General features: G+C 42.1%; 1 protein-coding gene across 10 annotated transcripts; it reads right to left on the bottom strand.

Annotated features, from left to right (window-relative positions):
* Positions 1 to 17,154: 17,154 nt before the first annotated feature.
* msl3 (MSL complex subunit 3) lies at positions 17,155 to 64,121 on the bottom strand. 10 transcript variants are annotated; one of them, XR_004414056.1, is made up of 13 exons: positions 63,682 to 63,997; positions 60,595 to 60,677; positions 47,680 to 47,775; positions 46,564 to 46,664; positions 36,542 to 36,669; positions 35,854 to 35,976; positions 33,343 to 33,503; positions 32,352 to 32,507; positions 24,654 to 24,923; positions 23,940 to 24,040; positions 19,973 to 20,072; positions 18,427 to 18,511; positions 17,155 to 18,108 (listed from the first exon to the last, which is right to left on the bottom strand). XR_004414056.1 is itself a non-coding variant. In XM_033033325.1 (13 exons), coding segments are annotated over exons 3-13 (1,323 nt in total). In that variant the 5' UTR covers positions 47,682 to 47,775; positions 60,595 to 60,677; positions 64,016 to 64,121; the 3' UTR covers positions 17,155 to 18,008. The 10 variants fall into 10 exon arrangements, 9 of the variants coding, with proteins under 9 accessions (XP_032889216.1, XP_032889209.1, XP_032889217.1 ...); XM_033033325.1 differs by lacking the exon at positions 63,682 to 63,997 and adding an exon at positions 64,016 to 64,121 and having other exon boundaries at positions 24,658 to 24,923; XM_033033318.1 differs by having other exon boundaries at positions 24,658 to 24,923; positions 63,682 to 64,005.
* Positions 64,122 to 72,089: the final 7,968 nt, after the last annotated feature.

Raw genomic sequence — 72,089 nt, 5'->3', positions numbered from 1 at the left:
GACCATAAACTAAACAGAACTGATCAGATCAACTATTAACTTAACTCAAGACCAGATTCAAAATGATGCCTTTTAAAGCTCAATTATGACAACTTTAATAATTATTCAGAAAGATAAAGCACTAGCTCCCTCTAAAGGAAGGACTGGGATGGCTCAGGGCTCCACACTCAGTTCACCCCCAATCACTGCATATTTTCACATGCTTTGCTTCGCAAACAACCTACAATTTTCTTCATTAAGTTATGCAATTAAGATCATGAAGATATTTATTCCCTGGAGTCCAAGTTAACAGTCTTTACTGAGCATGTTTGTACTCAAATTAGGATCAAACCTGAATGAAATGTTACAATCTTACTTGCATCCGACTCTATTAATCATCAGACTATAATTTAACTCCATCATTCAAACTATGTATGAGAAATCATGTGGTTAGTTCTGCTGTTCCGCCATTCAAGCTGAAATACTGTACTTGCATCCACGTGTCAAGTCCAGGACTTAATGCAGGTAGGTTTGGAAGACTCAATCCCTCAATGTGGATTCCTGAAACTTCTGGACAGCTTCGTGGATCCAAGATGGGTCAGAACTGGTGGAGGATTTACAGCAGTGACAAAATATTCCAAATATATTTGTCCTGCTCCCACCTCTCTTTTCCAACTTTCTAGCACTAACATCAGCTTGATGAAGGGTACCAACTCGAAACTTGGCCTTTCCATATCCTCCAGAGATGTTGCTTGACCAGCTGAGTTACTCCAGCACTTTGCGTTTTGCTCAAACTTCCTTGTCATCATCACTCGGGTACTCTGTGCCATCCTCAGGGTACTCCAGTTTCTACCATCATCCCAAAGTCTGGGTAGTGAGAAATTAATTGTCCCCAGTGCATAGGCGAGTATTAGAATCAAGAGTGCCAAAGGCAAGGAAAAATAGTAAATGGGATGAAAAAAGGATTAGTGTAAAATAGGTGATTTATAGTCATAGTGGTCTTGATGCACCAGAACACACATATCATTACTGTCCCTCTCAATATTACATTTAATAATTATTTTTTGATGTTTATGCATGTTTTAATACTTTTTAATCATCTGTTCAAGATGCTGAAGTCAAGACGACTTCCATCCACAGATTTACCTTCTGTCAGAAGGTGCTGAAGTTTTCCAGGGGCAGGATCTGCACCTCCAACCCAATCTAGTTGTTGGTCAGACTTAGCTGGAGTAAACTCTCCAGAGAAGGAGCACTCTGCATTCAACTCAGTTCAGTGCAGGTGCGATTCTTGACATAGGCAATAAGGAATGAAATAAAGACACAGGAGAGAACAAAGCCGACGCAAATTTAGAAATTGTAATTAGCTCATAAGGGTAATAGGGTGAAATAACTCTGGTGCAATTAGCTTGCCAGAGATCAGGTTTGATGTTCATGGTTTGAAGCAGTAGTTTGGAAGATAGATACCATCAATCCCACATTTCCGAAAACCTTCACTCTGAAGAACTAAAATTTTCAAAACATAAAAATGCAACACTCCAATAGGGATGAGAGATAACAATAGGTGCAGGAGTAGGCCAGTCGGCCCTTCAAGCTAGCACCGCATTCAGTGTGATCATGGCTGATCATCCACAATCCGTACCCCGTTCCTGCCTTCTCCCCATATCCCTTGACTCCGTTATCTGCAAGAGCTCTATCTAATTCTCTCTTGAAAGCATCCAGGTAATTGGCCTCCACTGCCTTCTGAGGTAGAGAATTCCACAGATGCACAACTCTCTGGGTGAAAAAGTTTTTCCTCATCTCTGTTCTAAATGGCCTACCCCTTAATTCTTAAAACTGTGACCCCTGGTTCTGGACTCACCCAACAGTGGGAACATTTTTCCTGCCTCTAGCGTGTCCAATCCCTTAATAATCTTGTATGTTTAAATAAGATCCCTTCTCATCCTTCTAAATTTAAGTGTATACAACCTCAGTCACTCCAATCTTTCAACATATGACAGTTCCGCCATTCCGGGAATTAACCTTGTTAACCTACGCTGCACTCCCTCAATAGCAATAATGTCCTTCCTCAAATTTGGAGACCAAAACTGCACACAATACTCCAGGTGTGGTCTCACTGGGGCCCTGTACAATTGCAGAAGGACCTATTTGCTCCTACAATCAACTCCTCTTGTTATGAAGGCCAACATGCTATTAGCTTTCTTCACTGCCTGCAATATGCCATTAGCTTTCTTCACTGCCTGCACTGGTTGCATCGTAGTCTGGTTCGGTAACTTGGACGTCCAAGCGCAGAAAAGACATCGGGAAGAAGGTATAGGAGCCTGAAAACTGTAACGGTTCAGGAACAGCTTCTTCCCTACAGCCATCAGATTATTAAACACGACAACAAATAAGCTCTGAACTGCAACAGACTATCATTATTATTGCACTATATGTGTTATTTATTGAGTATGTGTGCATGTGTATTCCCACACTGAACTTTTTTTCTTCTCCTGTTTTGTACTATGTTTACATATTCTGTTTTACTGCAGCAAGCAAGAATTTCATTGTCCTATCTGGGGCATATGACAATAAAACACTCTTGACTCTTACCTGCATGCTTACCTTCAGTGACTGATGAACATGGACATCCAGATCCCGTTGTACTTGACACCATTCAGATAATAATCTGCCTTCCTGTTCTTGCCACCAAAATGGATAACCTCACATTTATTCACATTAAACTGCATCTGCCCACTCACCCAACCTGTCCAAGTCACCCTGCATCCTCATAACATCCTCCTCACAGTTCACACTGCCACCCAGCTTTGTGTCATCAGCAAATTTGCTGATGTTACTTTTAATCCCTTCATTTAAATCATTAATGTATATTGTAAATAGCTGTGGTCCCAGCACCGAACCTTGCGGTACCCCACTAATCACTACCTGCCATTCTGAAAGGGACCTGTTAATCCCTACTCTTTGTTTCCTGTCTGCCAACCAATTTTCTATTCTTGTCAGTACCCTACCCCCAATACCATGTGTTCTAATTTTGCCCACTAATCTCCTGTGTGGGACCTTAACAATCCAAATAGAACCAGCAGCATTATCATACACCATTATATCCTGATTACCTTATCTGGGAATTCACCTGCCCGCAAGTTCACAGCACACATACACATTGCAATGTACCTTTTGCTGACATCCCAACTCTTTTCACTTATTAGTGAATATTCGTGAAATAAAGCAAATAAGCAAGTTTTGTTTAAATGATCACCCACAGTAATGTGCTCCACTTTCACATTTGGCTTTAGAGAAACAAACGTCACAGGGCATTATTTTAGGAAAATTAGGAAAGAGTTTGACTGATGGATATTTATAAACTAGAGCAAAAATTATTTAGCATAGGACTTCCAGTCTAAATGTTCATTACTAATATGTAGTCATTGTATCTGCAATAATATCTTTTTATATCTAACTTTGCTCATTTTGAAAGGAGTTCTGAAGCATTCCCGAGAACTCTCCATTGAAATCATCTAGTTTTACATTACATCAGAACAAGTTTAATTTCAAATTTGAAAGTTACGTTTTTAACCATTAAAAAATTTCATTTTTGAAAAAAAAATCAGCTTCTTTAAAAAAAAAAACGTAAAGGGGGAATTATGATCAGAAATAAAACACTTAGGCAATAATAATTGTGTACCAAACATTATTTGGTAGCAAATTTTGTTACAGCAACTTTAATCCTCTCACCTTTCCCATTTTTAAAATGACGGCCATTGAATCTACAGAGCTGAGTTCAACCCTAGCGGCCTCAAACTGAGTTGTCAACTGGGTCTTCTATAACTGTGATAGTGACCTCTCCCTTGGATGTCACTATCACTGGCTGAAAGGCCAGGAAAGGCTGATCCTCAGCATCATTGGTAACTGTTCAGACCAATTAGCTAATATTGGTTGACCACTTGAAACATGTCAGCCTACTCCAGGCATTCTAGCTGGAGAGGACAGGAGAAGAAGTGTGTGGCTATTATTTCACAAACCAGTGAAAACCACACTAAGTGTTGACAAGCAGTATCTGATGTCAAGCTGTTGAAGTAATAAATATGCCTTAAGCTCAAAGAAACAATCAAGCTTGAAATATTGTGTGAAAAGAACAGGTTTTAAATGCAGCATGATTTGCAGTTTTCCAGAATTCAGTTTCATACACTAACTTAAAACATCTGAGATACTTGTAGAATTCTTATCTCAATTTCAGAATAAAAAAGCTGCGAGAACAAATTAATTTAGCCCAGTTTGAAGTCGAGAGATCGTGACCAGCAATTTTAAAGCGAGAGATGAGAAAGTCATGAGATTAAAGATACGAGAGAACAGAGATTGTTAATGCAATACAAGATCAAGTCAGCACAAGTGAATGAAAGAAATAAAAGTGACAGATGGGAAGAGTTTCATTTGCTGGCTCTTACAAATGCCTAGTATAAGGCAATCACAAAGCTGGTCTCTGCATTTGTTACATGCTCTGCTTATCTTTACCATTAGATGGAGGAAGCTAAAAAGCATTAAATAGACTTGCTGAACATGTTTTATTTATTTACTCACATTTGTGCACACTTCTCCCATTATTCCACCCCCCTTCCACCTATATACCAGCCCATGGTACCTTGTCTAAAATCACATGAAAATCCTAATTCTTACAGAAAGCTGCTGGAGTCCATGTCCAGGATAGCTTTTCACCTGGTGCGTGGCCGTCTTGTCGCACATCTGAGGCCGTAGTTCCGTGGACGCTTCTGCCGGACCAATTTGCTGCTGTATCTTGGGTTCCAGCACGCATCGAGCCATTCCTCCTCGCAAGGTCCCCACTGGAAACGTCTCGGCTGGCAAATGAGACGGCTAAATCAGCTGGCAGAGAGCCCAATCCTGGGCACAGAGGCCAATGCTGCCGTTTTAGGCCGAATGTTTAAAATTCATTATGGCCTGGACAGCTAATACCATTTAATCCATGCATCATTCTGGTAAACCTACTCTATATCCTTTCCAAAGCCTCAACATCTTTCCAGTAATGGGGTGGCCAGAACAGCACGCAACACTCCGAACCAAAGTCCTATAAAGCTGCATCATGACTTCCTGACTCATATACTCAATGCCCCGAACTGTGATAGATGGCATACCTTCTCTATGCCTTCTTCACCACTTCATTTACTTCTGCTGTCACTTTCAGGAAGTTATGGACTTGTACCCCAAGATCCTTCTGCACATCAATGCTGTTAAGGGCAAGCCATTCATTGTATATTTCCCCTTACATTTGGCCTCCCAAAGTGCAACACCATACACTTGCTGGAATTAAATTACATCTGCCATTTCTCTGCCTATTTCTGTAGCTGATTTATATCCTGCTGTTTACCCTGACAGCCGTCCTCACAGTCTGCAGCCTGAAACTTATCCATCCACCACATCCCCCGTTTCTACCAGTAAGCCTGCTCCAAATCCATACAACAAAGTCACTATTAATTCTGTGCATCCTAATCTTCTTGATCAGTTTACCATGGGGGACTTCATCAAATGCCTTAAAATCCATGTAAACATCATCCAACACCCGACCCTCATCGATCATCTTCATCACCTCCTCAAATAACGTAATCGTTAGTAAGACACAACCTGCCATGTACAGACATGCTGACTGCCCCTAATTAACCCATTCTCTTTCAAATGGAAATAAATTCCATCGTTAAGAATCCTCTCCAATAGTTTTCCAACCAGTGACGTGAGGCTCAACGATGTAGAATTCCCTGGATTCTCTCCACTTCCCTTCTTAAATCAAGGAACAACATTGGCTGCACTCGAATCCTCTGGGACATTGGCTGTGACAACATAAACATTTTCATTAAGATTCCTGTAATCTCCTCTCTTGGTTCTCTCAATAACCTGGGATAAATCCCATCAAGTCCAGGGTATATATTCACCTTACGGTCTTCAAGAGCCCCTTACAGCTTCTCCTTCTTAATCTCAAACTACCCTTGCATAATAGCATTCTCCACACTAATCTCAAGTAAATATCAAATTGCAACGTCAATATACACAAGAGGATGCACGACCTTAAAACCGTGAATTAATCGCCGCTCCGAAGCACAAGTATGAAAGTTTTGTTTCCTGGTCTCACTTCCTGGATGTTTCTGATTTACCACTTCAATAATAGCCATCCCTATAGCAATCACCTGTTCCTTTGCAAAGAACTATGAGCTAAATTATCGAATTTAGAAGATCCAGAAATAGTATTTTAAATACTGCATGCAAAACGATAACAAATGAATGTGCATTTGGAGCAGGAGAAAGGTTTGAAGTAAAATGTTAAAGCAGACAAGCCATGTAGAAACTATTGCCAAGAAAGCACACCAACGCCGCTACTTCCTTCATCTGCAGCTTGGTCAAAATCACAATCTACGCCCATCCTCAAAATTTCCATCACTGGTCTCTGGGGATACAAATTATCTCTCAAAGAACTTCATTTCCTTTAAGGGTGCACTGTTACAGGACACGAAGCAATGCAGACGCTCCCACATTTACATCGATCCACTCAAGACAATCAATTGATTTAAATTTGATGATATACATTCGACAAATAGACAGAAGGCAGTGTAGAAGGGATGGAGTGAAGCGTTCATTTGAAGAGGCAATGTCTGCTCAACAACATGCTGACCATTTGGGACAATAATCAAGAATGAGAAGCTGTAGCTGTACCTTTCTGCCTTTACCCCATTCACAACCTTTTTCGTTTCACTTTAAAATTGTATATTTTTCCCCTTTCTGTACCCCAAACATGATTTATAAAAAAAACAGTAAAACAGAAAAGTGCAAATAGGTCTTGTGCCGGGTCGATGTGCGACGTGACCATCTGAGGGAGACAGTTCATGGGGATGGGGGGCACTCAGCAGGACCGGGTCAGAGCAGCTATAGCTCTGGGGATGAAGCTGTTCCTGAGTCTGGAGGTGCGGGCGTAGAAGGCTTTGTAACGTCTGTCGGAAGGTAGAATTTGGAACAGACTCTTACAAGGGTGTGAGGAGTCTTTGTGAATGCTGACAGCCTTCCTGCGGCACCGTGTGGAGTAGATGCCCTCCAAGGCTGGTAGCTGTGTCCCAATTATCTTCTACGCTCTGTGGACGACGCGCTGAAGAGCTCTCCTCTCCGCCTCCGTGCAGCTGAGATACCACACAGAGATGCCATATGTTAGGATGCTCTCTGTGGTGCAGCGGTAGAAGGTTGTCAGCAGCTGTTGGGGCAAACCAGTCTTTTTCAGTGTTCTCAGGAAGAACAGTCATTGCTGTGCCTTCTTGACCAGCGCAGCGGGGTTGGTGGACCATGTGAGGCCCTCTCAAATGTGTGTGCCCAGAAACCTAAAGCTGGACACTCTCTCCACACTGTCCCCGTTGATAGAGATTGGGGCGTGTTCCCCATTTTGTATCCTTTTGAAGTCGGTAATCAGCTCCTTGGTCTTAGAGGTGTTTAGGGACAGGTTATTACCTGAGCACCAGTCCGCCAGGATCTGCACCTCCGCTCTGTAGTTTGTTTCATCACCGTTGTGTCGTCTGCAAACTTGACGATGGTGTTGATGTCGAATGCAGGAACACAGTCATGTGTGAAGAGGGAGTAGAGCATGGAGCTCAGTACACAGCCCTGTGGTGTGCCGGTGCTCAGGGTGATAGTGGAGGACAGGTGCGGGCCCAGTCTCACTGCCTGCGGTCGCTCTGTCAGGAAAGTCAGGATCCAGTCGCATATCGATGAGCTGAGGCCGAGCTGGTGGAGTTTGGTGGTGAGCTTGGTGGGGATGACCGTGTTGAAGGCAGAGCTATAGTCTATGAAGAGCATCCTCATGTAAGTGCCCTGTCTTTCCAGATGAGTCAGGACAGTGTGAAGAGCCAGAGAGATGGCATCCTCTGTGGATCTATTTGCCCTGTATGCAAATTGATGCGAGTCCAGTCAAGTCAAACAACAAAACCGCTAGAGGAACTCCGCAAGTCAGGCACCAGAGAGCTCTCTTTTCAAGCTTTCTCCCCCATACTCCATCAGCCTGAATAAGGGTCCCGAGTCAAAACGTCATCGATCCATTGCCCTCCACAGTTGCTGCCTGACCTGAATTACTCCAGCAGTTTACTTTTTGCTAAAGATTCAGCATCGGATGTCTCTTGTGTCACTCAAGTCAGGTCAAGTTTATTGTCATATATACAAATATAGTGAGGCAGATACAAAAAAATCTTGCTTGCAGCAGCAATGGACGCTGACACACACCAACAAATTATAGATAATTTCTAAAAGAATGTGCAAAAACATAATAAGAAAGGGTTCACCATCCAACCTCAAGCCTTAATATTTTTTTCAAAATTAAATGTTTATTTTACCATTATTGCCACAATATTTTCTGTTGGCTAGTTAGTCACAAGGGGTAAGCAACCACTGTACACATAGGTAGCAAAAAAATGAAAGCACGTTACAACTCCCATGTTCCATTTTACAGCGCAAAATTTAACATTGCATTCTCCCAATGCAAACTGGGATTCTACACTCTCATTGAAACAACACTTCATTGCTTCATGACAACGGTTTTTGTATTGTCATGGTACACTAAATACTATAGCTTCTCAGAAGATTGAAAGCTGCAGCAGGATAAACAATAAACTTAATCAAATCAGTCGGCTTGGGCAAAATGGCTGCCCAATACTCCCACTTGAATTCCTTATTGTATTTGCCAGTCACATATTTTTCAGTCGCCATTGTTTACCGAGTCACAGCCTTTCCCATATGGCCTATTTAACCCACCACGTTACTGGTAGTCATTATCTTTAGCTCACAAACAAGGCCAAAATTATCTTGCGATGATTTCTTTGTCAGGGATTTTCATAAGTAGATTTCTAGGGTAGCTATTTCGCCAGAATCACTTCACAGTCTCACCGCAACTTCAACGCTAATTTCAACATTCCCTTGGAAGGCAGGAAAACAACAAACACAGGAAATTCTGCACAAGGGTGCCATTCATTCAACATATTATAGGCAGAATCCTGATCAGCAAGATAATTAAAGTTTTTAAACTACCTCTTGAAGTTAAATTGAAGGATGACTGAGCTTTTCCAAAATCCTGGTTGGTATTCTTTCCTCAAATATTTAACAACACTGGTGTGTCAGAAAATGTCTGCAGGATTTGCCAATCTAAGTTACCAGCAGTTTGAAAATAATGCTGTATTTTCAAAACCAAATGGAACTTACCAGGACACCTTTCAGTTAAATTCAAGTCAAGTTGATTTGTCACATACACATGCGAGATGTGCAGTGAAATGAAAGTGGCAATGCCTGCGGATTGTGCAAAAACTGCTGAACTGAATAGAACAGAATCAGAATTTACATGTTAGAAAATATTTTTTTTACAAAAGACACAACACAACAGTAAATTAGTACAGTAAATTAGTCGCTGGAGAGACAAGAGTTTACAGTCCTGATGGCGTGTGGGAAGAAACTCCGTCTCATCCTCTCTGTTTCAACAGCGTGACAGCGGAGGCGTTTGCCTGACCGTAGCAGCTGGAACAGTCCGTTGCTGGGGTGGTAGAGGTCCCTCATAATGTTGCTGGCTCTGGATCTGCACATCCTGGTGTATAGGTCCTGCAGGGGGGTGAGTGTAGTTCCCATAGTGCGTTCGGCCAAACCAACTACTCTCTGCAGAGCCTTCCTGTCCTGGGCAGAGCTGTTCCCAAACCAGTTTGTGATGTTGCCGGACAAGATGCTTTCTACAGCCCCAGAGTAGAAGCATTGAAGGATCCTCAGAGAGACTCTGAATTTCCTCAACTGCCTGAGGTGGAAAAGACGCTGCCTTGCATTACTCACCAGTGCGGTAGTGTGTGTTGTCCATGTCAGATCCTCTGTGATGTGGATTCCCAGGTATTTAAAGCAGCTCACCCTGTCCACAGTAGTCCCATTATCTCCAATGGCGTATACATCCTCGGATGTTGTGCCCTTCTAAAGTCCACAATCAGCTTCGTTTTTGTGACATTTTGTTGTCCTGACATGAGAGTGCCAGATCAGCCACCTCCTCTCAGTAGGCCTTCTCATCGTTATCAGAGATCAGGCCCACCACCAGTGTCATCAGCAAACTTGATGATGGAGTTGGAACTGAACCTGGCCACAGTCATGTGTGTACAGGGAGTACAGTAGGGGGCTAATGACACAACCCTGGGGGGGGGAACCCTGTGTTCAGGGTGAGGGGGTTGGATGTATGTCTCCCCATCTTGACTACCTGGGGCCTGGCGTTGAGAAAGTCCAGAACCCAGGCACACAGGGGAGTGTTAAGCCCCAGTTTCAACAGCTTCTCAGCCAGTCTGATGGGGACTATCGTATTGAAAGCTGAGCTGGTCAATGAACAGCATCCTTACGTTGCCCCCCTTCTGGCTGTCAAGGTGAGAGAGAGCGGTGTGCAGAACCTGGGAGACCGCATCATCCGTGGATCTGTTCGGATGGTATGCAAACTGCAGCGGGTCCATGTTGCGAGGGAGGAAGGTGCAGATGTGGTTCTTGATCAGCCTCTCGAAGCATTTCATGACCACCGAGGCGAGGGCCACCGGTCGGTAGTCATTCAAGAAGGCTGGAGAGGCATTATTTGGCACTGGAACAATGGTGGATCTTTTGAAGCAGACAGGGACCACGGACTTGGCCAGGGAGAGGTTGAATATTGTGGTGAACACTGGAGCAAGCTGAGTAGCACTTGCTGTCTTGAAGTATTGGTACCACAAGCATAGATGAAATTGATGCCAGAGCATTTAATCAATATTTCTTTAGTTCTTAGTAATTGAATGGGTTCAGGTCCTTTCCAGCTGGATTAAAAATATACTTGTAATTAACAATCATAATTATTTAGTCGCATTAAAATAACTGAACATTTTCTCTATCTTTTGAATAAATGCAGTGGAAAGTATAAACATGCACAATAAAATGATCATCCAAAAAATTGTTCCAAGATTATGTCAAACACCTACATTCAAAGACAGTAAGTGACCCAATCAAATAGACACAGCCAGTTACATTTTCAGCATTGTTCATTGGAAACAAAAAATCTGATACGCCACAAATCTGAATGAATGAATGAATGAATTAATACGTTTATTGTCATTGCACAATACTGTGCAACGAAATTCCATTGCATCTCCTCCGGTTAAAAAATACAAACACGACAACCATTGACACATATGTACACTTATTAGTCAAAATAATAAATAAGTATTTAAAAATAATTTTAAAAGAATGTTGCATTTCTTGGAATTACATTTTGCTTCCCCAGTGTTCTCTGTTGGAATTAAGCTCTTTTATCGCACATGGGTAGAAACTATTTTTTAGTCTACCGGTGCGAGCCTTCAGAGACCTGAATCGCCTCCCAGAGGGTAGCAGAGTGAAAAGGTGGTTGGCAGGGTGGGATGTGTCCTGCTTGATGTTTGTGGCCCAGCATCAGATATATATCATCCAAGGAGGGCAGTTGAGCGTTTGTAATGCTCTGTGCAGTTTTTATAACTCTCTGCAGCGCCCTCCTCTCAGCCACAGTGCAGCTAGCAAACCACACCAGGATGCCATAGGAGAGGATACTTTCCACGGCGCATCGGTAGAAGGACAGCAGCAGCGGCTGTGAGACGTTTGCTCTCCGCAGAGACCTCAGGAAATACAGCCGCTGCTGTGACTTCTTCACGAGAGTGACGGTGTTCATTTGCCATTTGAGGTCCTGGGAGATGTTTATTCCCAGGAACTTAAAGCCAGTGACTCTCTCCACCATGTCTCCTTTGATGTATGAAGGAGCAGGTTCCTCTCTCCTCTTCCTCCTTAAGTCAACGACCAGTTCTTTTGTCTTTGATGGGTTGAGTACCAGGTTGTTTTTGGTACATCAGACAGTCAGTTTTTGGACTTCATCTCTGTAGGCAGATTCGTCGTTGTTGTTTATCAGTCCCACCAGTCGTGTCGTCCGCAAACTTGATGATCCTGTTTGTACTGTGTGTTGGTGTACAGTCATAAGTGTATATTGTATACAAGATGGGACTCAGCACACAACCTTGTGGCGCTCCTGTGCTGAGCGTCAGGACTGGGGAGTAATTGGACCCCATCCTGACAGTCTGTGGGCGGTCTGCTAAAAAGTCCTTAATCCATCCGCATGTGTTTGCATTAACACCCAGATCAGACAGTTTGTCCACCATTCTGCTGGGGATGATGTTATTAAATGCAGAACTAAAATCTACAAATAACATCCTCACATATGAGCCAGGGCGCTCCAGATGTGTCAGTGCAGAATGTAGAGCTATGTTGATGGCATCCTCCATTGACCTATTAGCTCTATATGCAAACTGATGCTGATCCAGGGTGGATGGGAGTGAGGACTTAATGTGGGCCAGGACCAGCCGTTCAAAACACTTCATCACCGTTGAAGTGAGAGCAACAGGTCTATAGTCATTCAAGCTGGTAATAGATGTTTTTTTGGGTACAGGCACGATGGTAGCAGTCTTGAAGCATTTAGGGACAGTGCACGTTGACAGAGAGAGGTTAAAGATGTCACTAAAAACCTCCGCTAACTGGTCTGCACAGTCCCGCAATACTCTCCCTGGGATGCCATCTGGGCCAGCAGCCTTCCTGGGGTTGACCCTGCGGAGTGCTCTTCTGACGTCCTCCGTACTCACAGCGAGTGGCGGGTTGTCAGTGCTGGGTGCGGCTGCAGATGCAGGCTCTGCCTCATTCAGCTCAAACCGGGCGAAAAAATGGTTGAGCTCCTCAGCTAGCGAGTTGTTACTGCTGCAGATGATCGGCCCCCCCTTGCCCTTGTAGTTGGTAAGTTGCGAATTGCCCTGCCAAAGACGCCGAGGGTCCCTCTCGTTAAAATATCCCTCTAACCTTCTTCCATAGGCTGTCTTTGCCTCTTTAATGGCTCTCTTTAGTTTAGATCTGGCAGTGCTGTACAATTCATCAAGGCTGAGTTGCGTTCCCTCAGCAGCTTCCTGACATCCCTGGTCATCCATGGTTTGTTGTTTGGATAGCACCTGACATCCCTGGTCATCCATGGTTTGTTGTTTGGATAGCACCTGACCTCCCTGTCGACAGTGACGTTGTTGATACAGTTCTGTATATAGAACATGACTGTGGATGTATATTCTTGTATGTCCTGGTTTGCAAACAAGTCCCACTCGGTGCGCTCAAAACAGTCCTGAAGTTGGGCGGCAGCGCCCTCGGGCCAAGTCTTTATGCTTCTCACACTGGGCTTGGTTCTCATAATGAGAGGTCTGTATGCCGGGGTGAGAAAGAGTGATAGATGGTCAGACTGGCCGAGGTGAGGGAGAGAGGAGGCTTTGTATCCATCCCTAATGTTGCTGTACACGTGATCCAGTGTATTTTGACCTCTCGTCGGACACGTGACATGCTGGTGGAATTTAGGGAGGACAGTTTTTAGATTAGCCTGATTGAAGTCTCCAGCCACGATGAAAATCCCATCAGGGTGCGCAGTCTGTAGTTTGTAGATTGATGCTAGCAGGGTGTTCAGTGCTAGCTTGACGTTAGCGCTTGGTGGAATATAAACAGCCAGAATAACGACAGCTGTGAACTCCCGCGGCAGATAGAAGGGTTGACATTTCAATGTAATAAACTCCATGTCTGGTGAACAATGTCTCTCGACAACGTTTACATTTGTGCACCATTTGTCATAGGAGTAAATACATAGCTCCCCTCCTCTGCTCTTACCGGAGTCACTGCTCCTGTCGGCCCGGTGTGCTGTGTGACCTACCAGACTGATGGCCTCGGCCGGGATCCCAGCGTGAAGCCAGGTCTCAGTTACCACCATAATCTAGCAGGTTTGCACAGTTGTATTTTCTTCATTGATCAGCTCCAGCTCGTCCATCTTGTTGCTGAGCGATCGGGCGTTCGTCAAAAAAATGCTGGGTAGCGCCGGTCTGTAAGGAGCTTCCTTTAGCTTAGCGTGAATGCCGGCTCGACAACCGCGCTTCTGCCGCCTCCGTCTGCGCCGCCTCCCGCACCTTCCGTTCGGTATGGTGATCCACTCGGACTCCGCTGGGCGGGTGATTTCTGGCGGGATATAATCGTTGTGGGAGCTTCTTACGGACTCTAGTTCGCTACACAACGTCCCAATCCTTAGAAGGTCCTGCCGGTTGTATGTCGAGTCGCAGGTCCACAGACAGACGGACAAAACAGACAAAAACAACAACATCCACACGGGGGAGAGCAAAGCCGCTGCATTCAGGTGCGCCACCATTTTCCAATACAGCCATTCATTAAATTGCATTCATTAAAAATGCAGATTTTCTTTTTAAAAGTGAATTAAATCATATTGAAATCTTTTCCTGATCACAAAAGGACTAGCTTTTATGCGATAAAGATGATATTATACCACAGCCATTTTAATTACTAAATGTTCAATAAAGTCAACTGCAGATTCCAGATTTTGTATAACTACACATTATCAACTGACAGTTGATGAAATAGTTCATTTAAATTTCACAACCTACAAGTTTTCAAAAGACAAGGTAATAATGCATTAAATATCTAAGAGAAATACATTGATTATTGATAGAATACACTTACTTATAGAATTAGTGTAACTAATTGATAAATCAGCTGATTCCAGAGGTTAAAAGTTCAGTATCAACTCAGCACATCAGATAACCCTTTCCCAACCTCAAATGATGGCATTAGCATCAAACAAGACAAGCCAATGATTAGTTAAGAGTTTTATAATTCTGCTGATGAAACCAAATGTGTACACTCACACAGCATGGAAATGGGCCTTCAGCCCAACTTGCCCACGCCGACTAACATGCCCCATCTACATTAGTCCCATCTGCCTACATTTGCCCCACATCTTTCTAAACCCAACATCCATGTACATGTCTAAATGTTGCTTAAACATTGTGATAGTACTTGCCTCAACTACCTCCTCCGCAACTTAGTTCATATACCAACCACACGTTGTGTAAATAGGTTGCCCCTCAGGTACCTCTTAAATCTTCCTCCCCCCTCCCTCCCTCACATTGTGTTGGCATTTGAATTTTACCACAATTAGCATCACAATGAAAATTAAATTCAGCAAATAAGAGATAGGAACAAGGATTTTTTTTAAAGAAGCACACAGAGGAATAGCAGTGGGAAGCAATGGTTATCAGAAATATCACAGTCCCAAAAACGGTTGCAACCTATTCAAGGAAATTCGAATGTGTTAACAATATAAATACAAACAAACAAAATGCCTATCTCCTGTTATGACAATCAGGTAACAGTAGATATAAAAAACATCTTGCTTGCCATTCTTCCTCAGTGTTTTTCATAAGCTAAGGGCTTTGGGGGTGGGTAGGGATGAGGGAAACACACTGGCCATAGACAGGTAGACGAGGGAAGATGGAAGGACGTTACCAGAAATTAAAAAGCAAAATATAACCAATCTCACTTAGCCCTGTACCTCATCATGGTTGCAATATACTCCTACCTTTGACATAGTGCCTCATATAAATGCTTCAAGCTCTGACATTTTATCCCTAAAACTGACTGGTGCTCTAGCTTTGTAAGTTGCTCCTTGAAGTCCATCTGTTGCAGGTATCTTTTTGAAGATCATTTGGTGACAACTTCCTCTCAAGTGCCCTGAGACAGTTTCACTATGTGAAAGACAGATACAAAAGCAGACACTGTAATCAGCAATGTCCTTCACTATCCAATATTATTTTTAGAATGAGTATTAGAATATTTTTATTTTTTAATATTTGCAATTAAAGGGACAAGGTTCTGTGGGACATAAGAAAGAAGTTGAACAGAAGTGACCTACTCGTGATTAGTAGTATTTACCAACAACCCGATAAGTGACCTTCTTTACTCCAAGTGTTGGAATGAATCCAAATACACAACAAATGCACTGTATGTTATGCAGATTTAACTGTTCCTTCTATACAACCATGTAAAAAGCAGAAGAATGAGGGTGAAAGGGAAAGATGCATCAGGCATGATTGAATGGCGGAGTAGAATCGATAGGCCAAATGGCCTAATTCTGCTCCTATATAAAGCAATTAATCTTTTCTTTTCTCTGTTATTGTGACTTCAGACATCAATATGGTATTTCACATTTTCCAAAGGTTTTTTAATAGAGACAGCAATGAATAAAATAAAAATAAAAAGATCTTTGCATGGATTCAAGTGGATGCTTTAAAAGAAAAAAAACAGAATTTGAGATATGCTGGCAAGGATAATCTTTATTGTCCCTCCCTGATTACCCTTCGAGCAAGCGGTGAGAACCAAGTGGCTTGCTTGGATATTTTGGAAGGCATTTTAACTAATCAACCATAAGGGAGTGGCTTGGATTCATATTTTGGTCAGATCTGGCAAGAACAGCAGATTTCAGTGATTTTCTTCTCAGAAAAACACTAGTAAAACAGTTAGGTTCTCACTGACAATCTGGTCACTTTTCTAATCATCAGTACAAAGATCAGTTATTTCAAGTTCCAGTTTATTTACTGAATTTATGAGAGGGATGTGAACTTGAGTTGCTGGATTGATGATGCAAGCCTCCAAATTATTAAGCAAAAAACTATTCGTACTGAAAATAAAACTATTGTAAAAACTCAGGTCAGGCAATATTCTATGGAAAGAGAAACTGAATTAATGAAAGGATCTTGAAACAAAACATTGTTTCCTTCATAGAAATCTGGAAATATACAGGTCAGGCAGCACTTTGTCTTCATTTTACTCTGGATTACCAGTGGGTTAACAGCCAAAGAAAGTTACAGTATGGAAACACGCCCTTCGGCCTACTGACACTCACTATTAACCAACTATTTACACAAACCCGGCAATGATCCCATCTTTTTTGTTATTCTCTTCTCATTCTCATGAACTCTCCCCAGATTCTACCATTCACCTATACACGACAGGCGATTTACACAGGATATGGGAGAAAACTAGAACACCTGGATGAAACCAGAATAGTCACAGGGCGAACATCCAAACTCCAAAAGCAAGTTTGAATCTCCGTACTGCAAGAAAATGGTTCAGAGCTGCACCACTGTGCCATACCTATATATCAGTATTTTCTAACTAATATTTTAGCAACAACATTTATTGCACATATAACTGCCAGATAAGGCTCGGTCTCGAACCATCTGTTACTATTATGATTTACAATACGATCAACCAAGTACTGCACAGGGATAAATTACAGATGTTTTAATTAGAAGTCGAACATGGTCATCAAATTTCCTGCCAAATATCATACATCATATAGCCTGAAGTGCTATATTGTCATCGTGGATGGAAAACCTTCCCTGGAATATTCAGTGAGAAGTAACAAGAACCACCTTTCACCTTGCTAAATCAGTTTCCCTTCAATAATCACGAATCACAATGATGCAACCTGTACACTTGCCAGAGTGAGACAAAGGAGATGTGGTTCTAAAGAATACATTTAGAACTTTTGTGACAACAGCACAGTTGAAAGAAAAATACAAATAGTGGTCTACCATAGAAGAGCACTCAAACAGTAATTCAAATTTGAATAGCAACATAACTAACATTAAAATAAAATATTACCACAGCAAAGATTTATTTCTAATCAGAAAAGGAAACATTCCTGCAAATAATACATTGTTTTCAACGCAACGTTTTAGAATCTCACGTTAAAATGTAGTTCCTTATTACTTTCAGACGGACATCAAAACAATTTTGTGCAGAAATGAATCAAGTCTTGTTCAATAAAGGCAGCTTGTATTTCAGAATGCATTTAGTCTGTTTGCAGGAGACTTCAATTTGCAGTCATTTGATTCATCAAAGGAGAACTGGATGACATGCACGATATCAAGCAGAGATGAAAGCCAAAGTGGCAAGTTCAAACACAAAGTGGTCCATCTCCACAATGTAATGTCAACAGATTTCCAGTAGGCAGCACCACATAAGAGAACATAAGCCCTCTTTTTGTTCTTAGCTGCTGAAGGTCATTTACTTTCTTTAATCTGTAACCACAAGGCTAAAAGGGACTACGAAGGTTAATTCACAGTTCTGTTAATGTTTCAGTAGATAGCCTGAGGACGTTTGGTACAATAGTAAGCTTCTGACGCAGCTACATAAGCAGATTCAGGGAAAAAATCCTCTTGGTATTCAGCCAAAAACCTAGATATAAAGATACAAAGTAAGCATCAAATCATTAAAATGTCGAGTTTTAACAAGGCTGAACAAATACTGAACGATCTTTATTATTACTACTATAAACATAAACCTTCTAGTGTCAATCTTTTATTTACATGTCTGCGACAGGATCCAAGACAGTCCTAACAATGCATCTTGCACAAAGATCATGATGCCATTCTCCACTTGTGATTCCACCTGTATCTTGGACCATGTTTTAACTAAAGTTGGTCGATTCCTAATGTGGTGCAGTTAATTAACACAAGCTCTGTAAAATTCTACGAGCACATTTTAAAATCTTACCGAAGAAACAACTTGAGATGCTTCACCAAGACTTTCAGGTTCCTGTCAGTAATTAACATCTTGCCCAACAGCTCTGGCAGCTTCACTGTACAAAACAGAAGATTATAGAATCAATTTAATAAAGAAACAAGGTCTGAACATATTCATACTACTTCATTTTCCAGAACTTGCTAGGAAGACCAACAAATCAACACCTTTTATTTATTTTCACATATGTTGTGGCGGGGATTGGCAGGAGTCCAGCCAAAAACTAGTCGGACACAAGTTATGTGCATTAGACGTGATTATTCTTCTCCAATACAGCTCCCTACTCCTCACCCGCCCAGAGCTCCCGGAGATTCTTCCGAACCGAGCAAGCCCCCGGGGCGCGGTATTGTATCTACGCGTTAGGGCCGCCTCGTGCGATGTCCTGTGCGGTTCGGTGCCTCTGGTTCTGGGGGGGGGGGTGGTCATGTGGCGGCACCCTATAGCAACCCAAGGTCACGACGAACCATTGGCGCTAGAGGGCGGCGTCTTGGTGGGGGAGGCGCGAGTCACGGGGTCGGTATCTGAGTTGTTATTTAAGGCCGGGCAACGCCCATGTCTGGTGAGGAGTAGGGAGCTGTATGCAGAAGAATAAACACATCTAGTGCACACAACCTGTGTCCAACTAGTTTTTGGCTGTACTCCTGCCAGTCCCCGCCACAATGTATTCATAATTCTATATCCTGATACGATTAGTAATATTTACTGAAGTGCTCGGGCAACAACTGCCGCAACAGAATACCAGCAACCGAGGTTCAGTCCCGATCTCCAGTATGGTCTTGGTGGAGTTTGCATGTTCTCCGTGTGACCACATGGGTCCAAGAGTTCTGGTTTTCTCCTACATCTCAAAAGATGTGGGTTGGCAGGTGAATTGGCTATTCGTAAATTATAGGCACATAAGTGAAGCAGGGTAGATTTACAGTAAATGAAAGGGATTGCATTTTCTGGGTATCCTTTCACAGTTTGTTTGGATCACACTTAGTCAGCAACTAATTCAAATCTCTAGGCATCATGATGCTGCAATGACTCCTGGGCTTGATGGCATTTTATTGTATGCGAGCAATGCTTCATAGAACATTGCTGTAAGATGCTGCAATTTTTATACAATGTTTTAATCAGTATAATTGGTTTTCAATGTTAAGTTAAATGCATTTTTAGGTTGGTATGGTTCTTTATTTATCACATGTACCGAGGTACAGTGAAATTCATTTTTGTATTGGTTAGTTATAAGCTGAACGTGCTTTATAGAAAAGGCATTTCTATTGCAAAGTGATGACACCTTCAATGACTCTTTGAAAGGACCACTTAATCAATATTATTATTCTGCTGTTTCCCACAACTATCTAAAATTTGACTTGAGATTAGAGGTTTCGTGTCATTTTTTTATTTAATTCCTTACATTGATTGCATTTCTATTCTGATATTTAAATATAGATTATTTTTCCACTTTGAACAAACATATATTGAAGTTTAATACATTTTTTCATCCAATTTCACTGAATATAAAATCTGTAAAACGTACCAAACAGTCGCAAAAGATGCTGAGCTCCATAGATGTAAGAGGGCGCAGGAGGTTGTTCAGTTAATGGGTAATTATCTGGCATCATTTTCCAAGATAATACCTATTAAACCCAATATGAAAAAAAAAAAAATCACAATCACATGCTTTTGCTGATTAAATTTATTTTTTTAATTACAAAACCACGTCACTTTTCATTCCTGCAATCTTTTCTGTTCATTCATCCACAGGATATGGTCCTCACAGACAAGGTTGACATTTATTGACCTTCCCAATTGCCTCTGAACAGAGCAAACAAACGTGACTGTGGAAGGGTATCGACCCGAAACGTCACCCATTCCTTCTCTCCAGAGATGCTGCCTGATACTCCAGCATTTTGTGTCTGCCTCTGAACAGAGATGGCACTTAGAAGATAAATGCAAAAGGGATGTGGTCACATTTGGCAAGCTGGATAAAGATGCCAGATTTATTTTCCTGCAGCACATCAGTGAACCAGATGGGCTTGCAAAGGCTGTCAGTGCTGGAATAATTCAGCAGGTTAACTCAGCAGATAGTAGCAGCTTCATGTTTTACACTGAAACTAGCCTTCATTTTTAATTGCAAATTTAAATTGCTTTAATGTAAATTCCTCATGTGCAATGGTGGAACTGAAACTCACATCTCTAAATCATTTATATTAACCACAGGCTGCTGAGTCCAGTAAACTAAACACTACATCACTCTGACCTGTACATCATACTTTATGCCCAAATGATTCATAATTAATTATGTTCAAGGTTCAGTTCACTTAGTCCTAAACATCAATTCATTGCCATAAGTAACCTAGCATAAGAGTTTGGTCTTTAATGCAGAGAAAATAAACTTTAAAAATATTGTAACAGTATTGGGGACTGTTCTGATGGGATGAACGTCACTTGAATTGAATTTCACTTGCAGGTAGACTGGGAAAATTAGGTTGTTACTGGATTCCGAGAGGGAATTTGTCGAGTGTCTGCAAGACGGTTTCTTAGAGTAGCAAGAATGGGATATTGGACCGCTGGAAAATTATACAGAATTGATAATGGGGAATAAAGAAATGGCAGATGAATTGAATAAGTTGTTTGCATCAGCCTTCACAGTGGAAGACATCAGTAACATCCTTGAAATTCAGGAGAGTCAGGTGGTGGAAGTTATTGGAGTGCCTATGGAGAAGGTGCTTGGGATGCTTAAAGCCCTGAAGGTGGACAAGTCACCTTGATGGACTGATTGCTTGGGTACTGAAAGAGGTGGCTTTAGAGATTGTGGAGGCATTAGCTGTAATCTTTCAAGAATCACTAGAGTGAGGAATGGTTCCAGACGATTAGAAAATTGTAAATATTACTTTGCTGCTCAAGAGGGAGTGAAGCAGAAGAGTGAAAAACAATAGTTGGTAAGATTTTAGAGTCCATTATAAAGCATGAGGTTTGAGTACTTATAAGTACACAATAAAATAGGTCGAAGTCAGCATGATTTTGTGAAAGGGAGATCTTGCCTGACGAACCTTTAGCTTGGCATATTCTTGATTAGTAAGGGTGTCAAGGGTTACGGGGAGAAGGCAGGAGAATACGGTTGAGAGGAAAAGATCGATCAGTCATGATTGAATGAGTAAACTTGATGGGCCAAATGGCCTAATTCTGCTACTAGACCTTAAGTAGCATTTTCAAATAGTTGTTCTTCTGCAGAAAAACTAAATAGCAATACTATCCAGAAGGACTTAGAAACATAGAAATTGTGTTCAATTCTGCAATTTCCCCAACTCCAACAGATATCATTAAAAACAAATACGCAGGTGCACAACCTTTTATCCGAAAACCTTGGGACCACACTTCTAGGATTTCGGAATTTTTCGGATTTTGGAATGGAAGAATTTTAGCGTAGATTAGGTAGGTAGCGCGGGCGGCTTAAAGGCTGGAGCGGCTGCCTCCTCCCCGGAGACCAGGGAATCATTGTAAATCATTGCTTAAATGTTAGTCAGTTAGTTTGGAGGGATTTTATGTGGTGGGGGGGGGGGGGGTGAAGGGGGAAACTTTAATTCTTAGTCCCCTACCTGGTCGGAGAGGCGGGGAGCGGGCAATGCCTTACCGGGTCGCCGTGCAGTAAGCTCCGGAGCACTGTGGCCGCCGACTCCCAACATCGCGGAGCTGGGGCTGCGGGCGTCCGGTCGCGGGTGGCGCTGGATTTGGAGCGCCGCGCAGCCAGGGGTAGAGTTTCCGGGGTCGGAGCTACAACCGGCGCCGCCCGCGGTCGGACGCCCGCAGCCCCAGCTCCGCGATGTTGGGAGTCGGCGGCCACAGCGCTCCGGAGCTTACTGCACGGCGACCCGGTAAGGCATTGCCCGCTCCCCGCCTCTCCGACCAGGTAGGGGACTAAGAATTAAAGTTTCCCCCTTCACCCCCCCCCCCCCCTTCACATAAAAGCCCTCCAAACTAACTGACTAACATTTAAGCAATGATTTACAGATGTTTAAGTGTCTCCCCGGTCTCCGGGGAGGAGGCAGCCGCTACAGTAGTACAGACCTGGGTTGACCGTGGGTCGTTTCGGGTCAAGTTTGGCGCCAAACGCGAGCTTTGGTGTGCAGACGACATCCTGGGAAAAATGTCCGGTTTTCTGAGCTTTTCGGTTTCCGGAACTCCGGATAAAAGGTTGTGCACCTGTAGCACCAAAATGTATGAAAATGATACGAAACGCTAGCTTTAGCTAATTTATACTTGCAGCCACATCTCTCCATTCAAATGGAAGGAGGTTAAACAAATTCTACCCAGGGAGCAAAAATGTAAGAGATCTGTTACAATCTTTTCCCTCAGCAAACATGAAGAGTCCAGTATCAAAACAGAATCTTTAAAATATATCACAAAAATGTTGACCTTGTTGAAGAAATTCCTATTAGCACCTAACTGGCAATACTTCCCTGAAAATGTTGAGTTACACTTTATAAATAAAAATAAAGAGGCATCACAAAATCCAAATTTCAGTATCACAACATACTTACATTTCTGGTACATGTATTCTTTTTGATATTTCATCATATTACATTTACATCTGCACTCACCAGGTTTCAACACGTTCTTAATTTCTTAATTCCCAAAGAATCCATCACAAAATTATTGTCACTGTCCACTAATGGCTCCATGCCTTTTTACTCTCTAAACACTGAACCTTCATTCAGCTACAATTCCTCCAAACCCTCTCTGCTCTTCAGACTCAAGGCCCACTTCTTATCCTACCTTCTGTCCCACAAAAAATATAGTTGTGATTAAAATGTAAACCATCTCAGGCTATAATTCAGAATCATCTTCATAACAAAGTTCCTCTTCCAGGGTTTAACCTCAAAGTTCTATTCATGTACTCAACTTATATCTGTGGATTGGTGTTTTTCCAAAAATACTTGAGTACACCTGGAAGGCAAATCTTCTCTCTTATCTCTATAGCAGATCCTTGTTAGTTGCAGATAAACGTTCCGGAATTTGACTTTTAAACAAAGCATCTTAGTGTAAGCTTATGATATTGTTGGCTTCTGGTAATGGGATTGAATTGAAGGATGGATTGTTTCAAAGGGAGAAGGAATACGGCAAGTTCGAAACAAGGTCCGTAGTTTTACTTTAAATACGGCAAGATGGCGCCCAACGCAGGTGATTATTTGTGTGCTAGTCACAGGCGTGTATCTGCAATCACACATTATAAATCGCTCCACACTTGCAAATCTCTACTCCAACAGCAACATTTCTTACTTTTGGACTTTACTGGCTTTATCTTGAACCAAACGTTATTCCCTACTCATGTATCTGTACACTGTGAATGGCTTAATTGTAATCATGTATAATATTTCCGCTGACTGGTTAGCACGCAACTAAAGCTTTTCACTGTACCTCGGTGCACGTGACAATAAACTAAACAAAACCAACAAACTATTGCGTGCATTTACCAAGTCAAGATAAAGACAAATGAACCATACCTCGTTTAATTCATTACTTCTTCTTCCATCAAACACTGCAACACCTTCTTTACTGGGTGTGAGGGCGACAGGAGATGAACTCCCACTGTGGACAGGAGTTTCTTTAAAATACATTCAAACAAAACAAATATTAAGTAGTATTTCTTCAAAAAATACCACAAAGAGAAATTATAAACTATTTTCATGCACAATCCTTCAGTTACTTACAACCCTCCAGTTTAAATGCACAATTTCCAGTTAATACATCCCATAGAAGAAAATGACAAAATATTATTTATATTATATTATTTAAATAAAATTGTCAAATATACATGTCAGAAAACAGAATTTAACTCATTCACCACAAAAAGCTACACCAGCGATTACCTATTGGAAAAATATAACATTTTCATCACTATAATGCTGTTCAGCCATGATAGTCATAGCTGATCAAGCAGACTATTCAGAGTACTATTACAGGTAAATGAAAAGAAGATTTGCTTCCATCATTCTGGACTCGATTCAAATCCATTAATCCGACACTGTTGTTTAGTTCTGACCAAACCTAAAATAATAATTCACTACAATGTTGCAGGTGTTAAAATCACTTAAATATTTATACAGTATCTCTGCCACCAGTAGGGACATTTCATAAATGAATGCACTGTCCTGCTAACACAAGAATATTCCTGTGTACATCGAGAAAATTAGTTTCTAGATTAGAATACAGAATACTTACTTTTTTCTAAGTGTAAAAGTAACCTGGGCATTTGGGTAGCAGTTTCATAAAACCGGCGTTTTGATTGAGGAGATGCACTGCTTTCAGACAATCTATCACAGCCTGAAGCATGCCTTGTGGATCGCCTCAACGAATGAATGGATTCAGGATCAATCCTCCGTCTCTTTGGTGTTGAAGAGTCTCCCAACAATGGCTGGCTGTCTGTGGATTGAGGTGTTGATGGGTTCAGAAGAGGAGGGGGGCTCGGTGAATGTTCCTTCGGAGGTCTAGTAAAAGAAAAATATAGTGAGCGACTTATCATTTGATATCGAACACAAATTATTTCAGTGTTAAAAGCATCACAAAAAATAAAGTAACAAGACAGACAACTTAATGGAGAACGTCAACAGTACGCCTTGCTGGATTATGGTTACCTCAAATTAAGACGGAATTATTATTCACAACCTTAAAAGTTCCTAAACAAAAAATCCCTGCCTATGACTTTTGTTCAGCCAAGTTGTTTTCCTACTGTTTAACAGTGAAAAGTCCGGCTTTTCTTTATCCAAATCAGAGTAAAAATGTTACCTTGGGCAGAATAACTGCCCTGAAAAATCTGAATTGAATGCTTCTACTGCCCTATTCCCTTTCCACAATCTCTACTCCTCCCTGGATGGAAATATTTGTGCAATTTGCCATTAAACAATATGACGATTTTTGTTTGACCCATTATGGCAAAGCACACCTATCTCTGAATACAAGAATAATATCGCAAACTCTACCCTCTTTAAAAATGTTAATGATTCTTCATCACCATCTGACTAACTATAGGAAAGAGTGCTTCCATACCTGCCTTATCAAAATGCTTCTTTCTAAAAAAGGTTCTATTGCATCTTCTTGGCTTTTACTGGAACATTGATTAATAACCAATACCCCGGCACTGTCACTTCTGGAATCAGCAGCAAAATAAGCTTTTAAATATAGATTTTTTCTGAAAACATGCAATTAAGTCATGTGATAGGAGCAAAATTAGGTTATTTGGTCCATCAAGTCCACTCCACAATTCAATCATGGCTGATCTATCTCTCCCGTCTAACCCCAATATACCCATAACCCCCGTCACCTGCACTAATCAAGAATCCATCTATCTCTGCCGTAAAAATATCCATTGAATTGGCCTCCACAGCCTTTTGAGGCAAACAATTTCACAAATTCATCACCCTCTGGCTACAGAAATGTTTCCTCATCTCCTTCCGAAAGGAACGTACTTTAATTCTGAGGCTATGACCTCAAGTCCTAGACTCACCCACTAGAGGAAACATCCTCTCCACATCCACTCCATCCAAGCCTTTCACTATTTGGTAAGTTTCAATGAGGGCTCCCTCATCTTTCTAAACTCCAGCGAGTACAGGCAAGTGCCATTAAATGCTCATATGTTTACCCACACGTTCCGGGGATCATTCATGTAAACCCCCTCTGGACAGTCTGCACAGCCAGCACACACTTCCACGGATATGGTGTCCAAAATTGCTCACAATACTCCAAATGCAGCCTGACCAGTGCCTTACAGAGCCTCAGCATTACATCTCTGTTTTTGTATTTTAGCCCTCTTGAAATAAATGCTAGCATTGCGTTTGCCTTCCTTACTACCGATTCGACTTACAAATTAACTCATTAATTAACAAGAGAGAATCTTGCATTTGCACTCCTTTTGTCCTTTTGCACCTCCGATTTCTGGATTTTCTCCACATTTAGAAAATAGTCTGCACCTTTGTTCCTACTACCAAAATGCATGACTCCACACTTTGCCACACTATATTCCATCTACCACTCCTGTGGCCACTCTCACAACATGTCCAAGTCCTTCTGCAGAGTCCCTGTTTTTTCTACACCACCTGCCCCTCTACATATTTTCATTCGGTCTGCAAACTTGGCCATAAATCCTTCAAACCTGTCATCCAAATCATTAATATACAACATGAAGAGTAGCGGTCCCAGCACCGACCACTGCGGAACTCTGCTTGTCATTGGCAGTCATCTAGAAAAAGCCCCCTTTATTGCCTTCTGCCATCCAGCCAACCTACTATCCATGCTAATATCTGCCCTTCGATACCATCTTCCTTAGCCGTCTCACGTGTAGCACCTCATCAAAGGCTTTCTAAAACCATATGCTGGTGTAAGCCAAAAAGCTGGAGTAACTCAGCGGGAGAAAAGGAATATGTGACGCTTCGGGTCTAGACCCTTCGTCAGAATGCTCCTTTGTCTGTCCTGCTATTTATTCTTCAAAGAATTCCAGCAGATCGTCAGGCAAGATCACCCCTTCACAAAACCATGCTGATTTCGGCCTATTTATTCATGAACTTCCAATACTCTGTAATTTCATCCTTTATAATGGACTCCAAAATCTTACCAACCACTGAAGTCAGACTAACCGGCCTATAGTTCCCACTATTCTGCTTTGCTCCCTTCTTGTACAGCGGGGTATTATTGGCAATATTATCCACTCCTGACTCTAGTGATACTTGACATAGTACTATCAATGCCTCCACAATCTCTAAAGCTACCTCTTTCAAAACCCTAGGGTGCTGTCCATCCGGTCCAGATGACTTGTCCACCTTTAGCCCTTTCAGCTTCCAAGCACCAGCTCCCGAGGAATAGCCACTCACTAACTTCCACCCCCTGGCTCTTGAATTTCAGGCACATTGCTGATGTCTTCCACTGCGAAGACTGATGCAAAATAAATATTCTATTCCTCTGCCATTTCTCTATTCCCCATTATCACTTCTCCTGCATCATTTTCCAGCGGTTAAATGTCCTCTTAATATCTGAAGAAACTCTTGCTATCCTCTTTTATATCATTGCCTAGCGTATCTTCATATTTCATCTTTTCTCCCTGTATTGCCATTTTAGTTACCTTCTGTTGTTCATTAAAAGGTTCCCATTCCTCTGGCTTCCCACTAATCTTTGCAAGGTTAGAAACATAGAAACATAGAAAACAGGTGCAGGAGTAGGCCAATCAATATGATCATGGCTGATCATCCAGAATCAGAACCCCGTTCCGGCTTTTCCCCCATATCCCTTGATTCCCTTAGCCCCAAGAGCTAAATCTAACTCTCCCTTGAACACATCCAGTGAATTGGCCTCCAGGCAGAGAATTCCACAGATTCACAACTCTATGGGTGAAAAGTTTGTCCTCATCTCAGTCCTAAATGGCCTACCCCTTATTCTTAAACTGTGACCCCTAGCTCTGGACTCCCCCAACATCGGGAACATTTTTCCTGCATCTACCCTATCGAATCCTCTAAGAATTTTATATGTTTCTACAAGATCTCCTCTCATCCTTGTAAATTCCAGTGAATACAAACCCAGTCGACCCATTCTTTCATCATCCGTCAGTCCCGCCACCCCAGGAATTAATCTGGTGAACCAACGCTGCACTCCCTCAATAGCAATAATGTCCTTTCTCAAATTAGGAGACCAAAATTGCACACAATACTCCAGATGCGGTCTCACCAGGGCCCTGTACAACTGCAGTAGGACCTCCTTGCTCCTAAACTCAATTCCTCTCGCAATGAAGGCCAACATGCCATTAGCTTTCTTCACTGCCTGCTGTACCTGCATGCTTACTTTCGGTGACTGATGTATAAGCACACTCGGGTCTTGTTGCACCTCCCCTTCTCCTAATCTGACACCATTCAGATAATAATCTGCCTTCCTATTCTTGTCACAAAAATGGATAACCTCACATTTATCCACATTATGCTACATCTGCCATGCTTCTGCCAACTCACCCATCCTATCCAAGTCACCCTGCAGCCTCATAGCATCCTCCTCGCAGCTCACACTGCCACCCAGCTTTGTGTCATCCGCAAACTTTGAGATGTCACATTTAATTCCCTCGTCTAAATAGTTAATATATATTGTAAACAACTGGGGTCTCAGCACCGAGCCTTGTGGCACCCCAACTAGTCACTGCCTGAATTCTGAAAAGGACCTGTTAATTCCTACTCTTTGCTTCCTGTCTGCCAACCAGTTCTCTATCCGTCAATACCCTACCCCCAATACCATGTGCTCAATTTTGCACACTAATCTCATGTGGGAACTTGTCAAAGGCTTTTTGAAAGTCCAGATACACCACATCCACTGGCTCTCCCTTATCCATTCTACTTGTTATATCCTCAAAAAAATCCAAAAGATTAATCAAGCATGATCTCCCCTTCATAAATCCATGCTGACTTTGACCGATCCCCAAATACGCTGCTATAACAGCTTTAATAATTGACTCCAGCAACTTCCCCACTACCGATGTAAGGCTAACTATAATTCCATGTTTCTCTCACTCCTTTCTTACAAAGTGGAGTTACATTGGTTACCCTACAGTCCACAGTAACTGACCCAGAGTCGAGAGAATGTTGAAAATTGATCACCAATGCATTCCACGATTTCTAGGGCCATCTCCTTGAGTACTCTGGGATGCAGACCATCATGCCCTGGGGATTTATCTGTATTCAGTCCCACCAGTTTACCCAACACCATTCTCTAACTAATGTGGATGCCCTTCAGTTCCTCCCTCCCACTAGATCCTCGGTCACCTAGTATTTCTGGGAGATTATTTGTGTCTTCCTTAGTGAAGACAGAACCAAAGTACTTGGTTAACTGTTCTGCCATTTCTTTGTTTCCCAATATAAATTCACTTGTCTCTGACTGCAAGGGACCTACATCCGTCTTCACTAATCTTTTCCCGTTTTACATACCTAAAGAAACTTCTACAGTAAGTATTTATATTCCCCGCAAGCTTTCTTTCAATGCTCTTTTCCCCCCCTTGTTGATGAACCTCTTTGTCCTCCTCTGTTGAGTTCTAAATTTCTCCCAGTCCTCTGGTTGTTGCTTCTTCTGGCCAATTTATATGCCTCTTCCTTGGCTTTAATATTATCCTTGACTTCCCCTGTCAGCCACGGTTGAGCCGCCTTCCCAGTTTTATTTTTTCGCCAGACAGGGATGAACAATTTCTGGAGTTCATCCGTGCGTTTTTGAAAATCTTCACCATTGCATCTCCACCGTCAACCCTTTAAGTATAATTTGCCTGTCTATCCTTGCCAATTCCCATCTCATACCTTCAATGTCTTCTTTATTCAAGTTCAGGACCCTAATCTCTGAATTAACCGTGTCACTCTCCATCTTAATGCAGAATTCCACCATATTATGGTCACTGTTGCCCAAGGGGCCTTGCACAACAAGATCGCTAACTAATCCTTCCTCATTACACAATACCCTGCCAGTCAGTTCCCATACATATTGGTTTAAACATCCATCCCGTATACATTCCACGAAATCCTCCTCCGCAGCACGGTTACCAATTTGGTTGGCCCAATCTATATGTAGACTAAAGTTACCCATGATAACTGCTGTACCTTTGCTACACGCATCCCTAATTTCCTGCTTGATGCTGTCCCCAACCTCCCTTCTGTTGTTTGGTCGTTTGTATACCACTCCAACAAGTGTTTTCTGCCCTTTGCTATTTCGCAGTTCTACCCATACCGATTCTACAGCATCCAAGCTAATGTCTCTCCTATTATATGCGTTCTCTTTAAGTTTTATGCTGACCTTGACTTCCCTTGTCAGCCAGTCGCCTCATTCTCCCTGATGATCATGCATCTTCCAAATTATTCCCAGAAATTCCTGCCATTGCTATTCCAATGTCATTCCTGCTAGGGTCCCTTTCCAGTCAACTTTGAACAGCTCCTCCACTACGCTTATATTCAATGACCTGGCCGATGAAACAAAGCATATCATAAGCCTTCTTTACCACTATCTGCTTGTGCAACTCAGAAGATAGAATACTATATTGTTGGAGATAATATCATTCAACGTTGAAATATTAAAGCATTTAGTTGTAATTAAAGATTTGATGGCACTATCTGAAGTAGTAAATCTTGAGTATTAAAATTAAAATGGAATCAATATTGACACCGTTTATGTAGGTGATGCGAGGGGATCTCATTGAAACATGTAAGATTGTTAAGGGTTTGGATACGCTAGAGGCAGGAAACATGTTCCCGATGATGGGGAGTCCAGAACCAGGAGCCACAGTTTAAGAATAAGGAGTAAGCCATTTAGAACGGAGACGAGGAAACACTTTTTCTCACAGAGAGTTGTGTAGCAATGTTACAAAATTTTGAGATTTTAAAAATCAAGTCTTTAATTTATCCCATCAGATAAAGCATAAAAAGAAGTTTAATTTGACACCTAATTCACTTTCATATCTTCAGTATTAAAAAAGTTGTGGCCATTTTCATACTCGGAAATTGGCATCTTGTTCCCTATTGCTTTTTCATTGACAAAAGCTGTGATCGAGAACATTTAAAAGGCCATAACTTTCTTAAAATTTAAGAGAACTGAAAGAAATTTTCAGTTATTATAGATTGAAGCATTCTGAAACAAATATGAAACAATCTTACATAGATGACTTGAAATTAAAGCATATAATTAATTAGTTACCTAATTGTAGCTAATTACAAAATTCAATTACTAGATCTAAACATCTATCCATTTCTTAAGAATAGATTAACATTTTTAAATAGCCTAAGTGTCCAAATAACATTCACACAAGAATTCAGAATATAACATGATTTTAAAATCTCATTGTCATGGGTTTATAGGCCAAATGGAAGGAATTTAATGTTTAATACCTGTAAATTAATGGCCATTTAAATCAAACTTGCGAGTGGGATTTTCTGGAACGGGACCATTTGGAACGTTGAGGTTGCGGTGATTTAGTCCCCCATATCTGCAGCAAATACACTGCCGGTTCTTCGGGGGGGAAAATCACCGTTTCGCAACTTAAAATGTGAATTAAATGCATCTTAAGAAACACTTTTATACATAAAAATAAACTACTTTCTTTTACCTGCCCCCTACATAAAATCCGGCCCCGTTGTCGGCATTGACGGCTTCAGAAACTGATTTTAAAATCACTCCAGCCATTAACTTGTCGGGCGAATTTTTTTTAAAAACACAGAGAACGGCCGTCGGAACGATTCTTTAGCAACATCTTGCACTACAACAAATATAATCCAGGACCAGGTCGAAAAAAACCCAGCGTTTTAACCCCCCCCCCCCTTCAAACGCGCCAAAATCGCGCACACGGCCAGTGGCAGAATTGCAGCGCCGCTGCAGGCAAGTATTGTAACATACCTAAGTTGTGAGTGTGGAATTCTCTGCCTCGGAGGGCGGTGGAGGCAGGTTCTCTGGATGCTTTCAAGACAGAGCTATATAGGGCTCTTAAAAATAGTCAGGGGATATGGGGAGAAGGCAGGAACGGGGTCCTGATTGGCGATGATCAGCCATGATCACATTGAATGGCGGTGCTTGTTCGAAGGGCCGAATGGCCTACTCCTGCACCTATTGTCTATTGTGACCTGGTTACATTTCAACCACTATTTATGACCACGATGCACGTAAACAATCTGCTGCATTTGTGGACAAATAAGCATACATTTCAAAAGGAACTTACTCTCTCTAAAGTGCTTCAATAGGGAATGTAGAAGCACTAAAGAAATATGGTTGCTGCTTTTTAAATAATTTTTTTAGGCAGCCTGGCAATATAGCTCAGATATAAATACTGCACACTGATGAATAGTTAATTTACTCCAAACATATTTGAATAAAAGGATTGTTTTAATAATAATGTTCTCAGAGATACAATCTGTTTTCCTTACCTAATATGTGACAATGTTTCCTTGATTGGAACATAAAATTTGGATGAAGTAATCTTCTTGAATTGTGCATGCTCATACTGATAGAGCAGAATCATAGGCAGAGAAAAGTCAAATGTGATTCTTAAACCGTCCACCATTTCTTTACAAAGTTCAACACTGCAAAGGGAAAAACAGCAAAATATAAATAACAAGTGTCTCCCTACAAAGTGCCCACCCACCCTTTGCTTTCTGTACATAGCATTATGCTATTTTAATTCAGTTTCATAGAAACATAGAAAATAGGTGCAAGAGGAGGCCATTCGGCACTTCGAGCCAGCACCGCCATTCATTGTGATCATGGCTGATCATCCCCAATCGATAACCCGTGCTTGCCTTCTCCCCATGTCCCTTGATTCCACTAGCCCCTAGAGCTCTATCTAACTCTCTCTTAAATCCTTCCAGTGATTTGGCCTCCACTGCCCTCTGTGGCAGGGAATTCCACAAATTCACAACTCTAAGGGTGAAAAAGATTTTTCTCAACTCAGTCTTAAATGGCCTCCCCTTTATTCTAAGTCCCCCTGGTTCTGGACTCGCCCAAAATTCCTGCATCTAGCTTGTCCAGTCCTTTTATAATTTTATATGTTTCTATAAGATATCCCCTCATCCTTCTAAACTCCAGTGAATACAAGCCTAGTCTTTTCAATTTTTCCTCATATGACAGTCCCGCCATCCCAGGGATCAATCTCATGAACCTACGCTGCACTGCCTCAATCTGAATCAATAGTCCCAGCACCTCATTTAGATTCACCAATTGGATTGATGGACGCAATGCGTCCTGCTCTTAAGATCCCAGATCGCTACACAGAATGGATTTATCAACCAGGGCTTCAATGCACAAGCCCATTTGAAGACGGTGGACATGTTTAAGTGCAATGAATGGCTAGACTTAATCTTTCACCATTGATCATAAAATCGAGCGCATTTGGAATTTCAAGTCATTAGTCACACTTACTTCTTCTCAGGTGGGATGTAATGAGGATTCATTGGAATCTGAGTGTTGCTTTGATGATGCCGAGATCTTTCATTGGCTGAAAAAGCCGCATTAATCGCAAAATGTTTCACGTAGGATTCCAAAATATTAATGATGTTTGTCTGGCATGGCAGCTTCACCAGCTGTCAAAACAAGACCAACCATTAGATTCTGTTGAACTACAGTTATGTTAGATACAACTATATGAAAATAGTTGAACTACAGTTATAAAAGTACAAGTATTTGAAAATGCAGATGCAAGAAAAACCTGAAAATATATTTGTGGAAGAAAAAATTAAAGTCCTTTCTTACTTAATTTTGATTGGAATTAAACAAGGTAACAGAAGGGTGTACCAATGTGGCAATTCGCATCTCTCGTTGACCAGGTGCAGAAGAGGATCGTGAGAATTGGCAAAATAAGAAATCAGACACATTCCCTCTTGTCTGGGAATGTATAGAATGGTGAATGCAAACACAACAAAATTAAGATAGATAAGGAAGCTTGTTTTCCCAGTGGAAAGTTACAGGATGCTGCATTACAATATAGCTGGAATGTCAAGCTGGGTGGACCACCCGTGCCCCCTTCCGCAAGTAGCGTAGAAATATTGCAGTAAATGGGGGCTTATGATTGGCTCAGAGAGGCGGCAGTCTGCTTGAAAGATGAGAACGAATAATATCAAGATGCCCTTGGATTATGTTTGACGTATTAACCATCTGTTGCTGAGTAAGATTAACATAAATAAAAAGTACATTATGACTAATGAAATAATTAATACCCATGTGGTAGATGGTAGTTATAGGAAAACATATAGCCAAGGACGGAATTTATTTTCATATAGTTGTATCTAACAAAAAATAATAGTTGTTTACTGCACAGTATAACTGTCGGCTAATTCTGCTGTGAAGTCAGAGAACTGGTGAGCAGTTCACTGCCGCCATCTCTCCATGAAATCATGCAATAAAATCTCTTGAAGCAAACCTCAAAGTCACCACTTTTCCTTTAATTTCCCTCTAAGTTATTTCTTTATTAGTATTTCAAACATCATTATAAACTGTGGTACAATGTACAAAATAACCAAATGTCGATTTGAGTCATATCGACAATAGACAATAGGTGCAGGAGTAGGCCATTTGCCCCTTCGAGCCAACACTGCCATTCAATGTGATCATGGCTGATCATCCCCAATCAGTACCCCGTTCCTGCCTTCTCCCCATAACCCCTGACTCCGCTATCTTTAAATAGACAATAGATTCTGGATTCACCAGCGGTTAATTATGCAAGATTATGGATTCACCAGCTGTTAATTATGAACTCAAAAAGAAACAAAAATTTAACAAGATATGCAAAGAATTTAATGTTACAGTACATTACAGTTTTGCCCAAAGATAAGATAATTCCAGATTTACAATATTTTTCTGTCATCAAATCCGCATAATACGAATTTTTAGTTCTACAATGCATATTAGTTCGACCTTTTCTCAAAACCAAAATACCTTGGATGCTGCAAATCTGATATCTTTTTTTTTTTAAATGCTAAATACTTTCAGAAGGTGAGGAATTACAAAAGGAGAACCATTTCAGAACCATTTTTCATGAAGCCCAGGAGAAGGATAAAATGGGTTAAGATATTGAGAATGCAGAAGGGTGGGAGGAGAGACAACAAGTTGGTTAATGACAGGATAGAGGGCAGCACAAAGAAAATGGTAAAGGAAAATGCCAATGGGAAAACCAGAATGATCTGAAATCATGACACCCATATAGAATAAATATTGAAAATGTAGATTACGTGAAATCGTAAATCTAAAAAGATTGCAATATTTCAAAGAGCAATATCGGAGGCTAATGTGCTCAGTGAAATGGAGAATGAATGTGATAGGTGACTGGCAGTTCAGGGTTAAGTTCAGAATGAACAGTAGTAATATGGTTGCCCAATTTGTATTAATTTCCCCCAACAATCAGGAGGGGCTACCAACGCAATATACCAAATTGGAAACATTACAAGTAAAACACTTAATTCGAGAAAGTTTATGGGGCACTTGCAAAGGAATCGGATAGACGTTAAGGGGCAGGTGCAGAACCCCATTGTAACATTGAATGGAAACACCCATGAAATGGTTTTCTTTCATTTGTTTTCTTAAAATAAAGAATCCAGAATTGAAGCTCTTTTAAAATGCAACAAATGACAAAAAAAAAGTTGCTGCCATCCCAAAGATTAGTGGGAGATACTGCCTGTCCTGCTGAGTTACTCCAGAATTGTGTGTCTATCTTTGGTGTAAACCAGCATTTACAGCTCCTTCCTAAAGATCAGTGAGAACTGGTTACCGTTTTAAAAAGTGCTCTGATCACTGAAAATTACAGATACAAATGAATAAACGTGAGTGCTTTTGGCAAACTTACATTTCTAACACATCCCTTCATCATTCAAACTTGCCAAATAGCAACCCAAAAGTAGTTGCAAAAACAAAATGTCATATTTCACAAGTAAGTCTTACCTTTTTCCTTTTGTTGATATAATAGCAATCATCCTCTAATTTCTTCTTCAAAATTTCTGGAATTTCTATATTTATGCTTTTTTCGTCCATTTCTTTTTTCGAGCAAGTCTCTTGATCTTCCTTCTAGAATTTCAAGAAACAAGTTACATTATTATAATACGATTCTCACAACTTCAAAGTTATTAATACATTAATCACTATAATCTTTGTATTTTCCTTAAACCTTGGTGAAGGATAGTAATTCATGGAAACGGATTTTTAATTGCAGTTGCATTAAGCAATGTTGAATTAATGTGAACACCACCTTCTGAGCTTCAGTTTACTGGCAATAGTCAATGGAAACCAGTCCACAGATAAAATAATTTGTGCACGAACATGTTGGATCTAACCAATTACCCACAAAAGCAATTGTGGGAATAATAATACGATTAAATTCTTTTCCGACATGTTACTGAAAATTCAATTACAAATGCATTCAACTTACAACCAGGTGGAGAAAAACCATATTTCCAGATTTTTAATAAAATCTCCAACAAGTATTTTGTAATGTATTGGAATGGATGGATAAAATTTACCAAATTGAACACCTTCCAGGCTGGTGTAAAGACCCATAACAATTACTCTGGTTCACACTCCATAGAAACAGTAATAGCTGCTGAGCACTTCCAATATTTACTTTTCTATTTACCATTTCTATTATCTCGTCTGGTTCACTGTCATCTTCACAGTCTAATAATTCTTCATCTGAACCATCTATATCGTCTTCATCGTCATCACCATCGTCCTCAACCTCATCAATTGAAGTAGCACTTAAAGCTTCAAAAGGGAAAAATATTCTAATGAAATCGTCAATCATATACATACAGGCCGTTAGTAAACTCAAGCTCAGAGTTTGAAATGACAAACTTTGCTTTAGGAACTCACACCACTGCTCTAGGAACATGTCCCATTATGAATAAAAGTCTGGCAAGATGCAATGAAAACTGATCATTACTCACAAAAAGCATAAATAGATTCATTTTATTCTCCAAGAATGCTCTAGCTTTGGCACCAAGTTCAGATTTAAGGTCCCTGAAGGTTGTACATATAAAGTTTATACTCACGACACAAGTCCATTCCTCATTTTTATTGAAATAGATCTGGCAGATATTAAGGATCCAAAATCCAAAAAGATTTTATGTACATTAAGTCAAAGAGGGTAATTAGAGAAAGAATAGAATTCCTCAGAAACCTAAGCGCTCATCTCTATGTGGAGTCGCAGGAGATGGCAGGTCCTCAATGAGTATTTCTCCTCTGATTTTACCATGGAGAAAGACATGAAGGTGGGGAACTTGGGACAGTTAATAGATATGTCTTGAGGAGAGTCATAATTTCAGTTAAGGTGGTACTAAGGCATATGAAGATAGATAAATCTTCCAGGCCTGATCAGGGTGGCTGAGATATACAAATCATCCTTGGACACAGGTGAAGTGCCAGAAGACTGGAAGGTGGCTAATGTTGTGCCTCTATTTACAAAGAGCTGCAAGGGAAAGCCAGGGAACTATAGACCAGTGAATCTAACATCTGGGGTAGGCAAGTATTCAGAGGGATAATATATAGGTATTTGGATAGACAGTGGTTGATTAGGGATAGTTAGCATGGTTTTGTACATAAAAGATAGTATAATACAAAACCGGTTATATTTTTTGAAGTAAATTAAAAAGGTTGATGAGGGCAAAGCCGTAGATACTGTCTATATGTACTTGAGCAAGGCATTTGGTAAGGTTTAATATAGTCGGCAGCTCTGTAAAATTAGATTGCATGGGAGCCAGGGAGAAAGAATTGGCTTCATGGAAGGGAGCAGAGGGTGATGATAGAAGGTTATTTTTTAGACTGGAGGCCTGTAACTCGTGGTGTGCATCAGGGATCCATTCTGAGCTCATTGGTGATTGTGGTTTATATCAACAAACTGAATGAGAAGGAAGATGGCAGATGACTCTAAAGTCAGATAGTGAAGATGGTTATCAAAAATTACAGCAAGATCTTGCAGTCGGGCACATAGGGTGAAGAATGGTTAATGTAGTTTAATGCAGATATGTGCAAGGCAGGCACTTTGAGCAGTCAAACCAGGACAGGACCTCCACATTGAATGACAGGACCCTGGGGAATGTTGTGGAACAGAGGGTTTTAGATTTTAAAAATTTAATATGAACCAGAGGGTCAACTTTTTCCACACAGAGGATGGTGGGTATATGGAAAGAGATACCAGAGGGGGTAGTTGAGGCAGGCACTATAACAACATGTAAAAGACATTTGGATAGGAAAGGTATATGGATAGGGAAAGTTCAGAGGGATAGGGCCAAACGCAGGCAAGTGGGATTAGTGTAGATGGGCATCGTGATCGGCATGGACAGGTTGGGCCGAAGGACCCATTTCCAAGCTGTGACTCCATGAAATCATGGAACTGTAGTCATCGAGTACAAGGCAGCAACTCATCTTCTTCCTCTTCTTCAAACAATCAAAATAACAATGAGATGAGAACGTACATGGCATGATTAGCAAGTTCCTCGGAGGTGGCATCACAGGTAGATAGGGTGGTCAAAAAGGCTTTAAACACATTGACCTTCAGTCAGAGTACTGAGTTTAGAAGTTGGGAGGTCATGTTGCTGTTCTACAGGATGTTGGTGAGGCCACATTTGGAGTATTGCATTCAGTTCTCAGCACCAAGTTATAGGAAGGATGTTGTAAAGTTGGAAAGGGTATGGAGAAGATTTACAAGGATGTTGCCAGGACTCGAGGGTCTGAGCTATGGGCAGAGGTTGATCAGGCTGGGACACTATTCCTTGGAGCGCAGGAGGGTGACAGGTGATCTTTTTAAGGTGTATAAAATCATGAGAATATTGGGTAAACGCACAGAATCGCTTGCCCAGAGTACAAGAAATCACAAACCAGTGAATATAGATTTAAGGTGAATGGAGAAAGATTCAATAGAAATCTGATGGGTATCTTTTTCACACAAAGGCCAGTGGGTGTAAAGAACAAGTTACCAGAGGTAGCCGAGGCAAGAACTATCGCAATGTTTAAGAAACAATTAGACAGGTACATGGATAGGACAGGTTTAGAGGGACATAGGCCAAATGGAGCAGGAGGTAGGTTCTACTGCAGTTGTACGGGTCTTGGTGAACCACACCTGGAGTTATGTTGCATCCCAGTTTTGGTCTCCAAATCTGAGAAGGACATTATTGCCATAGAGGGAGTGCAGAGAAGTTGTCACCAGAATGATTCCGGGATGTCAGGACTGTCTATGAAGAAAGACTGTATAGACTTGTTTAATACTCTCTAAATTTAGGAATTGATAGGGGATCTATAGAAACTTACAAAATTCTTAAGGGTTGGACGGCTAGATCAGGAAATGCTCCCTGGTTGGGGAAGTCCTAGGACAATAGGGTACAGCTTAATGATAGGGGATGTCCATATACCATGATATAAATATATACACACATGAATAAATAAACTGGTAGTGCAAATAACAGAAAGTGGTTGCTAATAATCAGAGTTTTGTCCAAGTCAGGTTTAATAGCCTGATGGCTGAGGGGAAGTAGCTATTCCTGAACCTGGTTGTTGCAGTCTTCAGGCTCCTGTACCTTCTACCTGAAGTTAGCAGGGAGATGAGTGTGTGGCCAGGATGGTGTGGGTCTTTGATGATACTGCCAGCCTTTTTGAGGCAGCGACTGCGATAAATCCCCTCGATGGAAGGAAGGTCAGAGATTACAGAGATTCACAGAGATTACAGATTTAACTTTCATTGAAATGTGTTTTATTGTATTTTTAAATCTACAATGGAAAATGGTCTTTGAAACAACTTAATGAAACGGATTTTCTTTGTGTGGAACGAATATTCAAAATCTTCAATTTTGGGGATTAACACAAAAAAAAATTAATGGCTTTTGAAGCTTTTGCCTTGATGAATTCCGATAGTTTGATAAAGAGAAGGTGAAAGCGGTAGAGGCAAGAGGTAAAGAGTGCACTCATCTTAACATAATATAGTACCAATTTTGGGGCACAAACCCCACAAAACCAGTCTCTACTCCATTACGCCTCGTGTGTTGTACACGTTAAAAAGAGTTAAAGATTGGTAATTCTGAGGCAGAGGTTACCATTTATAAAATTTCAGCCATGAAATACCAGGATATTTACACCAGGGTTCCAAAAGCTCTGAACAAATGCAGGTCATTTTCATTTGGGATTTTCATCGTTAGAGTTGTTGATTTCTATCGCTAAAATGTAATAGTAGAAATTCACATGTCGGTCACTAAATCAGCTGCTCGCATCACACATGCACCAAGGAGTCTGAAATTAGCATTAAATCACTCTCTTAGTTGCCAGTTGTACTTAAATCAGAATGTTAAAAGATTTTGTGCTGTTGTGCCACTAATCTACTTGGCTAATGTGCATCCCGGTCAATTAAATGTAAACTACACCACCGGCCAGCACTTTTAAGCAAGTTAAGCACTTCACTCCAAGTGCTGACAAACGCGCACTGCTTCAATTCTAAATTAAACACTGCAGGTGCATGACATCCAAAGTAAAAAAAACAGTAAGTACAAGAAACGCTCAACAGCTCACATACTTGAAGCATTCTTCGTTTTGCTCCCTGCAGATGCTCCTTGACCGAAGAATATTTCCAGTAACTTCAATTTCAGTTGCCTTTCAGCTTACTTTACATACAGTGCCCTCCATAATGTTTGGGACAAAGACCCGTCATTTATTTATTTGCCTCAATTTGAGATTTGTAATAGAAAAAAAAAAAAATCAGGTGGTTAAAATGCACATTGTCAGTTTTTATTAAAGGCCATTTTTATACATTTTGGTTTCACCATGTCGAAATGACAGAAGTGTTTATACATAATCCCGCCCATTTCAGGGCACCATAATGTTTGGGACACATGGCTTCACGGGTGTTTGTAATTGTTCAGGTGTGTTTAATTGCTTCCTTAATGTATAAGAGAGCTCTCAGCACCTAGTCTTTCCACCAGACTTTCCATCACCTTTGGAAACTTTTATTGCTGTTAATCAACATAAGGACCAAAGTGTGTACCAATGAAAGTCAAAGAAGCCATTGTGAGACTGAGAAACAAGAATAAAACTGTCACAGACATCAGCCAAACCTTAGGCTTACCAAAATCAACTGTTTGGAACATTATTAAGAAGAGAGCACTGGTGAGCTTACTAATCGCAAAGGGACTGGCAGGCCAAGGAAGACCTCCACAGTTGATGACAGAAGAATTCTCTCTATAATAAAGAAAAATCCCCAAACACCTGTCCAACAAATCAAACACTCTTCAGGAGTCAGGTGTGGATTTGTCAATGACCACTGTCCGCAGAAAACTTAATGAACAGAAATACAGAGGCTACACTGCAAGATGCAAACCACTGATTAGCCACAAAAATAGGATGGCTGGGTTACAGTTTGCCAAGAGGTACTTAAAAGAGCAACCACAGTTCTGGAAAAGGTCTTGTGGACAGATGAGACAAAGATTAACATATCAAAGTGATGGCAGGAGCAAAGTATGAAGGAGAGAAGGAACTGCCCAAGATCCAAACCATACCACTTCGACTGGGAAACACGTTGATGGGTGTTATGGCCTGGGCATGTATGGTTGCTGAAGGTACTGGCTCACTTATCTTCATTGATGATATAACTGCTGATGGCAGTAGCATAATGAATTCTGAAATGTATAGATACATCCTATCTGCTCAAACAAATGCCTCAAATCTCATTGGTCGGCAGTTCATTCTACAGCAAAACAATAATCTCTAACATACTGCTAAAGCAACAGTTTTTCAAAGCTAAAACATGCTCACTTCTTGAGTGGCGAAGTCAATCACCCAATCTGAACCCAATTGAGCATGTCTTTTATATGCTGAAGAGAAAACTGAACGGGACTAGCCCCCAAAACAAGCATAAGCTAAAGATGGCTGCAATACAGGCCTGGCAGAGCATCACCAGAGAAGACACCCAGCAACTGGTGATGTCCATGAATTGAAGACTTCAAGCAGTCATTACATGCAAAGGATATGCATCAAAATACTAAACATGGCTACTTTCATTTACATGACATTGCTGCGTCCCAAACATTATGGTGCCCTGAAATGGGGGGACTATGTATAAACACTGCTGTAATTTCTACATGGTGAAACCAAAATGTATAAAAATGGCCTTTATTAAAATCTGACAATGTGCACTTTAACCACATGTGATTTTTTCTATTAAAAATCTCAAATTGAGGAGTAGAGGCAAATAAATAATTGATGGATCTTTGTCCCAAACATTATAGAGGGCACTGTACATAAAAAGTAGACTATTCGGCCCCTTGAGTTGCTCTTCTATTCAATAAGATCATGGTAACTATCAGATCAGCCAAAACATTCCTGTCAAACAAGATAGACACAAACAGCTGGAGTAACTCAGCGGGATCAGACAGCATCTCTGGAGAAAATTAGTAAGTGACATTTCGGGTTGAGACTCTTCTTCATACTGAGAGTCAGGGGACAGGGAATTTGAAAGAAATAGAAGGTCCATAGAATGAAAATTCAAAGAATCTGGTTTCACTACCATTTCAGTCGAAGTCCCAAAGGTCAACTAACCCAATTTTTTTTTACCTCCCTTTAAATTTTAAAAAAGTGAGTCAGGGTTTTTTCACAAGACAAAGCATCCTTTCTATATCCCCCCCGTCAGGACACGTCAGGATCTTATAAATGTCAATCAAGTCCCGTCACACTCCTAATTTCCAGCAGACATGAAGCACCAATGTGCAATCTTTCCTCCTAATGTCAACTTAATAATCCAAACAGATATCTTCACCGATTTAAATAAAACAAACGTGGGGTGCTGCGACCCCAGTTATTTACAATATATATTCACGACTTAGATGAGGGAATTAAATGTAACATCTCAAAGTTGCGGATGACACAAAGCTGGGTGGCAGTGTGAGCTGCGAGAAGGATGCAATGAGGCTGCAGGGTGACTTGGATAGGTTGGGTGAGAGGGCAGATAAATGGCAGATGTGGTAAAATGAGGATACATGTGAGGTTATCCACCTTGAACAGGAAGGCAGATTATTATCTGAATGGTGTCAGATTAGTAAAAGGGGAGGTGCAACGAGACCTGGGTGTGCATGTACATCAGTCACTGAAAGTAAGCATGCAGGTACAGCAGGCATGTTGGCCTTCATTGCAAGAGGATTTGAGTTCAGGAGCAAGGAGATCCTACTGCAGTTGTAAAGGACCCTGGTGAGAGCGCTCCTGTAGTAGTCAATATTCAGGAGAGATAGAGAGAAAGGAAAAGGAGGTGGGGTAGCGGTGCTGGTTAGAGAGGAGATTAACGCAATGGAAAGGAAGGACATTAGTTTGGAGGATGTGGAATCGGTATGGGTAGAGCTGCGAAACACTAAGGGGCAGAAAACGGTGGTAGGTGTTGTGCACAGGCCACCTAACAGTAGTAGTAAATTGGAGATGGTATCAAACAGGAAATTAGAAATGCGTGCGACAAAGGCAAAACCGTTATAATGGGTGACTTCAATCTACATATAGATTGGGTGAATCAAATTGGCTGGGGTGCTGAGGAAGAGGATTTCTTGGAATGTATGCGGGATAGTTATCTAAATCAACATGTAGAGGAACCAACGAGAGAGCAGGCTATTTTAGACTGGGTATTGAGTAATGAGGAAGGGTTAGTTAGCAGTCTTGTTGTACGTGCCCCCTTGGACAAGTGACCATAATATGGTTGAGTTCTTCATTAGGATGGAGAGTGACATTGTTAATTCAGAAACAATGGTTCTGAACTTAAAGAAAGGTAACTTTGAGGGTATGAGACGTGAATTGGCCAAGATTGACGGGCAATTAATTCTAAAAGGGTTGACGGTGGATATGCAATGGAAGACATTTAAAGACTGCATGGATGAACTACAAAAATTGTTCATCCCAGTTTGGCAAAAGAATAAATCAGGGAAGGTAGTGCATCCGTGGATAACAAGGGAAATCAGGGATAGTATCAAAGCGAAGGATGATGCGTACAAATTAGCCAGAAAAAGCAGCATACCGGAGGACTGGGAGAAATTCAGAGACCAGCAGAGGAGGACAAAGGGCTTAATTAGGAAAGGAAAAATAGATTATGAAAGAAAACTGGCAGGGAACATAAAAACTGACTGCAAAGGTTTTTATAGATATGTGAAAAGAAAGAGATTAGTTAAAACAAATGTAGGTCCCTTGCAGTCAGAAACAGGTGAGTTGATCATGGGGAACAAGGATATGGCGGACCAATTGAATAACTACTTTGGTTCCGTCTTCACTAAGGAAGACATAAATAATCTGCCGGAAATAGCAGGTGACCGCGGGTCAAAGGAGTTGGAGGAATTGAGTGAAATCCAGGTTAGCCGGGAAGTGGTGTTGGGTAAATTGAATGGATTAAAGGCCGATAAATCCCCAGGGCCAGATAGGCTGCATCCCAGAGTACTTAAGGAAGTAGCTCCAGAAATAGTGGATGCATTAGTAATAACCTTTCAAAACTCTTTAGATTCTGGAGTAGTTCCTGAGGATTGGCGGGTAGCAAACGTAACCCCACTTTTTAAGAAGGGAGGGAGAGAGAAAACGGGGAATTACAGACCAGTTAGTCTAACATCGGTAGTGGGGAAACTGCTAGAGTCAGTTATTAAAGATGGGATAGCAGCACATTTGGAAAGTGGTGAAATCATTGGACAAAGTCAGCATGGATTTACAAAAGGTAAATCATGTCTGACGAATCTTATAGAATTTTTCGAGGATGTAACTGTAGCGTGGATAGGGGAGAACCAGTGGATGTGGTGTATCTGGACTTCCAGAAGGCTTTCGACCAGGTCCCACATAAGAGATTAGTATACAAACTTAAAGCACACGGCATTGGGGGTTCAGTATTGATGTGGATAGAGAACTGGCTGGCAAACAGGAAGCAAAGAGTAGGAGTAAACGGGTCCTTTTCACAATGGCAGGCAGTGACTAGTGGGGTACCGCAAGGCTCAGTGCTGGGACCCCAGCTATTTACAATATATATTAATGATCTGGATGAGGGAATTGAAGGCAATATCTCCAAGTTTGCGGATGACACTAAGCTGGGGGGCAGTGTTAGCTGTGAGGAGGATGCTAGGAGACTGCAAGGTGACTTGGATAGGCTGGGTGAGTGGGCAAATGTTTGGCAGATGCAGTATAATGTGGATAAATGTGAGGTTATCCATTTTGGTGGCAAAAACAGGAAAGCAGACTATTATCTAAATGGTGGCCGACTAGGAAAAGGGGAGATGCAGCAAGACCTGGGTGTCATGGTACACCAGTCATTGAAAGTAGGCATGTAGGTGCAGCAGGCAGTGAAGAAAGCGAATGGTGTGTTAGCTTTCATAGCAAAAGGATTTGAGTATAGGAGCAGGGAGGTTCTACTGCAGTTGTACAGGGTCTTGGTGAGACCACACCTGGAGTATTGCGTACAGTTTTGGTCTCCAAATCTGAGGAAGGACATTATTGCCCTAGAGGGAGTGCAGAGAAGGTTCACCAGACTGATTCCTGGGATGTCAGGACTGTCTTATGAAGAAAAACTGGATAGACTTGGTTTATACTCTGTAGAATTTAGGAGATTGAGAGGGGATCTTATAGAAATTTATAAAATTCTTAAGGGGTTGGACAGGCTAGATGCAGGAAGATTGCTCCCGATGTTGGGGAAGTCCAGGACAAGGGGTCACAGCTTAAGGATAAGGGGGAAATCCTTTAAAACCAAGATGAGAAGAACTTTTTTCACACAGAGAGTGGTGAATCTCTGGAACTCTCTGCCACAGAGGGTAGTCGAGGCCAGTTCATTGGCTATATTTAAGAGGGCGTTAGATGTGGCCCTTGTGGCTAAGGGGATCAGAGGGTATGGAGAGAAGGCAGGTACGGGATACTGAGTTGGATGATCAGCCATGATCATATTGAATGGCGGTGCAGGCTCGAAGGGCCGAATGGCCTACTCCTGCACCTAATTTCTATGTTTCTATGTATTGTGTGCAATTTTGGTCTCCTAATTTGAGAAAGGACATTATTGCTATTGAGGGAATGCAGCGTAGGTTCACCAGGTTAATTCCCGGGATGGCGGGACTGACATATGATAAAATAATGGGTCGACTGGGCTTGTATTCACTGGAATTTAGAGGGATGAGAGGATATCTTATAAAAGCATATAACATTTTTTGAGGGATTGGACAGGCTAGATGCAGGAAAAATGTTCCCGATGTTGGGGGAGTCCAGAACCGGGGGGGGGGGGGGGGGGGGGGGGGAGTCACAGTTTAAGAATAGAGGGTAGGCCATTTAGGACTGAGATGAGGAAAAACGTTTTCACCCAGAGAGTTGTGAATCTGTGGAATTCTCTGCCACAGAAGGCAGTGGAGGTCAATTCACTGGATGTTTTCAAGAGAGTTAGATTTAGCTCATCGGGCTAAAAGAATCAAGGGATATGGGGAAAAAGAAGGAACGGGGTACTGATTTTAGATGATCAGCTGGCACCTATACTCCTGCACCTATTTTTCTGTTTCTAAGTTTCTAAGGAACACAGCCTGAAGTCACCGATTCCTTGTCTCCAGAGCTGCTGTCTAGTCCACGGAGTTACTCCAACTTTTTGTGTCTATCTATGCTTTAAATAAAACAAATTTTGTTTGGCAAACAGATACTCACAGTTTTCATCATTCTCTTCTTTTTCATCAACAGGAAGACATTTTAGCACTGAGTCAACACCAGGCAGCCGGCAACGACGTGTCTTTTTCCCTTTGTTTTTCCTAATTGTATGAAAGTTAGCATTAAACAAATCAGTCTATAGTGAATTAATTCCATTAGGCTGTAGTTTGAAGAGTCCAAAGGTGTTTGTGGCATCAGATGTTAAGACATTGAAAGACTCACAAATGATACACCTCTGAATTAAACAAACATAGCTATTACGGCACATATTCAAGCTTTTAAAAACAAGAGCACGATACAAAGGAATGATGCACATCCTTGATAGTTAAACTGTATTTGTTATACAAACCATGTTGTTTTTTTCTCTTTACCACCTAGACACCAGTTAATATGTTTTATTATTATGTTTTGTTAACCTAGTTAACGTTTCTCAACAGTTGAATTCCAGCACAATGACTGCTACATAAAATATCATTTATTTTTGGTGAACACTTGCATTGTTGCACACAGTTTGAAGAAAACTTTGGGAAAGTGGCGAGTGCTCTGAGGTACCCTTTTCACAGCCATGTCGATGGGAGATAGAAATCTCTGAAGCAAGAGATTTCTGTATGCATGATGTAGTGAAGTTTCTGTTTCTGGCATTGCAATCCCTCAGGTGAAAGATTTATGAGCTATCTGACCAAGCAATTTGTCTTGAAAGATAAATTATAATTAATCTCTAAACAAAGCATTATTTGTGCAAAGGCCTTCAGTCACAATCAAACAAAAGAACTTTCATTAAATACTTTTGAATAATTCATGTTGTGGCTTTGTGCGGACTAGTTGCTACAAAGAGCACATGTACTCACCATTTAAGCCCTTTCTTACTGGGGACCAATTCTAATGCACTATATCTATGCCCTGGCAACATGTTGTATTGGAAATAAGCAGGGTAACACTTCATTCGTTTCTCAAACTTCAGTTCATTTATCCTTTAGATGGAACCTTGGAACCTCTTACCAGATTTTTGATTAAAGATTTATTCAGTTATCTGACCAAGCAGCCTAGTATTTTCTATATACTTTGCAAATACTTTGGGGTATGTAACGATGCTTACATCACGTAAATTATTCTTACATGCGAGCCACAGCTTTCTTGGCCAATTTACGCTGTAATCTGCGATTCTCATCCGTGTCACGAAGTACATGATCTTCTGCTGCCCATCTATCCCAGCTAAAGACAGGAGGATAAAGACAGATAAAAATAAAAAGGTAACAAAAAAAATCAAAACATTATAAAACCAAAATAAATTAACCTATTTAATACCATAAATCTATTATTAAATTGGATACTGTAATTAACTTGGTTAGTTAAAGCATTAAAAGTGCAATTTGCAAAAGGGCTGCTCCTTTAGGATTAAAAACAATATGCAGCACTATCTCAAGAAATTTAAAAAAATTGCTATACAATTGATAAAATATTAATTCAGTACAAAAGAGGCAAGCGTAGAAAAATATAAAACATTAGTTAACATTTTATTTTCAAAATATCTTTTGCACACTTTCAAATAACAATGTGCTCCATCCAAAAATATTCCAACAGAACAAAATCTTGGTCATCACGTCAGAATATACAGTTCATACAAAAAAACCCACATTGATTTGTCTTTTTAGTTACACAGCATAATCTTTAGATTTCAACGCAGCCATTACAATTGTTCCAGATTCTCGTGAATCCACAGTACTGTTTAGAAACCAACATTGTTTTAGTATGTTCAGATGTGCAAAAAAATTCTAAAGGGCCTGTCCCATTTAGGCGGTTTTTTAGGCGACTGTCATAGTCGTAGCAAGTCGTCGAAAAACCGGCGACTGGACCATCCCTACGACAATGTCTACGCCAACCTACCATCTAGTCGACGCCAGGCCACAGCAAGCTACCGAGAACCGGCGACCCAATCGTCGCGACTTAGGACGTCCACCTACGACCCGCGACAAGCTACGACAAGCTCCGACCCTGTCGGCAACAACTGAAGATAACTGAAGGCAATTCAGTTGTCGGTGCCTGTCGCCGGTTGACGTAGGTTGACGTAGGTAGTCGCCAATGGAATTCACCAAAGTCAGCACTGGCGACAACCTGCATCACCTGGCAACAAGCTACGACAGCAACTACGTCCGGAGAAGTCAAGCTACGCTCACTGGCTTCAACCCACTGTCACCGAAAAATGTTTTAACATGTTGAAAATCCAGCAGCGACCAGAAAGACGCTACAACTCTTTGGGCGACTGAGGAGACTACTCACGACCATACAGGCGACACCCCGGCGACCATGCAGTCGCCTAAAAAAGATATTAAGTGGGACAGGCCCTTAAGACTAATAGAAAGATATTTATAATTTTTTGGAGAAAAAAAAAATCAAAGAGCAACACCAATATCCTGTTTATAATTTGTAGCACAAATTATCCAAATTATACAAACTGTCCAAACATTAAACTATCTAAAAGACTCTGAAATGCCAACATCAGCCTCTACCACCACCCCTGACAGCAAATTACAGCCACTCACAAATTTTAGTGAAAAAAAGTTGCTTCTACATCTTTTTAAAATTGTGATCAAATGGCTATCATAAATATATAGATTACAGCACAGCCTGATACTTCAAACAAGTTGAAATTCCAACTATTCATTAATTAACCAGCTTGATTATTTATTTCACCTGGACTTTATTGAAAAAAATGACTTAAACAGGAAATGATCTGTAATGAATAGAATAAACAATGTCAGATTATAAACTGCATATGACTTCAACATCAAATATTCAAAACGCATCAATTTCCCCAATATAGGCCATGTACATTTTTTTTTAAAGAATTTATGCAAAAGAATCTCACATTAAAATGCCGGAGCGGATAGACTTAATGAAATGATGTCAACTAGAATTAGAGTGATCAAATTTATTTCCAATAATTGCCTTTAATACTGTTAATAAATCTGTACACAAGAATACCAATATACTTCAGGAATGCATTTAAACAGCACAGGTCCAGTGCATGTTCAATGATTTGTTAGGAAAATAATTCAACAATAAGCGAGTTTGGTATCCTAAAGTGCAACGGGCCGGTGTCCTGTCAGTCCAGAGCTGTCGGTTAACCCGGCGGGACAGGCAGAGTTGAGCTGGAGATAGCGCTTCTTCTCCGCGCTGGCTGGAAGCCTGGGCCGGCACTGCAACGGGTCGGTGTCCATCAGTCCAGTGTCAGTCCATCTCCGGCCGCTCCCGGACAGGGATGGGACACTCGGGAGGGCACAGTCCAGGAGATATTCAACAGCGCTTGCAGCGCCGGAGACCCGGGTTCGATCCTCACCACGGATGAAACGCAGGTCTGTATACTCGCTGTTTATCGCGAGTGACCTTTGACAAATCCCATGATTCCTTGCATTTTTCACAATACCGAACTCGCTTGTACACACAACATATTGAAGAATTTGAAAGACAAAATTGGAAAGTCTTCTCATTATAATCAGTTCACAATGACTCACCTGAACAATTTAGCTCATATGTGAAAACATAAAACATACCAAACATAGAACAGTACAGGAAAAGGCCTATCAGGCCACAATGTCCGTGCTGAACAGGAGGATGTCGTTAAACTGATCTTCTTTGCTAATATCACTCCTTTCCCTGCATATCCATATGCCTCGCATATGCCAACATCAGCCTCTGTCACCACCCCTGGCAGCAAATTCCAGGCACCCACAAATCTCTGTAAAAAATTGATTGCACATCTCCTTTAAATTTTGTCCCTCTCATCCGAAAGCTATGCCCTCTAGACTTTGACATTTCCACCCTGGGCAAAAGGTGCTGACCGTCTATCCTATCCATGCCTTTCATCAATCTATATACTTCTATTGGATCTCCCCTCAAAGGGCTTTCTCACGGTGCGACCTGACGCAAGACTTAACAAGAGTTTAACATCGTGGGAACCTCCTGCGATAACAGTACGGCATTCGTGGACCACCGAGGACCTCCATGGCGCTAACGGCAGGTAGTCGTGTAACTTTGTAAGGTCGGGAGAAAATTCAAACATTTTTGAATTTCTCCAAGAGTGATTTGAGCACTTTTTGGTGAGCGTTGCAACATTGTATGAACGCAGATGCCAGTGCGATATCCGTGCGATATCCGTAATGACTCTTGCGGGTACCGTGGGAACTCCTGCGAACGGTAAACCCGGAAGCTTGACAGAGGGGACATAAGGTGAGTAAAAAAGGTGGTCTCAATATCGCCAATGGACCATGTGTCCATCGAGGACGTCCCACCTAATTGTCATTGTTTGAGAATCTTTTTCACAGTAAGACTTGCAGAGATGCCTCTCAGAAAAGCGCGAAGAAAGGGGTCAAAGAAAGTCAGAAAGTTTTTAGCCATGCAGGTAAATGAGGAGGAGACTCAGCAAGAGAGACAGGTGGAGAGGCAAGAGGATGATGCCAGAGATACCACTGCCTGTGGGCTCCTTGGAGCAGGGAGAGGGTGATCAAGGTGGATTTGAGATTGCCTCCCCAGTAGCTGTTGCCTCCCCAATAGCCTCAGCAGACGATAACATAAAGGGAAGATGGCAGAAGGTAAGGCCATATAACTTCAACAGGGAACAAGAGGGGGAACTGGTGGAGTGGTACCAATGCAATGAGATTCTCTATGACAAATCCAGAGAGGATTATAGAAATAGGGAGAGAAAGCGCAACCTGCTGGAGACGAAGGCTGCGGAGTATCCCGGGTGCTCAGGTGAGTATCTATAACAATATATTAGTTTATGTACAGGAGAACAATTTAATGTTATCCATGATTTAAAAACATACAATGCTACAGATGTAAAAGTGCTGTTTTTGCAGTTACCTTTAATTTATCTTATATGTCTGTCTGTTCCCTGCAGCTGCAATGTAAAAGTAGTGGCAGACAGCTTTTACACCCTCTTTGTTTGAAGTAGGAATCATGTCTCTAAGAGCCATAAAATAAATTATGCATGAGGGCAGGCAATTTTCACTTGTAATGCTTGTCTTCAAAAAGGCCATCTGTATTTACCAACTTGTGCTCTGTTATCCAAGAAGAACAAGAAATAGCACATTAAATGCGGAGGGCATGCTCTTAAACAGGCCTCTCTTTACTGACCAAAACCTTAATTTAACGGAATAGATCCAATGCTTGAAGTTCTATTTAATTCCAGCACTCTACTTTAATGCAGATGACCAACTTTTGCAATGGTTCGCTAACCAGAGGACCATTTACGGAAAAATCACCGCACTTGGGACCAGATCAGGGTCAGCTGGAAACAGACAGACAGAGAGGAATAGGTGGATAGAGGAGAGGTGGCGTTTCCTATCAGGGCATATTGTGCGTGCAGTGACCAGGACTAGCGCACCCAAGGTACTTTTATTACAACAAATTTTTGAGGTCTTGAGGCTCTGGACACTATGTGTAAATGACTTCATGTAATTCCTACAGGAAAAACACATAATTGAACAGGCGTTGGATGATCCTCTGGAAGGGACATCCACACCGAGCCCATCCACCAGCCAACAGCACCGCAGTAGGCACAGTGCAAGCATCGACCTCACCACACCCGGAGGTGCTGAAGAAGGGACAGATGTAGACAGCATTAGTAGTGTGAGTATATAAACTTGATGCTTATTGGACAATGCACCCACCCAGCATTTTGCTGATTTTTATATTTGCGCTCTGAATTTTCAGCTCCATAAAACTATTCGAGACTGCGAAAGATTGTTGGAGGAAGGACGCGTGACACCAATGGGCTTCACGCACAGGACATTCGACTTCTGTCACTCAATGATGGAAGATGAAATAAGTGATGGTCAATGGGATTTTGCATGGCATATGATAAATGGGGCGATCACTTATAGAAATAACAAGGTATAGATCTATTCTTAAAATTCTTCCCTTCATTCAGCGTCTCTGTTAAAACTCTTTATTTTTCACATCATAAAGCAACATAGTTTTAATGTGTGGTGTTGTCTGTGCAGTTAATGGAAGCACGTGCACCTGAGGCGCAGCGTCCACTGGTTCCTCAGCCTCGCCAGCCTCACTTCTATGGCCAGGTATTAACAAATATATGTGCGCTTCCCTAACTTGATTCATAATCTGTGTTTTTTTTATACATTGACTAATACATAACTCTGTGATTCTAAAGTACACAGACAGGCCCTATGGATTGCCGCGTGCAATGGGGGGACATCCACCATTCCGTGCTGAACAGGTAAACTATTGTGTTTAATGCAATATAAATTAAAAAATAAACATTAGCATCCGCATATGAACAACAACTTATTCATGTTGTGTTAATGAGATTCAAGAGAAGAACTCTGATCTTCAAAGGGAACTTTAATGAAAGGTCCCGCAATTGTAAGGTCCGTGAGAAATTTTTCACATGTACTTCTTAATTTCCTTCTAGAGAAACTCACCATCACCTCTGATGTTTGCAGAGCTGCAGCCTGCTCGAAATCCACCTTTGCCTGTTATTCACGGAGAGGTCCGTGCACAAAGTCCTTTTCAAGAAAGGGCAGAAGGTTGCGCTGACATCAACTACCCCAGTTAACCCTCGGAAGCTGAGAATATTTTTTGTGGTGTTTCAAATAACAGTTTGAGTTTTAGTTTATTTTATTTCTTGGCCACTCACCATTTGGTGTGACATCTATAGTCCTTTGTAAATGTCTGTATGTTAATTTATGTGTCCTTTACTCTTGTTCATTTTTTTTTCTGTTGGTGGCTCCACATTTTATTATATCCTGAAGTGTGATAAAGCTTTTACCTCAGCATTTTGATTGTCATTGCTTGTTTACCTCACTGCTAAATAAATTTATTTTTTACTATCAGCTTGATGTCTGCAAATCGTCATTAATACATCACTACAAGATGAATGTCTCTAATGTTATAATCCCTCTCATGCTGAAACACAAAATACCTTAATGGAGGTGATATAATCACATTTTCACTCATTTACATTTTTGAGTGTGCAGGACCCTGAAATGTTCAGCTATTTAAACGTGTTCTTCACCTCTTGGTAGAAAATGAAATAAGACAATCAGCACGGTAAATGTGATACAAAGTCTTTATCCCTATTTGACAATATAAGAAGACAAATTCTGTCACATATTGAGAGGAGATGCATCACACAAAACATTTGTCTGTAAAAGGGCCTCGCAAACACGAAATACAACAAATGAGGCACGCGAGATTATTTAAAACACATTATATCCATCAACCTCCGCTACAAGCGTGAATTCAGGCATTTAAAGGGACAATGCAATGTTCTAAACGGCAGGTTTTGCGGACGAACATCTTATAGGAAGCACTTTTCAGAGGACAACACTAGGAAGTCAGCTTATAACATGCAATAGTGTTCCTGTGGTCGGCTACCCATCAATATAGCTGTCCTGCCACGGCACACTCCCCAATTGTGAATTGTAGTAAGCGCAGAGATGGTCTCTTTGCTATTTCACACTGGATGTGCCCGAGTTACCTTTCAAACGCTGCAGTGAGACCATTTTCAACTTGTTCGCACCACTTCTCCAAGCACCTAGTGTTACTTCCCGTGTCACTGTCCACTATGTCACCGTCCTGGATGGATGTTGCTGATCCAGCAGCTGCACCTCTCATTCGGATCAGGTTGTGCAGAACACATGCTGCATATACTATACTCTCCACATTCTTGGGCCTCTGCTCCATTGTCTTGAGCAAGCATCTAAATCTGTTTGCCAAGATGCCAAAATAATTTTCTACTACCCTCCTGGCCCTTGACAGCCTGTAATTGAAGATCCTCTGTTCCCTAGTTAGATTCCTCTGTGGATATGGCTTCATAATCCAGGGCCGTAGTGCAAAGGCTTCATCAGCAACCATCGCATATGGGATGTCCGGGCTGTCTTCTCCTGACAGAGGTTCTGGATCAGGCATGCCTGCTGTTCCACCTTCCATTTTCTTTCCAAGCCAGGTTTCTTTCCAAATCCGGCCATCACCAACACTTCCAGGTGTGCCCACATCCACATACAGGAAGTTGTAGTTATAATCAACCACCGCCATGAGTACAATTGAGTGGAATTTCTTGTAATTGAAATAATTTGAGCCACCTCCGGGTGGTTTACGAATTGCCACATGCTTGCCATCCAAAGCCCCACATGTGTGAGCAAAGTTCCACCTGTTTTCAAACCCCAGTGCAACTCTCTTCCACGCATCTGGTGTACTGGGGCATTCCATCACTTCAGCTGAATAAAATTGGATGATCGCCTCACAGGTTTCTCGGACAATACCACAGATGCTGTTGGTGGCGACAAGAAAGTTGTAAGATAGACTTTTATAAGAATCGCCTGAGGCCAAGTAGCGGAGGGTGATTGCTATGCGCAACCCTGGTTCCAGTGCCTTTCTCATTACAGTGTCAGTCTTCTTCAGCAGAGGTCCCAAATTATTCTTTAACTCATTAAAGAGCTCGGGTGAAATTCTGACAAAGTTTTTGAATGCACTTTTATCCTCTTCGCACAGCACATTAAGCAGTTGCTCATATTGTCCAAATTGAGGTCTCCGTTGAAACATGGGCTTAACCCAGTGAGACTTCCTCTTAATTCTCTTTTTAATTAATCTCACCCTTCTGCCTTCACGCAAGCGTTTTCGATGCACATGTTGCGCTAATGCATACAGCGCGTCAATGAAAATAACAACCAGCCTGTACTCGAACCAACTTGGTATAGGCATGTCTGCAAATGAGCCAATTCTTTGAACGGAGGATATTTATATAGTGTGTGAAAAAAAGTGACATCATTTGTGCCACGTGATTAACTACACTACAGTTCACGATGTTCATTCACGATTAACGGGAAAGATCGGGAGACGGACAAGTCACTCGCACAAATGACAGAATTGCCGAGTACCGTGGGAACTCTTTATCTACCCCCCGTTATATCGTGCGGAACACGTGCTGGACCACGACCACTTCACTCTGGTGACATCTTGCGTCAGGTCGCACCGTGAGAACCGGCCATCAGGCTCCCATGCTCCAGATAAAACAATCCAAGTTTGTCCAACCTCTACTTGTAGTCCTGGTAAACATCTCCTTCACCCTCTCCAAAGCCTCCATATCATCCATTTAATGGGGCAACCAGAACTGCACACAATACTCCTAATGTGGCTTAACCAAGTCCTGTAAAGCTATAACATGACGTAGTTTAGTTTATTGTCATGTGTACCGAGGTACAGTGAAAACTTTTGTTGCGTGCTAACCAGTCAATGGAAAGACCACCACAATAATTCAGCACCAACTTCGATGGACTGGTCATGTCATCCACATGTCCAACACGCATCTCCCTAAACAAATCCTGTACTCTCAATTGAAGGAAGGTCGGCGAGCCAAAGAAACGCTTCAAGGGCAACATCAAGAACAGTCAGAAGAAATTCCACATCACATCGAGCAACTGGGAGCACATTGCACTGGACAGGCGCTCCTGGAGGAAATCCACGCAGGAAGGAGCTGCACGTCAAGGCCAGTCTCCACTGCCCACGTTGCACCAAGGTGTGTGGATCGCAGATCGGCCTCTACAGACGTCTGCAGACCCACAAGTAGACAACCCTATGGAGAGGAGATGACAGTCATACTCGTTTCGAGTGACCGCCGAAGATGATGATGGACAAGTATACCATACACCTTTGTTACTACATTTTCTACTTGCATTGCTACTGTCAGGAAGCAAAGAGCTTGGACCCTAAACTCTCGGTATACATCAATGCTGTGACAGGTCTTGTCATTAACTATATACTTTTCCCTTACATTTGACCTCCTAAAGTGCAAGCTCGCACTAGCTCAGATTAAACTCCATCAGCCATTTCTCTGGCCATTTCTGCAGCTGATCTATATCCTGCTGTACACTTTTACAGCCTTCCTTACTGTAAACTAATGCTTCCATCTCTCAAAGGTTTGAGGTTATGACAAAGTGAAACAAAAAGATTTAAAGAAAATACAAACCATTGTACAATGATAAAGCAGATATGAACTCTGGTTCAAACATATGGCAAGGAAAGTGATCAGTTTGCAATATAAAAACATCTCCAAGTATATACCTTGGTTGAATGCGAAAGTGCTTAGAAAATCCAAACATAACCAATTCATGCATAGAATGAGTCAAAACCCATTTGTATGCATTATTTCAATGAAGGCCTTGCAAGATCCATGTAATTCAGAAAATGAAGAACACATGCCATTAATATAATTTGTTTGAGATATGCCAAACAGAAGTTGTGTAGCTCCTGGCTCTTTATGTCCAATTTCTTATCATAACACCTCTGATCGGTATTTAGAAGAATACAGCAACAAGTACAATGTATACACACCAGCATTATTTTAGATTATATCAAAGCAATAAATGTTCGAAATACACCAAGAGTTTACATTTCTTTCTTGTATAATTCCAAATAGATACAGGGCACTCAAAAGGAAATGCAACGGCATTAAGGACATGTTGAATAGAGAAGGAAATTAAGAGCAATATTTCTTTGCAGTAATAATGTGGCAAGAATCATTAAACAAAGCTTCTTCATGAATCACCAGAGGGAAAGATATGGTACACAAAAAGTTACAATAGGAATTAAAATTTGCATTTCAATTAGACATTCCCAAATAAAATGGTGAAAAGCCTGTTGAATCACTCAGGAAAACAGATTTAAACAAATCTGCAAATAATACAGCTTGGATTAAAGAGATGAAGATAGATCTTTGTTAAATGCTAATAAGGGAGTATTACTAGCAAGTGAACAAAATTAATTGTTACCTTTTCACTTACTGGGACGTGCACAATTTACAGATTGTATCAGAAAATAATGACACAAAAGCATAATACACCCAGAGTATGAAAAACATCATCGGGGAAACAACCTTAGCAATGTGCATCAGGACACAGCATTTACTAATGCATAAGTTGACACCAAAAAGCAGGGCATGGGGATTTCCAACATGACAAAGTAAACGATTAATTCTGGAGCTGGTCAACACCAGACACACATAATCAATAATGTACAATATCTGAAATTTCATCAACTTCAACATTTGGTAACTGATCTAGTAGGGTTTGTACACTAATGCATATAGAAGAAAAAGACAAGAACAAAAGCACACACACTTCTTTAAAACGTATTCCAGTGTTAATAAAGGATGGGGTTTTTTTTTTAAATGGTATATAATTCCGAATTAGCATTTTATTTAAACAAACTAAACCAATTTGCATGGCACCGATTTATCTTGTTGCTAATTCACTAATTTGTTTTACATTTTCAGTATTTTGTTTTGCTTGACTATTTCTCTTGTCTACAGGGAAAGGTTGGGCAGGCTAGGACTTTGTTCCTTGGAGCGCAGGGGTCTGGGATAAAGTTATAGGATTGTATAAAATCATGAGGGGAATAAATAGGATGAATGCAATCTCTTACCCAGGGTAGGGGAATCAAGAACCAGAGGACATAGTTTTAAGGTGAGAGAGGCAAAGTTTAATAGGAACCGGAGGTGCAACTTTTCACTGAGAGTGTAGTGGGTATGGAGTGAGCTGTCTCAGGAGGTAGTTGAGACAGGTACTATAACAGTATTTAAAAGACACTCGGACAATTACACAGATAGGAAACACTTAACAGGGATATGGCCAAACATGGGCATGGAACCAGCTTAGATGAGGCATCTTGGTTGGCACAGACGAGTTGAGCGAAAGGGCCAGTTTTCGTGCTGCATGACTTTATCAATATTTAATTTGGTGGATTTCCTTGTACATTTTACAATGTCCACCCTAATGCATTGTGATAGTTCTCCCTTTGATTCAAAATTCATTTTTGCTCTGATCATATCTCTCCAAAGTTTGGACTTATTGTTACATTAAAATAACAATAACACAGGTGCATCAGAACAAGGACAAACAGACTCAAGAACAGTTGCTTTCCAAAAGCCATAACCTCCCTGAACTCACACATGTACTGACTTCACAGCCTAACCCCCGGACTTCCATCTATCCACCTACTGTAATTTGTACTGTAACTGTAATTTTTGTATTTATTTTTTAAATATGTGCAATAACCCATACTGTATATAGGAATCCTATTTATTCACTCTATTCATCCAATGTCTTTTTATAGATATGTATATAGCGCCGCAGAACTGTGCACCTTATCCCCCCCCCCCCCCCCCCCTTTTGTTTTGTTTTTTGTTTTTTGCACTAATTACATGTCTGCACTGAGTGGGAGCTGCTTTTAATCTCATTGTACATGTGTATAGTGACAATAAAATGGCATTCATTCATTCATTCATAAAAGGAAATGTATAAAGCGAGTGACTGTTTAAAGTTTTCTGAAAGCTTCACAGTAAGAGTAGAATCCTCAAGTAACAAGCAATTGGGTACTATACAAGAATTTGTGGAATAGGTCACGGATTGCTTCTTAGTCACCTTCTTCAACTTAAATAAATGCAATTATAATGCTTTGACGGCAGAGATTTCCAAGGTGAAATGGAAAAATAAGATAGAAGACAGCTCAGTAGATGAACAGTGTCACATATTAAAATAGTTGGTGCATTACACTCAGTAAGAACATTTCCCAACTAGAAAGAGAAATTCCATGAGAAATAGGCGCAACTTGTCATTACAAAGGAGGTCAAGGATAATGTGTTGAAAAACAAGGCATACAACGTGGCAAGGGCTGGTGGTATGCCAGAGAAATTGGATGTTTTTGGAATCCAGCAGCGATAGTTCAAAAGATCGGAAAATAAACTTTTTGCAATACCAAATCAAGCAGAGTTATTGTGGATATATGAATTAGTCGGGCAGCTAAACAAAGCATGGGATCTCCAGAGAATGAGGGTGGTCAATTAATAACAGGAGACTAGGAAATGGCAAGTTTTGTTTTGCATCAGTCTTCACCATCAGAGTTGCTGAAAGAGCCTCAAAATAACATATAGGGTAAAGCACAGGAAATTGTAAAAAGACCAATCACAGGGGATAAAGTATGAGGAAAACAAAGGGCTAAAGCGGACAAATTGCCTAGAGCCAAAGGTCTGCACCCAAAGTGGTTAAAGGACGTAGCTGCAGAGATGGAGAACAGATGGAAATTCTTCGTAACTTACTACATTCCAGGGATCCAAAGACTAGAAAACAATCTCCCCTAAAAAGGGAAGACAACAGAAGACAGGTAACGACAGGTCGGTTTGTATAATATATAATATTGGCAAAATGCTAGAGTCAAAAATTAAATAATTAATCAATTAGAAAAATTGAATATAACCACTCCTAATCAATGCTATTTTGTGAAAGGTAAATTGTGCTCAACAGGTTTTGTCATATTCTTTGAGGATGTGACTGGAAAATTTGATATAGGTAACCCTGTGGATGTAATGTATTTAATTTCCAAAATATATTTGACACGGTGTCAATGAAGAGGCTGGTGCTAATTCGGTAGCAATAGGGAGGTTTTAGTGCAATTATGGCATTGATGAAACCAAACCTGGAAGTGTGCATAGTTTTGACATTTATCTAAAAAATGAACATTGTAGAATATGAGGCAGGCCAAAACTAAATTCACCAGATTCATTCTGGGGTTCAGTATTTTTCTACAAGACAGCGTTCAGGAATTAAGAAGGAGCTTTGTTGGAGTTCAGATGTCAGGAGATGACCTTATTTAATCATACAAGATTGCAATGGAGCTTGATAGAATTGAGGTCCGAATATTGAGGCCAGCATAGATCAGCCATGACCATATTGAACTTAGAGACAGGATAGAGGGGCCTTGTGGCTTTATCCTGCTCTCATTTTCTTGTGCCAAACCATCATATCTCTGCCATTCAGTGAGAAAGTGGCATGAACATTCTACACCACTGTGGCATGTTTAATCCTGCAACTCCATGTTTACTATACTCTATTTCATATTTATCATGTGCTGTTGCTTCATTTTTTTTTTTAGAAAATGGGCCAAACGTGCCAGAGCAACTTATGCATTAACAAACAGATGACAAGGTTTTCGTTTGAAAATACAAAAAAATTATCTTACCTTCTGTTCCAACCATTAAAATGAATCAGATATTCTGGGATTTTTCGGTCTTTCTCATCTCTACCAACTTCTACATCCACGATCTGTAAATTAGAAAATAATCAAAAAAGTGGAATTATTTTACATAGCAAGCAATTACCCTGAAACTTAAAGTGTTTCTCCCTTCATACAGATGCTGTCAGATTGGCTATTTCTACCATTTTGCTTTTGAAGCTCCATGTACAACTGCCGATTAAAGCAATCATCCTCATCCCTGTAGCCCAAGATCTGCTCCCCAAATCAGCATGGATTACAATTTTGTAAGCACAATATTCACTACTCATCGATTCTAAGAAATATGGAGAACAAAATCAATTAATATTTACTAACCTCAAGAAAGTCTGACTTTATCAATAGAGAAGGTCGAACATCTTTCACAAACATGATTGTCCAAGAAATTCATCACCATGTTATGACTGCAAGATTACAACATACGAGCTGCAGTCTTAACCAATGATCCTCAACACTGCCTATTCAACTGCAGACAAATGTTAAGCCAGATTCCATCCACTCCACAATAATTTTGACATTTCTCACTGTACAGTTGCACCATGTGTCCTTTGACCTTTTGCTGAAATGGAATGACCCTACACAAAGGAGACTGTTCAACCTATTTCAGAAACAAAAATCACCCCAACTTCAGTGAGATGCTATACTTAGGATTTGAGCATGTAAAGAATGGGCCTTATGCATAATAAGCAGGAAACAGAGATTTCTAGCCATGCAACTCTTTCCTCCAATATTAATAATCCATAATAACACATCTTTTCAAGTTGATGCTGGCGTGAGGAGGGATTGATTGTTAGCTGGGTGAAGTGACAATGGTTAGAGGAGAAAAGGAGGCAACTGGTTGTCAGATAAGGAGGTTGTGAAATGCAAAGCTGGAGGGAGGGGACAGGTGGAGGAAGAATAAAACGGAATTTGGGGCTCAGGGATGGAAGATGAGCATATGAAGGAGGGAAACGGGGCAGGGTGATGGGTGGGGGTTTAGGGGGAGCACCAGGAGATCGGGAGCACAAGGATGGGGGAAGGGATATTACTTGAAGTTGGAGATTCCAATGTGCAAGAACATTGCATTCGCCATCTTCCAATAATTCCCTCTTCCTCCTCTACTTGAGATGCCACCAAATCGATCTGGACAATCTACTGAAGGATCCCCACCAATCTGTGTGGCGTCATATCGCCAAGAGCTGCATGGGATAACCTAAGATTGAGGACTTAGGAAAGTCAAAATTGCTTTATTGATTGATACTTTATTGTCACGTGTACTTGGTACAGAGTAATTATTTGTTTGCATACAATATAAAAGCCTCTCTTCCTCATCACCCCCCCTGTCTTTCTGTTCTTGGTGGACCCCCGCACCGGGTCTATGCTTGTTCTTGATGGACCCCCGCACCGGGTCTATGCTTGTTCTTGGTGGACCCCACGCCGGGTCTATCCTTGATCTTGGTGGACCCCACGCCGGGTCTCTCTTTTAGTCTTTGTTCTTTGCGGCGTGCCCTTGACCGACCACCGGGACTCCCGTGCCCCGTCCTCGGTCGACGGGCGGCACTCACACGGTGGACAGCTAGCTCTCCGACAGCCTTCCTCACTCGGCGACATACCTGCTCGCTCGGCTGCCAGGCCCGTCCTTGTTCCCGGCGGCAGCCGCTGGCCGAGTCGTCTTTCTCGGCTCCGTGCCGGCGGCTGGGTTGGCTCCAGGCAGCACGGCTGCACATCCTCTCCGGGAGCCCCCCCTTCTGCACTGCCGCAGCGCTCACCGGGAACTGCCTCCTTAGCAAATACTCGCAATGGGAATGTTGCGGACTCTGTTTCAGAGAGATATTATGCCTTTCGCCCAGCTCTAAAGACTCAGCCCTCCAGTCTGCGGTTTTCTGGATCCATCACTTGGACCGGACACCATCAACAGGAAAAGGGAGAAGCAGTGTCATCTGCCGCATAGTGCTGGGACATGGATGTCTTGTCCAACTCCAGCTTCCCCCACCTGAACCATCTATCAGTGAAGACCTGTTCCTCTCAAGGGAATTCATCTCCAACATCATGACAGCAGTCTGGATCCTGCCACAGGCAGCCGTTCAGCGAGCACTTGATTATATCGAGCGACGGAGGAGAAACTTTACAAATGCTTGGACTTGAGAGAATGGGCGATGCCAGCCCAGCCCTCTGAGTGGGCGCACCTCCCGCCTCCCGCAGATCACTACATCCCAGGAATATCTACAACACCCGACATATCACCACAGAATCCTCCCTCCCTCCACCCACCCCACCCCGGGCTTGGCCTCCCTCTCTCCCTGGCCTCCCTCCCTCCCACCCCGGGCTGGGCCTGGCCTCCCTCCTCCGGGCCTGTCCTCCCTCCCCCGGGCCTATCCTCCGTCCCACCCCGGGCTGGGCCTGGCCTCCCTCCCCGGGCCTGTCCTCCCTCCCCCGGGCTGGGCCTCCCTCCCCCGCCCCCGGTATTCCCCGTCCCCGGACTCGGCTGCCAGCCTCGGGCTGTTCCGCCACCTAACCGGGCCCCTACCTTGGCGTCATATAAAACCTTGGCTTTAGTCGGGTCTGGCTCGAAGCAGAGAACTCGTTCTCCTTTACGGAATTTTAATTTCATTCCCCGCGTGTTCATCTGGTCATGGTGGAGCTTGAGCAGCAGCCGCCAGCCCCCTCCCTCCCTCTCTCGCCGCGACCGCAACCACCCGGCACCTCCCCGAACTCTGTCCCAGCACCCACACACTCACTCACTCATTGACGCACTCACTCACGGAGACACACAGACACACTCACAGAGAGACACTCACTCACAGACACTCACGGAGCCAGACACACACTCACTCACTCAGACACTCACTCACTCACTCAGACACTCACTCAGATACACGCATTCAGACACACACACTCACAGCCACACAACTCATAGACACACACAAAGAGACACACACACACTCTCAGACACACTCAGAAACAGAGACACCCACTCAGACACGCTGAGATACACACAGGCACAGACGCTCAGAGACACACGCACACACAGACGGACAGACCCTGCGCGGCTCCTACCAGGCTGGCTGCGGTGACCAGCCTCTGTGCAGACGGGCTGTGTGTGTATATGCGGGTGGGTGTGTTTGTGTATGCGAGTGGGGGTGGGGTGTGTGTATGCGTGTGGGGGTGTGTGTATGCGGGTGGGGGTGTGTGTATGTGTATGTGTGTGTGTATGCGTGTGTGTGTGTGTGTATGTATGCGTGTGGGGGTGTATGCGGGTGTGTGTATGTGGGTGGGGGTGTGTGTATGCGGGTGTGTGTATGCGGGTGTGTGTGTGTGTGTGTGTGCGTGTGGGGGTGTATGCATGTGGTGGGGGGGGGGGGTGTACGGTGTCTCAGTGGGGATTCCTCACGGCTCTCGGGTCTTTGCCGGCGGCCGCCTCGCTGCTCGGGGGCTGTAGTCCATTGTCTCCTCACGGCGGCGGCTAATTGGATGGAGTGGGAACTACAACTCCCGGCGAGCACTGCGTCGGGAGCACGAAGTACTTCCGGCGGCGGCGGAAACGCGCTGCGACTCCTTCGTTGGCGAAACGCTCGAGTACCTTTGGGCGAAACCGTTGGATATTCCCACCTCCGCTCAGTCCGCCGGGGCCTACCTGATCTCCAAACACTTTAACCCCCTCCCATTCCCACACTGACCTTTCTGTCCTGGGCCTCCTCCATTGTCAGTGATGCCACACGCAAATTGGAGGAACAGCTGCACAGCATCTTATATTTCACTTGAGCAGCTCATAACCCAGCAATATGAACATTGACTTCTCTAACTTCAAGCAACCCTTGCTTTCCCTCTCACTCCATCCATCCCTCCCCATCCTGATTCTCCGACTAGTTTCACCGTCCTCATGATTAGTTTTACTGTTTGTGTGCTTCGTTGTCAACTTCCCCTCAGCCAACAATGAACCATTCTGCATTTCCTTGAACAACGTCTGCTTTGAACTGTCCTTTTTCACACCTTACCCATTCAATATCTATTTTCTCCCTCTCCCCTTATGTCCACTGCATCTATATGTAGACCAGTATGTCATTTTAATTTTGTCCCTGGACAGCTGTAACTAACTAAACATCTTCACTTCTAGAGTTTTATTTTAAATCCCACCATTGATATATCATTCAGTATCCTTTAATTGAACCAGCACAATGAACATTTTATGTGCCTATAAAGCTGCAGCATGTAACAATTTTATTGTTTTGATTCATATCCAGTAAACATAACGCATCAACACTACTATTTCATCCAGATTTTATTATTACTGTTGGCAGGATAGAACCTGAGTTGTCGGACAGCTCCAGCAACTCGGGTTCAATCCTGACCTCTTGCAATCTGTGAGAAGGTTTTGCATTCTCCCTTTGACCGTCTGAAGAAGGTTTCCGACCCAAAATGTCACCTATTCTTTTTCTCCAGTGATGCTGCTTGACCTGAATTACACCAATATTTTGTGTCTATCTTTGGTATAAACCAGCATATGCAGTTCCTTCCTACACACTCCCCTTTGACCACATAGGTTTCTTCTCGTGTCCCAAATAATGAGGATTGGTCGGTGACTTGTCCATGTGATGGCTGGTGATTCTGTGGTAAGTTGATGAAAATGTGGGGGAAAAAAATGGGTATGTGATGGTCTACATAGACTCCATGGGTCGAAGGGCCTGATTCCGTGAAGTACCTTTCTATAAATCTATTATTTGGGGATGATAAAGTTCAATGAACTAGGTTGATACAAGGAACTGCAGATGCTGGTTTACAAAAAAAAGACACAAAGTGCTGGAGGAACAACAGATTAAGCTTGGTCCGCCAAAACCTACTGGAACTCTTAGTTGCAAACCATTTTAACTCCTAAACATTTAAACCATTCCCAAACTGACCTGGGCCTCCCTGATTGCCAGAGTGATGGTCATTTGCAAAGTAGAGGATCACCTCATATTCTGCTTGGAGAACTTACAGCCCAATAATATGAACATTGAATTCTCCAATTTTATGTTACTACAAAACCCTCCCCCTCTCCCTCCTTCCCCAAATCCTCCCCTCTGCCCCACCTGGACTCGCACTTATTTGTTCAATTCCACTTACATTCCTTCATCTCGCTTCACAATTTGCAATTCTTTAAAATAGGATCTTTGCTTTAAACCTTTTGTTTCACACTTTCCATCTTTTTATCCTGGCCTTTGTCCATCGTCAGCCGATCAAATCCCTCCCATAGCTGTATCAACCTGCCAGGCTTTGTCCTGCACCTCCTCTCTTCCAGCTTTCTTCCATCCCCCCTACAAACAGTCTGAAGCAAAGATCATAGATCTGCTGTAAGATCTTTGGTCTGAAAACAGGCCCGACACAAAATGTCACCTGTTCTCCAGAGATGCTACCTGACTCGCTGAATTACTCCAGCACTTTGTGTCTTTTTCAATAGATTGGCCTATCAAATGGAATTGTTACAAAAGAGGAAGAGACTTATAACGTTAAGTGTAGTTTTGTGCAGCAACTTTGAGAATAATAGGTTTAGATTTATGAACTCCACCATGCTACCTGAAGTTGATAATAGTGCTCGTCCCCATTGATGATGTAAATGCTATGATTTTTGATTTGGGAAGTTGATCTAATTGGTTTACAGGAAATTGATAAGCATTCATAAAAATCTCATCATGCTGATCAAAATGAAAAATTAACACAGACCCAGGAGAGATAAAAGAGATGTGAAAGGAGACAGTAGTTAGATTAATTCAGACACAACCATGATACAGCAGAGTAAATGGTGCTGAACAACCTAATAGCTTGTAACGTTACTTAACAAGTTATGACCTATTCCATTTCAATTAAATTAATGAGTTTGCTGTCAAAATAAAAATATATTATTTTATGGATTGTGACAGAAAGAGAGTAAATAAAGAAAAAGGGATGAAGGTCCAACAATGGCTCCAGATCCAATGCATTGTTGACAAGGGTGGGGATGCTATTAAGCCTGGTGCTGAAATAACTGAAAAGAAAAAAGGTCTTGCGTTTTTTACCAAGCCAATCACAACCTCACAATGTAGCACAGCAATCCTAAACTAGTGAAGTACTTTGGAATGTTGTCATTCCAGAAGCATAGAAAATGGGGCTCACAATTGATGCATAGCAAGTTCCCACAAATAGTATTGTGATAATTACTGTACAGTCTTCTTTTCCATGCGTGCCAATAAACTTAGGAACAGCTTCACCCCCTCTGTTATTGGGGTTCTGAATGGTTCGCCTATATGCTAGTGTACTGTCCAAGTCACCTTTACCCCATTGCAAACATTGGACTTTCTCTACAATACTGAGAACTATTTTCTGCACCCATTGCTCTAACTATTGTACATGAGTTTGGTTTAATTGTATTTACGTATAGTACTATCTGATCTGATTGGACAGCATTCAAAACAAAGCTTTTCACTGTACCTCGATACATGTGACAATAATAAACCTAAACATAGAAATGAGATTTACAAAAGGACACAAAGTGCTGGAGTAACTCAGTAGGTCAGGCAGCAACTCTGGAAGACATGGCTTGGTGACGTTTCTGAAGCAAGGTCCCAACCTGAAATGGCACCTATCTATGTTCTCCAGAGGTGCTGCCTGAAATGTCACCTATCCATGTTCTCCAGAGATGTTGCCTGACCTACTGAGTTACACCAAAATGTTGTGTCTTTTGCTATATTAACCAGCATTTGCAGTTCTTTGTTTCTACAAGGAGATTTACGAGGCAAAATTCTGGGGATGAGTAGGTTGTCATAAGAGAGGCTAGACTATTTGGGTTCTATTCCTTGGAATTTAGAAGGATGAGGGCAACCTCATTCAAACATATAAATCCTAAGGGGCCTGACAGAGTAGATATTTAATATTTTCTTTAGTGGGAGAATCTCAAATAAAGGGGCCAGTCATTTAAGTGTGAGGTGCACAGAAATGTCTTCTCTCAGTGGGTAGCGAATCTCTGGAATTCTCTTCTCTGACGATACTGCAGGTTTGATCATTAAACATAATTAAGGTGGAGATAAATAAATGTTTGAAAGATGAAAGAATTGAGGTGACGGTGAGCGAGCACAGAAGCAAAGTAGATATACCTAAGATCAGCCGTACTGAATGGCTTTGCAGGCTTGAGGTGGCTTGTGCCCTACCACAGTTCCTATTTTTTTGTATTCCAATGACAGGGCGGCATGTTGGCGCAGCAGTAGAGTTGCTGCCTTACAGCGCTAGGGACCTGGGTTCGATCCTGACTACGGGTGCTTGTCTGTACAGAGTTTGTACGTTTTCCCGTGACATGCGTGGGTTTTCTCCAAGATCTTCGGTTTCCTCCTACATTCCAAAGATGCACAGGTTTGTAGGTTAATGGCTTGGTATAATTGTAAATTATCCTTAGTGGGTTTTGGATAATGTTAGTGTGCAGGGATCGTTGTCCGGCGCGGACTCGGTGGGCCGAAGAGCGTGTTTCCGCGCTTGTTACGACTCCCGAATGCAAGTACTTCAGAGCCACGTAACACAAGTCAAAAACCAGGTTCAGGTTCAAAAAACAGTTTTAATTATTCATTGGAACACAAAACTCAAACCTGATTTAAACAACCCAGTCAGGGATATGGATAAACCGACAAACAATTTAACAATGCTCCAGCCAGCCACGCCATGGGCCGTCGAACCGGAGATTCCAAAACCTGCCCAAAGAGATACAACCCTGAAACCAAAATACACGAAAACTCTAAGGTCAGCCCTTATCCGTCCCAATTCAATATCTGTTAACAAGGAATGGTGAAAATACACAAAGTTCTATGCCATGTGGTCAGGCTTCCTCGGCCCACACCAACAGTCTGCTCATCAGTCAGAGTCTACGACGAAGAAGAGAGAATCCTGGGAAGCTCTGGTATTTATACTTCAGATGAGTCACCCGTCACCTGACGCAGCTTGGCCAATCGGGTACAGGAGCCTTTAACCCCTCGATTCCAGACTCACAGCCACGAGGCCTGTGCTTGGGAGAGAAACAGAGAGGTAAGTACATAGCATTCACCAGGGGGGGGAAGCGCCTAACACCCCCACCCAAAGATACTGAATAAGTTTCTGAAAATGAACTAAAAAACACCACCAAATTTCAGCAACTATTCAGTAGCACAGACATCACTGGCGCGACAATGCATCAGCCAATACATCATCCTTGCCACGGATATGCCAGTCAAATGAGACAACCGCAAGGGAAGCGTCTCCAAAGCCTCAGAGTTACTCAGCTTTCCCTGCGTTACTGCCACAGACAACCGTGCCTCCCCCACATCACCACCCATGTCAGGGGGCAGCACCACTGCAGCCAAAACAGGCTTAGAAGGACATAGCTCCGACCCATCAACCTCCACAGGCTCCTGCTCATGGTTCTGTTTCATCATGTTAACATGACAGAGCTGAGTCTTACGCCTTCCGATCAGGGGTACCAATAACGTAATCCCTCTCACCAACCTTCTTAACCACCTGATAGGGACCGCTATACCGAGCCTGCAGGCTGGAACCAGGAATAGGCAACAACACCAGGACCTTGTCACCTGGAGAAAAATTCCTACTAGAAGCCTTCCTGTCGAACCAGTCCTTCATCCTAGACTGAGCAGAGGCAAGATTACCCATTGCCAGTTCGCATGCCCTCCTCAGTCTAGAGCGAAAAGTACAGACGTGGTCTAAAATACTACATTTTGTATCCTCCTGCAACCATTTCTCCTTCAGGACCCTCAACGGATCACGTACAGTATGCGCGAACACCAGGTCAGCAGGACTGAACCCTAAAGACTCCTGCACGACCTCACGCACCGCAAACATAACTAGATGAACCTCCTCATCCCAGTCTTTTTCAAACTCCAGGCAGTAAGTCCTCAACATAGATTTCAAAGTCTGGTGAAACCTCTCGAGAGCTCCCTGGCTCTCAGGATGATACGCACTGGAGTAACAATGCTTAATATCTAACAACTTCATTACCTGACCAAAAACCTTCGACATGAAGTTGGTACCTTGGTCACTCTGCACAACCTTGGGCAAACCGAACAACGAAAAAAACTTAGTGAGAGACTTAACAATTGCAGGGGCAGTAATTCTACGCAAAGGGACCACCTCCGGAAAGCGGGTAGTCGCACACATAATTGTTAATAAAAACTTGTTGCCCACCCTTGTCCGAGGTAGAGGGCCCACACAATCAACTAGAATCCGCTCAAACGGCTCACCGACCACGGGGATTGGATATAAAGGCGCAGGAACAATCGATTGGTTCGGCTTTCCTGCCACCTGGCAAATGTGACAACACCTGCAGTGCTGTTTCACGTCCTTTTTCAACCCTGGCCAAAAAAAATTCCGTAAGTTGCGGTCATACGTCTTATTGACCCCCAAATGTCCACCCAGAGGACCATCATGAGCCAAACAGAGTATCTCGTCCCTATACCGACGAGGCATCACAATCTGATCAACCACGCTCCAATCATCATGCCCAGATATATCCAAGGGAGACCACTTTCGCATCAGTAAGCCATCCCTTAGAAAATACCCCTTTGCTGTGGAATCCATATCCCCCTCAGGCACTGCGCAGTCGCACAGATCAGATAAACCTGGATCACTCTTTTGCTCCTCAACCAGCCGGTCACGTGACAGTGACACCGGCACATTTCCAGACACTATCCCATCTTGAGATGGAGAAACACCCTTCACAACACAGGATCTATCATCCTGATCCCCAAAAATGCTCTCACTCAGGTCCACCACATCCTCAAACTTCGCCTGGCTCTTAGCCATAGCCCTCATGACAGCACAAGCTGCGAAGACCTTTGGATGCTGCATAGCCAATCTATCAGGACTCTGCACCATCGGAACAGCCGTCACCTCAGGAGTGACTAAAACTCTACCTCCTGCCAAGTCATTCCCCAAAATCACAGAAACTCCCCCAACGGGAAAACACGGCCGTAACCCAACAGTTACCCGGCCTGAAACCAACTCGGACTCGAGACGCACGGTATGCAAAGGCACTACCATGTCATCCATCCCGAATCCTACCACTGGAACACTTGACCCAACCGATGATTCCCCAGAAAACGGCAGTACACCATCCAATATAAAGGACTGAGTAGCACCAGTATCACGCAAGATGGATACTGGAACTCTATCACCCCCATCCTCTAGAGAAACAAAACCATTCATGATGAACGCAGAATAATTCCTACACTCATCAGACTCAGGCACCTCAGGTACGACAGGTGCCTTCTGTGCACCCACCAAAGCCACAGGCTTTGCATTTTTCTGCTTCAGAACGGGACACGACTTTAACATGTGCCCTCTCCTTCTACAATAGTAGCACACAGGACCTTCATTAGTCCTCACATTTCCGTCAACCTTATCAGCTCGGACCTCCCCCTGTATCAACGTGCTGCCACTTGCAGGCACAGAAACAGCTTTGACACTGCCCCCGGCTACACCACCACGATCAACCGGCCGTGCACCAAAACTATAGGATCGCCCAACAAAATCAGATTTATGAGTCAATACATACTCATCTGCCAACACCGCAGCCTTAGACACCTCATTCACCTTCTGCTCATTAAGGTAAGTAGTAACCCTCTCAGGGAGACAGTTCTTAAAGTCTTCCATAATCATCAAGGCCCGCAGTAGCTCAAAATCCTTCACTCCTTGAGAAGCGCACCACCTGTCAAAAAGTGCCTCCTTCTCCCTAGCAAACTCCACATAAGTCTGACTATCAAACTTCCTAAAGCGCCGGAACTTCTGCCGGTACGCCTCTGGAACTAATTCATAAGCCCTTAATACTGTAGACTTCACACACTCATAGTCCAGACTGCTTTCAACAGATAAAGATGAGTACACCTCCCGTGCTTTACCCACAAGGACACACTGCAATAGCAAGGTCCACACGTCCCTAGGCCACTTCAAGGACAAAGCCACCCGTTCAAACACTGTGAAATACTTGTCCACATCCTCCTCACGAAACGGGGGAACCAGGCGGATGTTCTTGCTCATATCAAACTCCCGCTCCCTAGAAGAAACCCGGGAATTATCTATTTCTTTTTCCCGCAGCTGAAATTCAGCCCTTTTGGTTTCCTCCTCAAGCTCAAGCCGTTTCATTTCAAGAACATGCATGAGCTCTTTCTCTTTTAACAAAGAGGCAATTCTCTGTGACTCAAGCTCCATCTCCTTCAGTTTAATGACGGCCTCCATGTTCTGAACTGGCTGAACAGAAGGTGGGGGACTGTCTGCACCACCAGGCAAAACCCCACCCTCCACCAACGCAGCCCACAACTCCGATTTAATGGAGTGTTTCTTTGAATGCTTGTCAATAGTCACGGCATAGTTCTCAGCCAGCAAAATCAAATGCTCCTTCGTACATCTATCAAACAACTCCCGACTAGGAGCCTCAACAAATTCTTTCACCTTAAATTCCATTTCTAATGTAGCCCCAAACC

The sequence above is a fragment of the Amblyraja radiata genome, chromosome 14 (genome assembly GCF_010909765.2).
Source record: "Amblyraja radiata isolate CabotCenter1 chromosome 14, sAmbRad1.1.pri, whole genome shotgun sequence".
NCBI lineage: Eukaryota > Metazoa > Chordata > Chondrichthyes > Rajiformes > Rajidae > Amblyraja > Amblyraja radiata.
Note: the sequence above shows the minus strand (reverse complement) of the source record. Positions and strands in the feature narration are given on the sequence as shown.

Coding starts and splice junctions, on each gene's coding strand:
- msl3 (XM_033033318.1), bottom strand. CDS start 63,969: ATGCATACACCCCCACACGCACACACACACACACACACACCCGCATAC. Junction 36,670..46,563: donor AGAAGAGAATGATGAAAACT/GTGAGTATCTGT, acceptor TCCCTTTTGAAG/CTTTAAGTGCTACTTCAATT. Junction 33,504..35,853: donor ATATCAACAAAAGGAAAAAG/GTAAGACTTACT, acceptor TTGTTTTGACAG/CTGGTGAAGCTGCCATGCCA.